Source organism: Microplitis mediator, chromosome 6 (assembly GCF_029852145.1).
Source record: "Microplitis mediator isolate UGA2020A chromosome 6, iyMicMedi2.1, whole genome shotgun sequence".
NCBI classification, from domain to species: Eukaryota; Metazoa; Arthropoda; class Insecta; order Hymenoptera; family Braconidae; genus Microplitis; species Microplitis mediator.
Window position 1 is genome coordinate 2,403,753 of NC_079974.1, and position 72,089 is coordinate 2,475,841.

Genomic DNA, 72,089 nt, shown 5'->3' on the forward strand with positions numbered 1-72,089 from the left:
AAGAATGAAAATAAATATTAGTAACTCAGAGGAATTTGAAGGAAATCTACAAGATCAAGAATCAGATATTGAAAAAAATAGGTGAGGCTATCTAAGTGACGTGGACTGTATCTTATGGAAGCGGTTACCATAATGTACAGGGTTAAAAATACAAAAAATTAGTGTATTTGAAAATAATAAATAAAATATTCAAAAGAAAAAAATGTTTTTGAAAGGTTTAATAAATATTATAGAAAAAACACAATAATTGTTATTATCAGTACATTTATAAATGTCTTAAAACCATATATAAATTAAAATTTTCTACATAATAATTAAAACGAGATTATAGCAATTCGCTCTTACTTTAATTTGGATATTAAATAACAAATAATAACATATTGCATACCTATTAAATTATACTATTTCTATAAAATCAACTTATTATTCGATAAATATTTAAATTCCAAAATTAAATTTATATTTTTATTTCGTTCAAGGAGATAGCTTATTATTAAATTAATAAAAATAATTCGGTATTTTTATAAACACACATGGAAGTTTCTTGCACTTAACATTAAAACGAAACTTAATATTTAATGAATTTTTAAATTTAATAATTTTCCTTACTAATATTTACATTAAACAACAAAATGTTTACAAGTAAAAAAATTACAATTAAAAATAATAAACATTCATAATAAATAAAACAAATAAAAGAAATCAAATCTCGAGAGGTGAGTCACTGTGATATTTGAAATCGGCTGATTCATACTATAAACTAATTGTATAAATATACATATAGCGTATAGGAGCACTCACATTGTTAGTCTCAAGATCAACTACAGTTTTGCTGCTTATAAAGTCTACTCTCGTATTCTATGAATTTATTACTCGTTTTCCGTCTGTTATTTATTTTTATTTATTTATTAATGAATACACGTTATTACCCATAACGTCATATAGAGTCATGTGGGGCAATTGTGCGCAGTGGGTAAGTGTGCGCAAACCCATGCATTTCAGTCCGGAATTAATGGGTTTGCGCACACTTACCCACAACGCACACGTGCCTCACATGACTCTACAGTAAAAAAGGATTCATCAAAATTTAAACTGATCGTGTGTAAAACGAACGTTTTACACTCAGTTATGTGTCATTTTAACATACGTCGTTTGTGTAGAAAGTTACACACAGGTCGAAATCAACTCAAATTAATGTTAAAACTATCGACGATCTAAGTGTCAACTTTTATACACTTAAATTTTATTTGCAACACTTGAAAAGTGTTAATTTTAACATTTGTTTTTGTGATACTTTAACACATCTTAAAAGTATTTTTAACTTTATTTAATGTAAAATTGAAATCGATGACGCAACTGCAGACGATTGTTTCTTCAAATGTATAGTAATAATTAGGGCCAGAATTTTTGCGTTAATCTAAAGATGATTACTAATTAGTGGTGTACAATTTTTTATATTACGGAGAAAATATTGGTCGTATTAAAAAAGTTTTCAAACAAAAATTGTAGGAAATTTAATTTTCTAAAAAAAATGTTTCTTATAATTTTTCCTTAGGACTAATAAGAAAGCCGTAATTTTAAAATTAAGATTTTCATAATTAATCAAATTTTGAATCGTTCATTATGAATCTTAATTTCTGAATTACGGTGAAAATATTGGTAGTATTAAAAAAGTTTTTAAACAAAAGTTGGAGGAAATTTAATTTCCTAAAAAAAATGTCTCTTATAATTTTTTTTAGGACTAATAAGAAAGCCGTAATTTCAAAATTAAGATTTTCATAATTAATCAAATTTTGAATCGTTCATTATGAATCTTAATTTTGGAATTACGGTGAAAATATTGGTAGTATTAAAAAAGTTTTTAAACAAAAGTTGTAGGAAATTCAATTTCCTAAAAAAAATGTCTCTTATAATTTTTTCTTAGGACTAATAAGAAAGCTGTAATTTTAAAATTAAGATTTTCATAATTAACAAAATTTTGAATCGTTCATTATGAATCTTAATTTCTGAATTACGGTGAAAATATTGGTAGTATTAAAAAAGTTTTCGAACAAAAGTTGTAGGAAATTTAATTTCCTAAAAAAAATGTCTTCTATAATTTTTCCTTAGGACTAATAAGAAAGCCGTAATTTTAAAATTAAGATTTTCATAATTAATCAAATTTTGAATGGTTCATTATGAATCTTAATTTTGGAATTACGGTAAAAATATTGATCGAATAAAAAAATCATAAGAAACATTTTTTCAATAAAATTAAATTTCCTACAACTTTTGTTCGAAAACTTTTTTACGAAGACCGATATTTTCCCCGTAATATCAAAAAGTTAAACTATTCATTTCAAAAGTAAGGCAAAAATCGTGTCCCTAGTGATAATAATAAGACTAATAATATATAATTATTAGTATTATTATTTCAATTGATATATCGCACGACATAAATATAAAGTCACTCAATAATCAAACGACACGAAAAAAAAAAGAAAAAAAAATGCCAGCCGAACATTACAGTACATAATGTGTCGCACTTTCCGCGTAAAAACAACAGAGGCAATATTTTTAACATGTGACTGTTGTAAATTCAACACATTCTTTGAGTTATTTGAATGAATCAACACGAATATGTTGAATCTACATTTAAGAAGTGTCGTTTTTACTTAAAATTTTCCAAGAATTCTTTTGCGATGCCGAGAGTATTTTTAACACATACTGTGCGTTGATTTGACAGTAACATTTAAAAAGTGTTACTTTCGTATAAAATAACATTTTTACGTGTTAAAAAATCAATTGATTAAAACTGGTCAAATAAGATAACAGTGTATTGAATTTACACACAAAAGTGTTAAAAATTTAACACTTTTCGGGTAAAAATACTAGGCCGAAAAAGTTAAATTTGGCCCAAATGACGTTACAATCATTCAATTATATTCAAAGGGGTTTTAATTTTTCCGAAAACTCGCCGAAATTTTATTATTCTAAACAAATGGGCTGATAAATTGAGCCTATTTTCGGGTCCAACATTTTTTAAATAAAATTACAGAACTTAAAAAAAATCTCAAGCAGCTTAATGTATTACAGAAAATTTTCTGAACTTGTGTCCACTTCCTGGGCCTTTTGTCAGCAACTTTTCGGCTGAGAAAAGATTTTATTATTTTTCTGGCTCGAAATTTCTTACCTTTATTAAATTTTTAATACGAAATTTTTTTTTACACTTTGACGAATCCTTTTTTCTGTATATACTTCAAATCTATGATTTTTATGTCATTGTTTATAAATTAAAAACCTTTTTTTTTTCAATTAAAATATTAATTAATTATGATTGATCTTTAAATGATTTAGATATGAAAAAAAAAAATTCTTAATAAAATCAAATTGATTTCTAATAATATAAATTGAATTATGTCTAATAAAATTTGTCTGTAGGGGCTCCACTGGTTCCCGAAACATGATGGCCTAGATGATGATGATGGTGATGATGACCAAGATGATGATTATGGTGCGGTTGTTGTGCTGCCGCGTTTCTGTAGGCCCGTTGTTTCTCATCGAACTGACGTAGGCGTTCATTGTAACGGTTCAACTGATTGCGCAATTGAGCATCCTCTCGAGCTGCAGCTTCTTCATCAAATTCCAGGCAACCAACTCCGTCGAGACGCTCAAGATCGATCCAACCGCGCCATTTGACGCATACGCCATTCATTATCAAATGTGATTTCAAATGAACCTGATAATCACACAACAATACACTCTTAAGTTATACAATTTTAGAAAATTTTTTGTGATATATTTTTATCTCATTCGTAACTGAATGATTAAAAAAAAAATAAAATAAAATACTTAAAAGCTAGCCGTGTAATTTTCTTTTAGCCGCAGGCGGAGAGTCTACCTTACAATCTACGTAATCGTCTGCTAAGAATTATAGAAGCAGGCGAAAAAATAAGAAAGCCACTTGGTAATAGGCTAAAGTTAGAGGTAAAAATATTATGTATTACCATGGGTCAAATAACAATTGACCACAAAAAGTTCGTTAAAATTTATAAATTTTGCTGTGAAAAAATATAAGTTTCGAAATTTGGACATTTACAAGTTAAATTGTAAGTGGAAAATTTTATTTTTTAAAACAGCTGAAAATGAAAGCGTACCCGGGAAAAAAATTTAGATCTATTTTGATCAAATTAGATCAGCTCAGATCAATTTTTATCATAATTTGTACTGAACCCAGATCAGAGTAGATCTGATTTGATCTGTTCAGATCAAACTAGATCTGATCAGATATGACATTTTTCTTTGGGAAAAGATAGTCTAGATCTACCCTGATCAAATCTAATCAAGTCAGATCAACCTAGATCAAGTTAGATCAACCTAGATCTAGTCAGATCAAAATAGATCATCATTGATTAAACGATCAATTTATGAAGTAAATATAAATAGATCTAATTGGATCTGTACGGATCAAACCAGATCTGAGCTGATATAACTTTTTCCCGGGAAAAAAAGTTCAGATCTGCTCTGATCAGATTAGATCTGTACAGATTATAAAGAAATATTTCTTCACATTATATTATAATTATAAGATTAACTAGCTGAATTTTGACACATTCACCTAAATTTTGATAATTCTGAAAAGTCTATCGTAATTAAAATAAATACATTTTTTTGTTTATTCAGCTAATAATTCTTTTATTATAGAAAATATAAACATAATAATAATCTATTATCGATATTATCTGATATTCATGTACTTCATATACATCGTTACATAATTTTCTTATGAATACTGAATACAAGGAATTATCTTGATCTGTTTAGATCCAAGCAGATCTATTCTGATCAGAGTAGATGTAATTTGATCGAAACACATCTGGCCAAAATGCAGATCTGTTCAGATCTGAAACATCCGATCTAATTTGATCTGAATAGATCTCAATTTTTTTTCCCGGGATGTGGAAAATTAAACTTTTATTCATCAATAAATTTTTAGAGCAAAATAATTTTTAACTTCCCGCTAAGAAAATTGTAAATTTTCAAAAATTCGGGAAGTTATTGGTTTCGGTCCGATTTACGAAAATCAAATTTCCATCAGATGTCGACGTTTTGAGGTCCGAGGGAGCTATTCTGACTAATTTCACGATGATGTCCGAGTGTATGTATGTATGTATGTACGTACGTACGTACGTACGTATGTAAATACCTGTATCTTTTGAACGGATGAACCGATTTTGAACTTTGAGGTGTCATTCGACGCGAATTGACAATATCTTGAAGCCGAGAGAAAATTGAGCTTGATCGGTAGGGCTCATTCAGAGATATTCCAAAAATAAAGTTTTTTGAAAAATGTTTTTTTTTTATAACTTTTAATGTGCTCGATAGATTGATTCCAAAATGGACTGGGCTCTAGAGCTTTATAAGCCGCGTCGAATGCCACCTCAACCATCAAAATCGGTTCATTCGTTCAAGAGAAACCGTTGTCGAAAGAATTAAAAAAAAAAAAAATTTTTATTTTTCCTGAAATATCACAAAAACGACTCGATAAATCAAATCCAAAATTTGAGCAGCTTTAGAACTTGACAAAACGCGTCGATTGCCGCCTCAACCATCAAAATCGGTTAATTCGTTCGCGAGATATCGTGGGAGAAAGAAATGCTAAAAAATGTTTTTTTACAAAACAATGGCATACAAAAGTATTTGCGAGCTCGAAGAGCTTGAAAATGTATTCACAATAGTGTTTTTGAGCTCGTTGAGCTCGAAAACAGCGGGAAGTTTTGGGGCTGGCCCGCAGGGTCAACTTATAGACCGATTTTTTTTTTTGTGACTAGAAGTTTGATTTTTTGAATACTTACATATGTTACCTGAAAAACTACATTTTACGAAATATTAATTTTTGGGTGAGTATTGATAGTTAGAAAACTGAAAAAAGCTGCAACTGATTTTTTCATTTATTTCATATTTTTGAAATTTTAGTACTCGAACAAGTATCTAGATTTGGCACTATTTTTTGGTTACGTAACAAATGATCCGAGGACAATTAATCCGCGACAATTAATCCGCGACAATTGATCCTTGCGACGATTGATCCGTCGATAAAATGCGTGTAACATGAAAAATTACGCCCTTTTTTTACTAATTTTGTGTGCGTGTAGCATAAAAAATATACTCACACACAAATTAGTGAAAAAAGGGCGTAATTTTTCATGTTACACGCATTTTATCGACGGATCAATCGTCGCAAGGATCAATTGTCGCGGATCAATTGTCCTTCGGATCATCGGTCGTGTCACCCTATTTTTTATGTTATTTGTTCTGTTAAATTAATAAAATTATCCAAAAATAAGAAATTAGAAAAGAATAACAAAAGTTCTTTATAGGTCAATAAGGCTAATAACCTACTTTTAGACCTGTACTAAAAGTCGTCCCATCCTGACCGTCGGCTTCAATAGTCAGTAATTTTGTGTAAAATAATAAAATTAAAAATCGAACGCAGACTGAAATCGTTTTGAACTTCGGATCTTCTTGTGACGGAATCTTCTTGTGACGGTAAAACATTTCAGTAAACGAAATTATATAATTTTCAACCTTTCATACTTTGTCGTAAAATTTTAAACTAGCCGCGTGAACGTAGCCAAAAGAATATGTTATATTATTCAACTTTTTCCAGCATTTTTTACTCGTTGAATAGAAAGAAAAATATATACATGTATATATAAAGATATACAACGAAATTTTCGTGTAAGTTATGGGACTCTTTATTTAATTGCGTTATAGTTATTTTTTCGGTTCGCCAGCTGTACTGATTCTTTAAATGCCGTCGCGGCAAGACACCTCCACATGACGTTTATTCGAATTATAATTGAACAGCGGGGTAACTCGAGATTTTTTACTACTGGACTTATGAGTTTTCATTCATTCAGGTAAGCATTGAATCATGCGCAAAGTTGACTAAATGTCAATTGATAAACATGCAAGTCACGCTTTGGAGAAACCCGATCTGACACAGACGTAAAGCCACCCAAAATGAGTCATTCGTAATTTGTTTGTGTTTATGATAATATTTACATTGGGAATGGTCTTTGTGAAATTTTTTTTTGCAATGGTCTTTGACTATTCTCCTGATATTTTATATTTCTATTACACGTCATGGCTCATTAACTAGTTTTTTTCTTGTATACACTGAACAACATTGTGAATCTGTGTTAAATTTGGTATGTTAATTATTTTGTGTTAAATACACACATTCACTGTGTTACTTTAAAATTTTAAATCGATCTACTATTTAACACTTTAAAAGTGTTACGTAATAAATCCTAATTATCAAAATTTATTAAGTGTTACTTTAAAATCAAAACAAAATTTTTTTTTAAAACTCAATCGATCACGCAAGAATTATTAATAGAAGAAAATCAAATCGACATTTTATGAGTGTTTATACTACACAGAATAAAAAGATTTCTTGGCATAAGAAAAATTTTGCGTTATGAAATAAAAACAAGAATTTTCTTAGGACTAAAAAAAATTACTTGGTGCCCTTTTCTCTGAAACAGTGACTATTTATTCATTGTTTCACATCTATAAGTATACCAAGTGGTGTATTTATAGCTGTGAAATAGTGAAGATACACTATTTTTCAGTGATTTTCACTGTTTCTAAATTTCTACTCGCCCCAAAAATTTTTTCTCGCCTTAAGAAAATTTTCGTTTTTAATTCATAATGCAAAAAATTTCTTAGGGCAAGTGAAAATTATCTTGGGGTGAGTAAAAAGTTTTTGCAGCAAGAAATCCTTTTGTTTTATGTAACCAAAAAAATTTGGTTGTATACAGTTGAAAATTTTGTGTTCTTGTGTATAAAAATTCAATAGTTAAATATTTTGAGCTAATTATTTGACACCATCAAGTGTAAACTTAACTAGAGACGAATGTGTTATCTGATCTGATCAAGTTTTAAACCTGCATTATTATTTGACACATAAATAATGCGTTAAATTGACACAAATTTTTCAACTGTGTAATTTTGAATTATATTGTGCAATATTAAAGTTAGTTTTTACTAAATAAAAAATGTGTTTTTTTTTTTAAATTAATTTATTAACAACTCGGGTCAAAAATAAAACTTAATTCAGGCTCGCTTCATTTTATTTTCTTTTCAAGTGATCGATTTGCCGACGATTTTTCGATAAGATCTCGACTTTTTCGACTTAAATTACAATTTTTTTACACTTTTTGAACTTTTTTTATCTTAATTTTAACTTATTTCAACTTATTTGTATTTTTTGGTCTTAGTTTGAACTTATTCGTCTTTACTTCGAGCACGATAGTCATTCACCTTACTTTTGACTTGCTGAACCAAGTCGAAAAAAAGTTATTTATTCGCCGTACTTTCGCCTCAAAATATATAAAAATTATTTCACCTTAGTTTCGACTTTTTCGCCTCATAATTTAAGTCGAAGAAGTCTAAACCAAGTTAATTTCGACTTGATTTCAACTTTTTCGTCTTAAATCGTGACTAAGTAAGCCTGTTAAGTCTAAACCAAGGCGAAAACTCAATGTACTTCATATATTCGTAAAAAAAAAGTCGAGTTCGTCTTGAAAAAAACGGCTCCAAATTTCGAATTGGTAAACCAAATCTAAATCAAGTTTTATTTTTGACCCGGGTATTTACAACAGGTATGAAATATTACGTGAAATATCGACTCTCATAAAAAAATTGTTTACTATCAAAAAATAGCTGAATATTAAATAACAATTGTTGCCACTGATATTTAAGAAGTGTTGAATTTACTTTTTGTATTATCCAAAATTGGTGTTGAAATTCAACACCAATAATTTACATTAAGAAAACAAACACAAATTTAGGTGGACGGTTTTTAACACCCAGATTATGTTGATTTCAACACAATACTTTTTACTGCGTACCTTAAAATTTTAAAGTGACAATTAATCAAAGTATTCACACAGTTTACGTGACAATTAATAACTTAGTCTGGTAAATCTTTTTGACTTTGGTTGTTCTCACGCAATGAAATAAAACAAGAAGTAAAAAACAATAAAACAGAAGAAGGTAATAAGAGAAAAAAAGGACGCAAAACTGACGCGTTTGGGCGTGACCCATTATCGTCACATAATAATACCCAGTAATATTTAAACTGTAACTCGTTCCGCTTAACCCTTTCACAAGCTCATTTGCATCTGACGAAAAAGAATACGAAAAAAAGGAATAAAAAAAATGTAATGAATTATAAAGGGGAGACCATTTAGCCGTAAAAGAGATCGAGTTTAACAATCGAAATTGTCATTTTTTTAATAGTGGCGCTTGTTTTTCGTTGCATACCAGAAGCTAGACTAAATCTACACTGTATTATTTAAGTGGGCGTCTCCTGAAGTCTTTTTTTATGTCAAGTCCGATCTGGACAAAAGGTAGGACATTTATTATTAGTTCCGAGAACCATACGGTCAGCGAGAAGGATATAAAGGTAACTAATATGTTCTTAATTGTCATCCGTAATCCATCGATCTTCTTTTTCCCCCTAAAATACTCTTTACATTCACACTTATTTATATACGCAGTGAAGATAAATCTAATCCCAAATTTTTCGTTTTTTTTTTTTTTTTTCTGAAAACAAGTTGTCGTTTCATAGACAAAATTATACACAAAAAAAAGGATATCTGGGCGTAAAAAATTTTTACTTGCCCTAAGAAAATTTTTACTTGTCCCAAAAAAATTTTTCCCATATACAGAAAACTAGAATTTCTTGGCGCAAGAAAAATTTTTGCATTATGAAATAAAAACAAAAATTTTCTTAGGACTCAAAAAAAAATTCTTGATGCAAGGAATTTTTTCTCGCCTCAAAAACATTTTTCTTGACTCAAGAAAATTTTTCACATCCCAAAAAAATTTTTTTTTTTAATTTATGATGCAAAAAATTTTTTAGAGCAAATAAAAAATTTTCTTGAGGCGAGTAAAAAATTTTTGCACCAAGACATCTTTTTTTTCTGTGTATGAATTGAAAACTAAAATTTTTTTGAGCGAGGAAAAAAATTTCTTGCGCTAAGAAATTTTTGCTAGTCTTAAGAAAATTTTGTTTTTAATTCACAATGCAAAATATTTCTTGCGCCAAGGTATCATTTTTTCTGTATAAACTCAATTGTTTTTATCTAAATTGTGAAAAAAATTATTTTTATTCAAATAAAAAATTTAAGTAAGCCATTAATTGAAATTTAAAGTTCTGAGATAAAAATATTTTAGTTTAACTATGCGTCGACGTGTATGTGAATCGTTGAAAAAAGGGTTCTACCTTTTTATCTATCATCTTGTGTAATTATTTCTACTCGCCACGGGGCATTACAACAATCGAGTCACGTGTCCCTTCTCGCTTTTCAACAACATTAAAACAATGCACCCGACAAAAAACGCTAGGGACTATATGCTTCGTGCCGTGATCTTAATTAAAATTCTAATTGTCATAATTTCCAAATTGAAATTTAAAAAAAAGTAAATAAATAAATCCACACACTGAGAAAAAAAAAGGTATATTTTCAAGAAAAAATGCTTCATATAGGGGAGGGTGGGGCAAAGCGGCCCCCATGGGGCAGAGCGGCCCCCCTGAAATTTTGACCAAAAAAAAAATTTTTTTTTTTTCGACTAATTACTATAAATCCGATATGTTTGCGCATTTTTACCCCTACGCATGACATTTGGGGCAAAATGGACAAGCCCAAAATTTTGAAAAAGTGATTTTTTCATATTTTTATCGTCAAATTAAAAAAAAATTGTTATAATTCCACATTTCTAGCCCTACGCATAACACCTGGGGCAAAATGGACCAGCCAAAACTTCCGAAAAAATTATTTTTTCATATTTTTCGGCCGTTTCTCTATGTAAGAGGCACATTTGGTCACTAAAAATTTATAAAAATTAAATTTTTTTTTTTAGTTGATAAATTTTTGAAATAAAGTAAAATTATAGAATTGATGTTTTTTTTTATTAAATAACAATTAGTAATTAAGGTAATCGAGAGTGAACGATTTTTTACGCTTTAAAAAATTTTTTTCGAGTAATGTAAAACCAAAAATAGTTGTCAAGAGAAAGAAATACATTCTTAATGATGAAAACAATTTAAAAAAAAAAAAAACGAAAAAAAAAAATTTTTTTATCACTTTTTGAAGGGAGGCCGCTCTGCCCCACAAAAAAAAAAATTTTTTTTTCAGAATTTTTTCAAAATGTCCATAAATTTGTTCGAAATAGGACAAAAGTAAAGTGATCATATGGTTGAAAGCCACAAAAAATAATAATTGGCTTAGGGGGGCCGCTCTGCCCCACCCTCCCCTAAGTATTTTAGTTACTTTATACTCTCTTGAAATGGATCAGTGAAGTACTCCATATTCACTGCATAAATAGTTCCAAGTACAGTGGAACCTTGATAACTCAAACCTCGGTAAGTTCAAAACCCCTGTAACTTAAAAATTTTTTTTAAATCCCCGATCCTTGCTGACCTAAAACCTCTATTGCTTAAAATACAAAACCTCGATAACTTAAACAAATATTTTGGACATTGCCCTCGATAACTTAAAATAATATTTTGATGACCTCCATAACTTAAAGTATTATCAGTGAGTCATCGTACTGAGTATGTATACAAACAAAAGGTTTTGCCAAAAGCTTAATTTATTTTCACTTTAGTCTTTCACTAAATCTCTTAACGTATAGTTCCCGAGTCGAAAAGTTTCAGCATTAATTCAGACTGAATAAACTGCTAACCAACAGTAGAAAAAAATAAAAAGTGGCTATTTAAAATACATTAAAAAATGAGTCTGAACTTAGACTGAAAGGTCGTCATATTTCACTTTTCAGGATCATCAGGCTGAAATTAAGCTTGAAAATAAAATCAATTAGTCAGGCTTTTCAGTTTGATAAAAGCGTCAAATCAGGCTCATCAGGTCAAAAATATGTTTAATTGCAGCAGTGTGATCAGCTTCAAATCAGTGCAGAATTAAGGTTCTTCAAGTCGAAATTGTGCTCTATAATGACAGTGTGGCAGTTTCAATTCAAGTCTAAATTTTGTTAAATAGCAGTTTATTCAGTTCGAAAATAAGCTCAAAAGTTAAGCTAGTTTTGAACTGAATAACCGATGGGTTATTCAGCTTGAATTCAGTGTCTTTTCAATTATATAGTAGGCTGTTCAGTTTTAAAACAGCCTGAAAATTTTACGTCAGTTTGAAGCTTAAGCTTATTCAGGTTGAATCCAGCTTTAACTTAATTCCACTAGCAGGCTGATCAGTTTGAAATAATGTCAACTGACAGGCTGAACAGTTTAATTTAAGGCTCAATTAAGCGTAGTCAGTTTCAAGTAAGGTTCAGTTCAGCGCATTCAGTTTCATTTAAGGTTTAGTTAAGCCTAATCAGTTTGAAATAATGCTGAAACTTTTCGACTCGGGTTGTACGCAAGAAAAATTAATTAACGAGTTCAAAAAAAATACATAAAATAAAACGGAAAATAAACACTTTAACATATTCTGATAAGTTGATAGCGATTGAAGCTGGGAATAGTGGTCATTGGAGAAAACCGTTGAAACTCAAGAAGATGATAATGTAGTTTGGAATAAATACATGGCTGAGTTCCAGTCTGTGGAATCTCAAAAATGCATGAAACAAAAGAAAATTACTGACTTTTTCTTAAAGAATCGAATTTACTTTAATACTGTTGTCAATCTTAAAATTATAAATTGATCATCAAAAACCTCAGTGAGAACTTTGAGACTTAAATCCGAATTTGTTTTTTGACTCGGGTATTTTATTTACTTGCTTAATACTAAGAAAGAAAATTTGATTTTGTCAAAAAAATATTTTTAGACATGTCCTTTTTTTATCTAATGTTGTGCAGATTAGTTTTGTACCTGAACGAACATTTTTTTTATGAATAAATAATTTTACCCTTCCTAAGATTCGAACCTAGACTGATCACGCGAGACTTAATATGACGTTCAGCCACGGTGGCTTATTGGAAATCATAGTTTCAATAAACTCTTAAGTTACTCATCGATGTTTGTCATCTTAAATATTAATTTACACAACTAAATAATAAAATTTTAATATTTAATAGTTTATAGAAGTAGCTCTCGAAAAATTAATATATTTTATATTTTTATCAATACATGGAAAAAAAATGAACTTTATAAATTGAGAGTGACAAGTCCCGGGAAAAAAAAATTTAGATCTGTTCTGATCTAATTAGATCAGCTCAGATCAAATTTGATCATAATTTATACTGAACCCAGATCAGAGTAGATCTGATTTGATCTGTTCAGATCGAACTAGATCTGATCAAATGTGACATTTTTCTTTGGGGAAAAATAGTCCACATCTACCCTGATCAAATCTAATCAAGTCAGATCAACCTAGATCAAGTTAGATCAACCTAGATCTAGTCAGATCAAAATAGATCAATATTGATTAAACAATCAATTTATAAAGTAAATATAAATAGATCTAATTAGATTTGTACGGATCAAACCAGATCTGAGCTGATATAACTTTTTCTCGGGAAAAAAGTTCAGATCTGCTCTGATCAGATTAGATCTGTACAGATTATAAAGAAATATTTCTTCACATTATATTATAATTATAAGATTAACTAGCTGAATTTTGACACATCCACCTAAATTTTGATAATTCTAAAAAGTCTATCGTAATTGAAATAAATGGCTTCAATCCTATATATTTTATATTATTGTGATATATTTTTAATCAGACATATCAATTTTTATTAGGATAGAGATAAAAAACAGATCGATTTAGATCTAGCGAATTAGATCAAATTTGATCTGAGCAGATATAAGAGTGTTTTTTATTCACTTGATCTGTTTAGATCCAAGCAGATCTATTCTGATCAGAGTAGATCTAATTTGATCTTAACAGATCTGGCCACAATGCAGATCTGTTCAGATCTGAAAAATCAGATCTAATTTGATCTGAATAGATCTAATTTTTTTTTCCCGGGGTAATATAATGATAAAGTGATCAGTGAATGCTATCATTCTAAATAGTAATTTTTTTATTTATGATTAAAACGTGAATAATTACAGGATAAGTTTGAAAATTTATTGTCTATGTAAGAAAAATTACTATTTGAATTTTAAAAATTGTAACTGATACTTAGAAAATTGACGACACGTATTATAAAATTTATTATTTGAATGTTAAAATTCCACATATTGACATCCGGGTTCCGGGTTATAATTTCGAACATTAATTTTTAAAGTTTATTTTTTTCCGTGTACCAATTACAAATTTCATTTTGTTACAAAAACAAATTTTTTTCTTAGTGCAAGAATTTTTTTCTAATATTCAATTATATCGTTCTTCAATTCCATTTATTTTATTGAACCAAATAATTGCTCTATTGAAGTTTTTAATTGTAATAAATTTGAGAAGGTATCAAGTAAATTGAAGAAATATTTGCTTGCCTTAAGTAATTGATGCTTCTACTAATTTATTACTGAAGTGAAGCAATAGTTTTTTTAAAACTCGAACTATTAATTTCATTTCTGAAAAAAATTACTTATTTGAAGAATTTGTGGAAACTTGAAAATTAGATCCTTAAATTTAATTTTTTTTTTCTCAGTGTAATTATTTTTTTCGTAATTCTATTTTCTACAAAATATATGATTTTAGCATCAAGTCCCTCAAGTGCAGTGCAGGTATAAATTTCTGCTTATTGTCCATTAAATTTATTTAAGTGCATACTATTACCGGATGTCATTTAAGATTTATACCCTTACCTGTACCAATGGATTTACGATTTAATGGTTTCAAAATACCCCTAAAGAAAGTACAAAAGCTTTAAAATATTTTACCGTACCTAAGCTGAACCCTAGAGTATGACCATAAGATACGAAGAAACTTTAAAGTGAAATAAATATTTTTGCATCGTGCGCAAAAAAAAACGTAAATTGAAAAGTGTGCAAAAATTCAAAATGGCAGCTTAGCGACGCATTATCGATTGCAATGGCGTTCAAAGCAAGGCGTCGTCTGCGCCATTATGATGCGCTGGGAAATTTTACCAGTTCTTAAAAAATACCAAAAGAGCAAGAATAGAAACATTTTATGTAGCCGATAAATATTTCTTAGTAATTCTTTTTCTTCACTTTCAAAGTCGAAAGTTGAATCCCCGGATATTTTTCTGTTTCCTTTACATTTTAGTTTATGACCTTAGGCTTGTATAGAAAGAAGTGATTCTTGGAAGTTCTCGAGACAATTCTAGAACGGTCAGTTTTATGTATTTATTGAAAAATTTTAGTCATCACTATACCCTTGGACATGAAGGAAGCCATCGGTCTCCCGCAGTGAGAATATAGTGTGCGGGTGCTCGAGCTCAACTTTAAATGAGAAATCGAGGATAAACGGAAGTTATCAATGATCCCATTTCTAAAACTGGTATAGCTTGAACAGGATAATTCATTGTGTCTGTTAGCTTTTATGTTTAAGGACGTGAGCAATAACACACGTCACGGAAATTTCGGTCTCTAAACTAAACTAAACTATTAAACAGAAACTACTATGTTAGTTTAAATTTGTATGGAATTGTCAAGCTTTACGGCTTTGAATTATCGGCTTATTGTGAAAAATCTTATTACGGTTTATACGGACGTTTACTACACTACTAATTTGACGTAGGGTACGTTCTACATAATGTCTTAATTGTTTACATAGTGTAGAATGGAAAGTTTGTGATATTTTCTAATTACCAAATTTTCATTTGGAAATATTATGGTTTTAGTTTCCATCGTATTATAGAATTATTTTTAAAATTTTTAGCTGTAAAATTTAAGGTTCACTAAATTTATAACAATACCTTGCCATGTTCCTTATCGAAATCGCACGTACTAGGCTCATTAGAGTAATTTCCTGTAGAAGGGCCGAAGGTCAGTTGAAGGTTTGTTCCCATCGCAGCAAATGCAATTTCGGTATGACCCTCTCGACACCCATTTTGAAAGCGTCCTTGACGTTCTTCCAAAGGTCTATCTCTAAATCCGGTGTATCTTATCTGCAAACATTCATTTCAGAAAAAATATTTACAAATCAATTAAATAATTTTGTTATTCGGCTTTTCAGTAACAAACTACACAGAAAAAAATAATTTCTTGACGCAAGAAATATTTTACATGAAATGAAAAACTAAATTTTCTGAGGACTAGTAAAAATTTTTTAGCCCAAGAAATTTTTCTTGTTTCAAAAAATTCTTTTACGCATCAAGAAAATTTTTTCTCGCCCCAAGAAATTTTTTATATTATGAATTGGAAAAAAAAAATTTTTTGGGGCAAATAAAAATTTTCTTGGGACGAGTGAAAATTTTTTGTGCCAAGAAGTCCTTTTTTTCTGTGTACATGTATTTGATGGAGCGCAATTTATTAAGCAAATAATTTGAAAATTAATAACTACCTCACATTCACGACTCAATCGTCTAAATAATTCATCGCTTTCAAATTTGGCCTTTTGATCAGGTACAACTCTCGGCATTTTAAAAACAAATTTCGGACGTGGTTGTTCATATAAACCCATTCCGTCAAAAGGAATAACACCGACACCAAGACCACCTACACCTCCAGCATGTTCACTCATCGCGTGCATCATCATTAGAAATTTTTAACTCTGTTTTTAACTATTGTTCAATACTTGATTTTAACACAAATTCCGCACTAATTAAGTTTCTAGTCAACTATGCTACCAAAGTAACTTATGTCAGCAATGCACAGGTGCGTTATCGTAATGGACAATCCATAAAACTTAAGACATAGTTAATTAGATCAACACATTTCGAAACTGTCTTAAATAGCCGAAAAAAAAAACTTACTTTAACGCGATAGTCTTGTATTAGATATGACGAACGTTAGTACCTTACGATTCAGTGTCTCAGTGGGGACTAAAGCTTGGTGATCGTTTCATCGTTTCACTATAAGCTGATCCTCTAGAGTTGCCACGCCTCCGGGGAAACGCCTTCAATGCTCTCCCCACCATAGGAAAAGGGAAATAATTCGATTTTGTGCCGACCTGCCCACATCGATGGAGAGAAATTTTTTTTTTTTATGATAGACATTACATATGTTTAATAAATCACAATTTCGTGACATGTTTTGCTCAATTTCTAGAGCTGTATTTGGCTGTTCTCGTAAGATAGGAAAAAAGTTAACGAATTTGAATTGATAATAAGCAACGAAATTATACACGGAAAAAAATTTTTTTTTAAATTCAGAAAAAAAGTTATAACGCAATTTTCAACACAACTTTGTTCTGAAATTTAAGAATCTGTAATTTTGAAATTTCAGAACGAAAGATTTCTGAAAATTCAGTAAGCTTATGAAAATTCATACCTAATAATATATTCAATTTAATATCAATTTAAGTATGAAAATTAATATAATTTTTCTGAATATTCAGATGAGTATTTGTAAAATTAAGAACATTATTCAAAATATTAATACGTACTCTCTAAAACTAAATAAGTGAAAATTTCACTAATTGAAATAGTGATCTTAAAATTCACTACAAAATTAGTGATTTTGAATTAGATTCACTAATTCATTAGTGATTCCCCGGATTCTACAATGATTACTAGTGGTGCCTCGCTTAAGGACTTTTTATTCTGTCATAGAATTATCAAATTCAGGGCAAAATTAATTACGATAATTTTTAAATACAACTGAACAGTATTAATTCAAGTAAGTTAATTAAATAAAACCTAATTTAGTTGCTAAATAATACATCTTGTTATTTTTTATTAGCTTTATATTTTTACTCCAACTTTTTTTACCGAACCTTAATCAAAACCATCATTGACAATAGAATCAGGTTATGAGTATAATTATGATATAAATATTTACCATACGAAAATAATTTTAATTGTTAATTTAGTCGATCAAGTTGCTGAAAAAATTTTATAATCAATTACAAATAATAATAATAATAATAATAATAATATTTTGATACAATATTATTAGCAACGATACAATATTTTTCCAAATAAATCCTCGTCAACAAGTGAATTAGTACATTTTTGAATAATTCAATCAGTGAAATTTTCACTAATTCTATATGTTGTTTTTTTGACTAATTCAAAAAGTGAATAGTCACTAATTCATAGTCGTATACTTTGGACAATTTAGATTAGTGAATATTCACAAGTAATTAGTGGTTTTTCACTAATTTAGTTTTAGAGAGTACACTTATGAAATTTTTAACAAAAAATATTAAAAATCAAATGGAAGGATTAAAATGGATAGTTTTACTTTTTAAAATTTAGAACCGAAATTTTAAAATTAATAAAAAATTTATCAAATTTGATCACTTTTTTTCGTAAAATTAAGATCCAATATTATTAAATTTCATGGTGATTCTCAATATTAGTAAAGATTTAAATATTAACGTTCAGAACTAATATCTCAAAATTAATAAGACATATTAAATTTAATAATTTTCTTTCGCAAAATTCAGAATCTAAATTAATTAATTATATGATTTTTTTTTTAATTTCTACAGTTTCAAATTCAAAAACTTCTACAAGAATGTTGAAATTGATGAAAATATCATTAATTTTCGAATTTTATTTTTTAGATTTAAAAATCGGTGGTATATTTTATGATATTTTGAAAGAGATTACAGTTGGATCAATTGTATTATAATTCAAAATTAAACATTAAAGAAGGATTACAAAATTTTATTATTTTTTCCAGATATTAATATACAGTTTTACTTCATTCTAAAAAAATTTCCATTCACGATCAGATGTTCTCTTTAGTCTCTGCGATATGGGTCTAAATAATTGTCCAATTTTTTTACAGCCGCGCAATAGTTTCTGACTTGTTGTTTCCCTTTTTTTTTCGTTTTTTTGTTGCATTTATTAGCTGGATTGATGTCTAGCAAAACTCTGAAAATAGTTTTAAAATAAATTAGTTTCCTCAATATTGATATTCTCTCACTATAGTCAATTATATTATATAAAACAATTGATGTAAAATACCTTTGAATAAATTCTAACGTCCTCATGAGATCATCAGGATATTTAAGGCCAAATATGTAATACTGTAAGAATATTATCAATTTTCCTTCCAAAATATCTTGTGGGAAGCACACTATATTTTTTCCGACCACTACTACACATCTAGCTGATTAATCGAATAAAGTGTATCATCTTATGGATCCACCTTATCAATAGTATTAGAGAAGCATGTTTTACTGTATCTTCAATAGTTGCATCGTCGAATTGCTGTATCTGCATAATAAAAAAGTATCAAATTATTCTAAGTAACCCATTTAAAATTTTAATTTTAATTAATCTGTTTTGAATAAATTATTAAAACTTAAATGAAGCATATAGCAATTTAAAATTTTGGTTTATTTATTTATTTTTAATTTTTTTAAATTCAAAAATTTTCAACCCAGGCTTATAGTAATGAAGTATGTAAACAGACAACCTCTATTATTAAATATAGAAAAATATTATGATTGGGATATGAAAAGTACAAGAAGAAAGTGGACCTCAAAGTTTGCAGGTAACAAAGTGGAAACAATAAAACCTAGCTTATGCGTTATTTCTTAAGAACTAAAGTACGGCAATTTCGAAGACTATAGTGCATTAGTAAACATAGAGCTATAACTGGAAACAGCTTACGATAAGACAACACACAATAGATGTAAAAGTATAATCAGATACTGAATAAGATGCTAACAGACCTAATGAGCGGAATTTCCCTGTGTCGAGACATTTGTTTTTAATATATTTTATTTATATTTTCATTTATATATTTTTTTTATAGTTTCAGACATATATATTTTTTATATTGTAAGATATGTTTTGAATATATTCAAATTATACTTAAAATATATACGAAAATCGGCGAAAAGTTAGCCATTAAAAATATATTTTTTATACATATGTTACATATATTTATACACAGAAAAAAAGGATATCGGCGCAAGAAATTTTTTCGTGCCGTAAGAATATTTTTTGCGATTTTTAATAAAAACAAAAATTTTCTTGGTTCAAGAACAAAATTTTTTTTAATTTAGTCATCTTGGCATAATATTTTTTTTTTTATTTAACCGAAATAATATATGCTTCTTGAAGGATATATTTCCTTAAAGTGAGAAAAATAAATATTTTGCCCTAAAATATAATCAATTGTTCGAAAAGTGAAATATTTTTTCTTTAAGAATAATTAATTTTGAATCGAGATGATCTGTGATTCTAGTCAAGAATTAAAAGTACTCAACTCAATGGTAAAAAATATCTTGGTTTAAGTATTTTGTTGTGTTGCGGCAAGTAAGCGTAGACGTTTGAACCAACAGCAACTGTGCTCACTGCTCAACGCGAAAATTCTCTTGGGAAAGCTAACTGTACTATACTAAAGTGGCAGTAGTGTAGAATCTACAGTGTACAGTGTGCTTACTGGATATGGGTAAAGTCAATATAAATTTTCTATCAGTGTACAAATTAATACATATAATCAATGAATTATTCAGTATAAAAAATATTAAAGGATGTAGTTTAAAAAAAAAAAAACCCAAAAAAGAAGGTCCGTCGTACTCCGAAAAAAAAATTTTTTTTCTTAAATTATGGCAAAATTGTTATAGATTTGTTCGAGATATTAGATTAAAACAACTTGCACCCGGTGCCCAAAAGCCACGAAAAATAATTAACATAGCTTGGGGGCGGCGTCATCCCATACAGGAGCTGCCAGAGTTGAACAACGGGCCCCTACTTGGCCCAGCACTGGGTAACCTAGCCTTGGCCGTTACAATGATTACCCGGGCTTGGGCCAAGACTGGATAACCTAGCCTTGGCCGTCCAATGGCAACCCAGACTTAGGCCACGGTAGGATTACCCAAGTTTGGATATACCTATGGTTTATATAAGTAGATCATATAAATGTACTAGTTCAACGTTAGTAGGTTCGTCCAGTAGCTACCGTTCGGATCTAGTAATCAGAAGGACGGCAGTTCGCGCCCAGAGTCCAGCAGAATTTCCACCGAGTTTTTTTCACATCATTTACCTCCCTCAAATAATTAAAACGTTAATGATCATGAATTCTACGAGGTAAATAATAATTTATTTTTTTTAATTAAATTTATTCGTTTCCTGGAAGCCTGGGCCAGGTCTGGCAACCAGGCTTGGCCCGAGATTATCATTCCAGGCTTCTACCAAGGCTGGGCCAAGACTGGCTTACAAGCCTGGCTCAAGGTTCTACAAAGTTGGGCCAAGTCTGGGCCCGTGGTACTTTCCTCTCTGGGATACCCAGTCTTCTCTATATTCTTTCTATTATTAGTGAGAAAGTGAATCTTTATCAAATATTCAGCATGCAAAACCAATAAGGCACTCAGCTGATCATGTGCCACAATTTGAAAAAATTAATCAAGATCAGTCCATCAGACTTTGAGATTATCCCTTGCATATATATACATACAATCAAAGTGTATGTCTTCAAATTATAGAATATATACCTATATAAATATACATAATGTACATCCCCCTGATGAAAAGTATACGATAGAATCTTATAGAGTGTTTCTCTCCATAGTGAAGGACTTTTTTAGATGTTACATATATAAAAGTATCAACGAATCAGCATGAAATCCCCTCGAGAAAAATATGTAGGTATCATATATATTAGGTAGCTAGATTTTTTGCTTTCTCATCTCTACTTTCACACTCTTTGTACATCCTTCTTTGTTGCTCTTCTAAATAGCTCTTCCATTCAAAACGTTGTCATGATCTAAGCGATTGAGATCAAAAAAATCTTTTGTAGCTTACGCGCTTAAGTAAATGGATATCTATATTTATCTATATTTATCTTCTTACTTTTTTTTGATCCTCTGTTTTTTTACACTACAGGCTAGATGTATATTATACAATTTCAATGAACTATTTAATGTTTTTAGTAACTCTTAATATTTTTAATCTTATTTTATTCAACTAGTGCGCAAGTAAGTTTTGTATATACATTTAGTAATAAATAGTGAAAGTAATGCATTTATTGATGTACGTACATCCCATGCAAAGTCGTCGTTAACGGAAAAAATGACGTACACGGAAAGAAAATTATAGCAGCGGTTCCCATAATTTTGTGAAATTTTTTCCTATACCATCATAGGAATTACGACCATAAATTATGGGAGCGGTTCCTATAATTATAGGAATGTTTCCCATAATTATAGGAATAGTTCCTAATAATTATGGGAATGATACCCATAACACTATAGGAATGATTCCTATAATTATAGGAATGGTTCCTATAATTTATAGGAATACTTTCTATAATATTATAGGAACCATTCCCATAATGCAATTGGAATGGTTCCTATACCATTATGGGAATCATTCCCATAATATTATGGGAATAGTTCCCATACTATTATAGGAACCATTCCTATAATATTATGGGAATGGTTCCCATATTATCATGAAAAAATAATTTTAAAGAAGTGTGGTAATCACTTCTACAATACACAGAAATATTATTAAACATAAAAACAAAAATTCAAACATTGAAAAAAAAAATCGTATTTGGCAAAAAAACATTAAAATTTTTAACAAGAATTTTTTGTCAGCACAAAACATTCAAGAAAATTTAAATTTTGGGAAATTTCTACACTATTGTGCAAAAAAAAATTTTATGATATTATAGGGATGGTTCCCATAACATTATGGGAATAGTTCCCATAATATTATAGAAATAGTTCCTATACCAATATGGGAACCATTCCCATAATGGTATGGGAACTATTTTCATACTATTATGGGAATGGTTCCCATAATATATGGGAACCATCCCTATAGTAGTATAGGTTCTATTCCCATACCATTATGGGAACCATTCCCATAATGCATAGCAAAACTTCCCATAATTTTCTTTCCGTGTAGGTTGCTTAAATCATTTTCCTTAATCAGGTAATTTTTTTATTTTTAACAGGTATTTAAAATTAATAATTAGTCGTCACACTGAGAGAACAATTTATTTGAGCCAAATAAAATTTGTTTCAGGCAAATAAATCTCATATTTGAATGTACCCAATCAATACTTATTTGAGACAAAGATATGCTTCATTTGAATGAAATAATGATATGTTTATAGTTAACAAACCTGTATTTGAATGTTAGCACTGTAGCGTCATTTGTTAGCTACAAACAAATATATATTTGAATGAATTCAATGATTTTGTCCAGTCAAATAAATCTATTTATTTGGCTCGAATGATTTGTTTCTCAGTGCAATAAATCTGTTTATAAACAACAGTAACAAAAGTTCTCATTTATTTGTGTAGTTTTTCAAAAATTTTACATAAGATAAAAGACCTATCCCATACAAAAAAAATCCGTCTATCGGTTGACCTTGCGGGCCATCACCAAAACTTCTCACTGTTTTCGAGCTCCTTGAGCTCGAAAACATTGTTGTGATTATATTTTTGAGCTCGAAAATACTTTTGTATGCCATTGTTTTCGAAAAAAACCGTTTTTTACCATTTCTTTCTCCCACGATATCTCGCGAACGAATTAATCGATTTTGATGGTTGAGGCGGTAATTGACGTGTTTTCGTGAGTTCTAGAGCTAGAGCGCTAGAGCGAAAACAGTGGGAAGTTTTAGGGCTGGCCCGCAGGGTCAACCGATAGCCAGATTTTTTAAAAATTTTTTTACAGTAAATTAAGTCGAAAGAGATAAAAAATCGAGAAATACTTTGTTAAAAAAATTTTAGAAACCATAACTAATGTAAAAAAATCATTTTTTTGATTTATAAAATTTTCAAACAGCCATAACTAATAGAGATATTGTTTTTTTTTTATACAATTTTTTTAACTTCCCGCTAAGAAAATTGTAAATTTTCAAAAATTCGGGAAGTTATTGGTTTCGGTCCGATTTACGAAAATCGAATTTTCATCAGATATTGACGTTTTGAGGTTCTAGGAAGCTTTCCTGACTAATTTCAAGATGATGTCCGAGTGTATGTATGTACGTACGTACGTACGTATGTAAATACCTGTATCTTTTGAACGGATGAACCGATTTAGAATTATAAGGTGTCATTCGACGCGGCTTGTCAATATTTTGAAGCTGTGAGAAATTGAGCTTGATCGGTAGGGCTCGTTCAGAGATATTCCAAAAATAAAATTTTTTCAAAAATGTTTTTTTTGGATAACTTTTAATGTGCTCGATGGATTGATTCCAAAATGGACTGGGCTTTAGAGCTGTATAAGCCGCGTCGAATGCCACCTCAACCATCAAAATCGATTCATTCGTTCAAGAGAAACCGTTGTCGAAATAATTTTTCTTTATTTTTTTTGAAATATCTCAAAAACGACTCGATAAATCGAATTCAAAATTTAATCAGCTTTAGAATTTGATAAAACGCGTCGATTGCCACCTCATCCGTCTCAATCGGTTTATTCGTTTGAGAGATATCGCTGGAGAAAAAATGGTAAAAAACTATTTTTTTCGAAAAGAACGGCATACAAAAGTATTCTCGAGCTCGAAAATGTATTCACGACAAAGTTTTCGAGCTCAAGGAGCTCGAAAACAGCGGGAAGTTTTAGGGCTGGCCCGCAGGGTCAACCGATAGACAGATTTTTTTCATCATCAATCCGCCGAGGAGTAGAACAATTGGAAAAAAAAGAAGAAAAAGTGTCAAACAGAAGACATTTTATTGTCAACAATAGGTGGAGCCCAACTTCTAGACCATTAACAAATTAATTTTGAATTCAAAAATAATAGTATATTTTATTGTAGGGATATTTCGTCCGAGGATATTTAATCTTGGGGATATTTTGTCGGGGGATCAAGACTCATGTCCATATAGGAAGAAACAATAGGCCCAAGCTTGGCCGAGGCTTGGCGCAAGACTTATTAACTCTGGGGAAAGCTTGAAATCCAAGCTTGGCCCAAGTCTGTCTAAGCATCGAAATGATAACACCCAGCCAAGCTTGAGTGACAGTGTTGTGCCAAGACTGCATCTTAGTATTGGCCCAATAACTAATGCCAGTATTGTGCCAAGATTGCATCTAAGTATTGGCTCAATATCGAGAGCCAGTGTTGTGCCAAGACTGTTGCTAAATAAGCACCTATGCTTATTAAAAATAAATTAAAAAAAAAAAAAATATTAGTAGAAATGTGCGGGATGGTAACATATGGAAATGAATTTGTACACAGAGAAATCAGGTGGATCGATGAAACTAATTTTTTTTTTGCATTTGCTGGGTCTCGAACCTGGTCCTTCATGACTGCTAGGCAAGCGTCTTATCCACTAGGCTGTTACGCTATTCACAGAAGCCAGGGGTTTTTAGATACCATTTGTTATTTAGACTGGCAAACCAAGGCTTGTCACTTGAGCATTGGCTGAACCTTGTCCCAAGACTGGCAAACCAAGGCTTGTCACTTGAGCATTGGCTGAATCTTGTCCCAAGACTGGCAAACCAAGGCTTGTCACTTGAGTATTGGCTGAATCTTGTCCCAAGACTGGCAAACCAAGGCTTGTCACTTGAGTATTGGCTGAATCTTGGCCCAAGACTGGCAAACCAAGACTCGTCACTTGAACGTTGGTCGGATCTCGGACCAACCTTGGGAGGCCCAGCCTCGGTAGCCCAGTATTGTGCCAAGACTGGCCCCGTTGTCAATATTTTTTTTCCTACAAGGGATGATACCATCCCTGATTAAACAAAATGATTAAAAATGATTTCACACGTTAAATGTCCATAAGAGACAGGATTAGAAATAATTTGAAGGATTAAAAAGTATTTAAAATGATTAAAAAACAAATCATTTTAAATCATTTTTAATCATTTTGTTTAATCAGGGATAGTTAAGTCAATGAGTCAAATTTTTTTTCAAAATTAAGCATTAAATTATTAAATATTATTAATATTGGATTGAATCGTTAAATTTCATTATTATGGGATAATTTGAATACAGTAGTATCCTGATTGGGTAATTTGAATAGCCCATACAGGAGCTGCCAGAGTTGAACAACGGGCCCCTACTTGGCCCAGCACTGGGGAACCTAGCTTTGGCACACCTATATTGGCCCAGGCTTGGGCCAGGACTGGGTAACCTAGCCTTGGCCGTCCAATGGCAACCCAGACTTGGGCCAAGACTGGGTAACCTAGCCTTGGCCGTTACAATGATTACCCGGGCTTGGGCCAAGACTGGGTAACCTAGTCTTGGCCGTCCAATGGCAACCCAGACTTACGCCAAGACTGGGTAACCTAGCCTTGGCCATCCAATGGTAAGCCAGGCTTGGGCCAGGACTGGGTAACCTAGCCTTGGCCGTTACAATGATTACCCGGGCTTGGGCCAAGGTAGGATTACCCAAGTTTGGATATACCCATGGTTTATACAAGTAGATCATATAAATGTACCAGTTCAACGTTAGTAGGTTCGTCCAGTAGCTACCGTTCGGACCCAGTAATCAGAAGGACGGCAGTTCGCGCCTAGAGTCCAGCAGAATTTCCACCGAGTTTTTTTCACATCATTTACCTCCCTCAAATAATTAAAACGTTAATGATCATGAATTCTACGAGGTTAATAATAATAAATTTTTTTTAATTAAATTTATTCGTTTCCTGGAAGCCTGGGCCAGGTCTGGCAACCAGGCTTGGCCCGAGATTATCATTCCAGGCTTCTACCAAAGCTGGGCCAAGACTGGCTTACAAGCCTGGCCCAAGGTTCTACAAAGTTGGGTCAAGTCTGGGCCAAGCTTGGGCCCGTGGTACTTTCCTCTCTGGGAGTGCAAGTTTTCCCGGAGTATTGTAAATCTATTGCTAAGTATATATCTAATGTTGGATAATTTGGAGTGATTTTATTGTCCAATTACCGAGATAACCAAAGTTTCAGCACAATTTTTGAGCTGAAACTTTTGTCATCTCAGTAACGTACAGTACACATAAAAAATTTCAGTTCAACTTTTGAGCGCTCTTTGACGTTAAATTTCACATAAATTTGACGTAAACTTAAAGCTGCTATTAGACGTCTATGAGATATCAAAATTTGAGACGCAACCAACGACATCAACAAATGACTTCAATAAGACCTCAAGTGTAGAGATATATTTTACCTTTCGATTTTTGAATTTACTTTGTTGAATACTTGTTAGATATCTCGAGCTGACTTCTCTTTAATATGAATCTTTCTCTTTTGTGATTACTAAATCACGCAGAATGTTAATTTTTCAAATCAAATGTTACACAATAAAATTAAATTTTTTTGCTATTCATTATCATTTATAATCTTTTATTAAGATGAATATTACAACTAGATACACTTTTGTAATTGTATAAAGATTTATTCTGACTAATCAACTTGCTAGAGAAACTACAAAAATCTAATTTCATAAAATTCAACACCGAAAATTGCTTGATAAAAGTTATTTTAATTTTACAGACAATAATTATTAAACAAAAATATTAAGTTGCGGAAAAAATAATTGAAACCCTGGTGAAAATTTTTCGGACTTTTGTCCGAAAAAGTCTTTAGAACTCTAGAACTGAGTTTTTCAGACAGAAGTCCAAAAAATTTTCACCAGGGAAATTCTGATTCAGTCCCATATGATCTATTAGTTTATTCTGGCGGTTGCTCGGCTCGAACATTGAGCTATAAAATTTTTAACTCATAAAAATTTTATACAATTTTGTAAAATTTAATGCAATATTATATAATTTTTAAAGAATTAATGATCTTTATAGTATAGTATTTATAATAGAAGATGAAATTCATCGGTTTAAAATATACAGATTCTTCTACTTTCGCCATCTAGCGATGGAATTTATAAAACCGCATCATCCAGTGAAAGTCAAAATTACCTTCTGAAATGGTAAAATCAAATCTAAAAAATTTAGGTCAACTTGAGCTACTACTGCAGTCAAATTTTGCTACTCAATTTTTTATGTATACGTCAAATAGCGGCTTTCATTTGACGTCAAATTTACGCTAAATTTGACTGTTGGCTGAGCTCAACTGGCTATCCGGGAAAATAGCCAGTTGAGTTCAACCAATTGTCAAATTAAAGTAGGTATTTCATGTATACGCGAAATAAAAAATTAAGGTAGCAAAAATTGACTTCGATAAGAACTTTAGATGATCAACATTTTAATTCGATATTTGATATAGAATATTTGACACCTCGATGACGTCTAGTACAAATAAAAAATTTTATTCAAATTTTTTGCTCTCTCCCAAACGTAAAATTACATACAAACTTTCCTAATAGCACAATTTGCTTTTAACTTTGCAGATTATCTTTTAAACTTCTCGATTTTGTTGGGTTGAAAACGCTTCAAAAGTTTCTACATATTCTCTCAAACTTTTATTTAATTCTACGTTTCTCAAGATATATTTTTTTAGAGATGTTAGTAGCAACAAGAATTCCCGCGTAAGTATTTAAACGACTACTTCTTGATGAGTAGCGCACCCTACCGTCGAAAAATCGAACCCCTAACTCGATGCTATTCTTTATGGAGGGTAGCAAGGTTACTAGAATAGGGAGGTTGGGACAAGTTTGTGTCGCTGGTCCCTTTTTTTATTGCATGTCATTTTTTTCTATGAAAACACTACCATAATATCGTGTGTGTCTGTAACATTTCAGAGCGATGGTTGATCGTTCCGTGATTTTCAATACCGATAGTAGTAAACAGTTCTCCAATTTTGTTACATCTGTTAGATGCCGTTACTTTAGTATTCAAAACTTTCATATAATTCTTAAGGGTCGGGAGTATTTTACTTTTCTAATTACATTTTGAATAATTACGTCACTCGAATGATGAAAACCTTTCGAATAAGTTTGTCTTTCACATTTTTTCGGAAGCTATAAAAATTATGTGATAACAATTGATTAATAAATTAAAAGAAAAGTAAAATTCAAAAATTCGTTTGGTACGGCCCAGCCTTAAAAAAATTAAAAAACGACGGGATCATGCATGGTACAGAAAATACGGTATCATGTTTAATAATACATTCATGCACAATAATTTTTATCCGGGTAATTTTGCTTGTAGGAAAAATGAAATCAATAATAGGATACTTCTGTATGAAAATTCCTACAATAAATGATGACGGACTGAATAAAAATTATAAAAAATTAGTTCATATGCTTTATAAAGTTCATTCAAAATATTGTAATAAATATTGAATGAACAGAATATTAATGGCTCTGTAGACTTAAAAAAAAAGGTAGTTTTTTATTTTTTTTTAGTTGAAGTCGGGTTCCAGGCCGGTTCAGACAGCCAAATGCGATTAAAATAGAAAGTTCGATGAGTTGAATCAAATCAAAGCGTTAATAGACAAAATATCTAAGAGGTGTAAAAAACAGTGATTTTTCATATATTTTGTCGACAATATTATTTAAATATTTCATCGCCGATATCTTTTGAACTAATAGACCGATTTTGACGTCTAATGTGACATTCGACGCAGTTTTTTAGTCTCTTAAGCTTAAAGTTTTTTTGAAATAATCAATTGAACGTTTTTGATTTTATTCGAAAAAAAAAACACTTTCTTGAAATGTTTTAGTTAACGATATCTCTTGAACAAATGATTCAATTTTAATTGTTGTAGTTGCATTTGATGTGGCTTATAGAGTTTTTGAGCTAATTAGATTTTGGAATCAATCTATGAAGTAAGTTCGAAGTTATTCGAAAAAAACTTTTTTCATAAATTTTATTTTTCAAATAATTCCGAACATAATGTACTGATTAAGCTTATATTAGTCATTGAAATTTACGTATAGCATTGAATTTCATAAAATTTCAAATCTTAGAGAACATTAATTTTTTATTTGACTAATATCTCAGCAAATATCAATCTTAGTGATTCGGTGCTAAAGACTTTTATTGTAGAAAATTGAATTTCCTATAAAATTGTCAGTAACATTTTTTCTGTAGGTCTTGTTGTTTATGAGATAGTGAGAGAAAAAATAAGAATCCTATGAAAAAATTCAGTTTAGCGGTCCATACTACCCCACCAGTATGAGTTACGACTTCGCGACAATCGGCACTTTTGTATAGCATTTAATTCTGAGAAAATCCCGTATTTGGACAAGATGATACCATAAAATGCCGCTGAGCTATAAAAATATTTAAAAAATCAAAGTTCCCGTGTATTTTAAATGGGAAATTTTTACACGCTGTGGACGAGTACTTAATATTAATATAAAAGGCTCAAACTCTCAGGGAATTTTTTGGGGGGTATTTCCAACAAAATTTCGGGATGGGATCAAAAAAAAAAAATTGTCGCAAAAAAAGCACCCTATTACAGATTAATAATTCGCTTCGGAAGCCACCTCAACGATCTCGATCGGTTAATTCGTTCAGAAGTTATAGAATATTTACATACATACACTCGAACATCCTCTTAAAAATAGTTCGAATAGTTTCCTAGGACCTCAAAACGTCGAGATCTGTTGAAAACTCGGTTTTTGAAAATCGGACCGAAACCAAAGACTTCTGTTACATTCTGGGGTATTACCCCAGAATAATTAACAATATAAATAAATTTATATTAATAATTTAAATGTTCAGGTTTGACATCATTAGGGTATCTATCGACCCCAGGCGTGTCCGTCGTCGATTATTAGTGATTAAGAATTTTTTATAAATATTTGATTAGGGTTACATAATAAATGGTACACCACATTTATTAAAATGAGGTATCTTTTAATTAATAAAATATTAGGTTGAGTCAGTCAGTCACCGGACCGAGATCCGGTGACTTAGATGTTCGTCGGCTGACTGCCTGTTCTGTCTCCGCAGATCCAGTACAGAAAATTATAAAATTATAAATTGTCCAACGTCGCATCTCAGGTTACCCTAGCGAACGTCGCCGAGGTCTGGGTCTCATGCCTCGTCATGAGTTTAGACTACGGGCCACGACGGTGTTCGCCGAAATCGCTTATCTACTGTAGTTACTTTGATGGGGAATTTTTCTTCACCGAAGTTTTATTATATATTATCAAAAGAAATTTTAAAATTTTTATTTAAATATAATTAAAGCCAGAACGTAACACTTCCCTTTTTTTTTAATATATATAATTTTCTGAGCGGGAAGTTAAAAATTTATTTTTCCCCTACGTTCATATGCTAGCGTTCTTCCAAACGACATCTCTGATGTCTCCAGACTCGAAAATTCGATCGAGACAGTAGTTTTAGCTAGAGGATTAACGTCTAAAAAAATCTATAGAAAATCAGGACTCACTGGCTTATGCTGCAAATAAATTTTTTTTTTAATCAGATTTGACGTTTTTCAATTTTGTAAATTCACATAAAATTAATCAACGTAGAATTTTCGCTTGTATAAAAGACTTAATTTTGATTGAAATTTTTAATTTTAATTTCGGTTTACTATGAAATAATCGTTGTCCAAGAAGTTTTATAAAATTTTGTTTTCATGAAAATTTCTAGTTAGTAACTTATTTTGAGTTAAAAAAACCACATTAAAAAAAAAAGTTCTTTTGCTGAAAATTTTCGAACGATCATATTCTAGCTCCATGTTTCTTTACAAATTTAGTTTAGTTGATTGCAAAGTTTTGCAAAATTAAATTTGAAAATAATTATTTTCTATTGAAACATTTTCCCTACACTTTTTATATAAATCAGCGGCGTTTAGTTTTCGAATTTAATATATAAAAATATTACCATTTGCTGCTTCTTATCTATCGCGCTTGGTTTTTACTTTTAATTACCTATAGAGCACAGATCAAATCTCTGTAGAGTATTGAAAATTCATCCAAATGCTTCGGGAAAGCTGATTGGTAGACCAGCATTTATCCCTAGAAAGGGACCAGCGACAAAATTTAACATTGGGATAATGGTTGACCCAACCTCCCTATTCTAGTAACCTTGGAGGGTAGAGGTAAGGAGCACTCTCTCATATGGGGCTTCACTCTCAAAAGTGTCCACGAAAAGCTGGAAACGTATAGTTCTGAAACCAACTACAAAGGCGCTGATGCGAAGAATGGTTAGATGTGAACGTGGCGATTATTGATGAAGTGAAGTATGCCAAAGGGAAATAGTAGAGTACAGAAGTAGTTGTACTGAATAGAGTAGTTGATAACAGTAATGTAAATGAATATTCAATTGATAACATAGTCAAGTGAAAATTTTAAATATTTTTAAGAACAATTTAAATTATTTTTTTGCGTTTGAGGTAGTGCATTTTAATCAGAAATCTATTTTTTTTAAGAGCTTGACATTGAAATGGAAATAACTTGAAAACAACGCAGAATTTCGAAAAACTTTATTCCTAATAATTTGTAATGAATAAAATTATCTACAAAAAAGTTTCTATGACATTTTGTAATAAGTCTGATAGTTTCGCCAGAAACTGAAATGATCACAAAATTTACTATAAATTTAACTTGAAACTTAAATAACTTTTAAACAGATGGATTTATCAAAAAATCATAAGAGTCCTTTTTTATAGAACATTAAATTTTCTAGTAAAATATATCCTGGGCTTATTTGTGCAATAAGCCATTATCGAGGTATACAATTCGGAACTTAAAAAATTTTTAATCTTAATTTAATCTTAATTTTTTAATCTTAAAAAATAGTGTTCGGATCGATTTTAAGATCTTGATATTAAAATAGAAATAACTAGAAAATCATACGGAATCCGAAAAAACGTTATCAGAGATAATTTGTAGGAAATAAAATTTGTCTACAAAAAAGACTTTATGACATTTTATGATAAGTCTTATAGTTTCGACGAAAAAGCAAAAAGATCTCGAAGTTCACTATAATTCGACTTTGAGCTCCAATAACTTATGAACAGATGGATTTATCAAAAAATGATAAGAGACATTTTTTGTAGAACGTTTAATTCCCTACGAATATGTATTCCAGGCTTATCTGCACTATAAGCCATTGCCGAGGTGAAAAATTCCAAACTAAAAAACTTTTTTTTCCCATGTTATGTAAGTGGGAAATCAAAAATCGCGATAAGCTACCTCCAAAATTTTAATTTAAGAACTGATCTTCTGGTAAAATTTTTATTTTGTTAAAGACCATCGATTTTTGGTGGTGCCAAAAAAAAAAAAAGAAATAAATGTTTTTCGACATACCTTAATATTTATACTGATTTTCTATGCACTTCAAAGAACAGAATCATTTAATCAAAAGTAAGCTGTCGTTACGATTCTGTTACTCCTATATTTTAGAAATGTACAAATATTCAGTTACGCAACATTTCTGTGCATTATAAGATAGTCATTATTTAATAGAGTGTTATTTTTTTATAGATACTTAGATTAACAAATAACTTTTAAGTTAATAGGTTAAAAGCTTGTCATTTTTCTTTTAATTATTATTTTTTCTTTAAGTTTATTTAAGCTATATTATTTGTTTCGTTTCATATGCTTCTTATACGTTATATAATTGTTCAAAATTTATAACAATGTTTCGAAATAAATTTATGTACTCGATTGTAATTTTAATTATTCCTAACAATCAAACTCTCCGCAAAAAAAAATTTTTTTTCTGATTTATTAGTTTTTATAAATTGTATTTGAGTTCTTATTACTGAAAAGAGTATTAAATTTTTAAATATCATTGTTATATATTGAATCAACGACAGAAATAACATTATTTTCTTGATATTCTAAAATTTGATATTATAATTTTTTGAAAGTCGCGCGCTTACGAACCGGATTTACTTCTTTCTTCGTTTAATTCTGTCCTACTCTAACAGTTTTAGGCGCTTTCTTTTAAATTAAGTCATTCTCTCCAACAGCGCCACCATAAGTTTCTCTGATTTTATGGACACTTTTAATACACAGAGAGAGTGCTCCTTACCTCTACCCTCCATACCAAAAAATAACCAAAAAAAAAAACCATCAACGCTTAGGAGAACAAGACCTGAAAAATATCGTCTGAAAAATAACCGTAAATATATTTTTTTACTAACTATTGTTTATAAATATTTCCGTTCAATTTTTCGGATAATCTATGAAAATTTTATATTCTTCAGAAAAGTTGTTGACCACGTATGTAAACTAGATGATTTTGCCGGACATAATTACATATTACTGGTAAGCATATTTTTTTTAATTACTACACTATAATGCGATGTGGATTCTATAATGTTTTACAATTAAATTTAATTTTATTACGATTGTTATAAAATAATTTCAAGTAGCATTTTTTTTTGTTGTCTATTTTCTTTTTCTTGCAAATAAGGGCATTCTCAGAAAATACCCCTTACTTTTTTAAATTTTTAATGACCTTGAACTGTAATAACCTCATTTAGATTTAATTAATTAATTCAAAAAATAATTAAAGCATTAATTAAAAAAAGGACAGGGCAGTCACAATTTAGTCAAGATGTAGATTTAAAAAAAAAATTACTTATTTGTTATTAATTAGAAGTTAAACGAAATTTGTTGTATAATAAATTTTCGTGAAATCTTCATGATACTGAAGTTAGCCGACGTCTAATAATTTTTTAATTTTTTTAAAAACAACAAATTATAAAAAAAAAAAAAAATTTTCCGAAAAACGAGATAAAACACGAATTTTTTTACTTTTTTTTTTTCTCTTTACACCTTACAATTACTGAATAACTAACGCAAAAATGAAAGAAAATCCGCCCCCATGGAAAAAATTTATATGTTGAATATATTAAAAATATATTTCTACATATAAATCATATATAAACGTAATATAACAAATATATACGTCCAATATACTAAAAATATAAACGAATATATGCTACATATAAAAAAAATATAAATAGAATATATATGGAATATATAACTTTTGGCCGATTTTCGTATATGTAAAATATATGTTCAATATAATGAAGTTATATGTATAATATATTTTGTATGGATAATCATCAAGGTAGTAAAAGTTCAAAGAAATATATACAAAATATATTGGCTTTATATTTAAAATATAATTAGATAGAATATATTGTGAAAATATGTTAAATATATTTAGTTTATAAGGAAAATAAGATAATTAAATATAACCAAAATATATGTGACGTATATTTGAATTATATTAAAGTTAATCCTCTTACACCGGTGTAATTTTATTTTAACACCGGGCGGAGTTAAAATGAGTCCATTTTTAACACTGCTCTTTTTACAGTGTATAGACCTACTATAATCTGCATATATTTTTTTAGAAATACCTACTTATATTTTTAATATAAGTTAAATATACGTCACATATATTTTGGTTATATTTAATTATCATATTTTCCTTATAAACTAAATACATATATTTAACATATATTCAGAATATATTCTATCAATTATATTTTAAATATAAAGCCAATATATTTTGTATATATTTCTTTGAACTTTTACTGCCTTGATGATTATCCATACAAAATATATTATACATATAACTTCATTATATTGAACATATATTTTATATATACGAAAATCGGCCAAAAGTTATATATTCCATATATATTCTATTTATATTTTTTTTATATGTAGCATATATTCGTTTATATTTTCAGTATATTGGACGTATATATTTGTTATATTACGTTTATATATGATTTATATGTAGTAATATATTTTTAATATATTCAACATATAAATTTTTTCCATGGGGGCGAAAAAAATTGATTTTTTCATTTTGCCAATAATTACACAAATTAAGGAACAAAACTTGTTCCTTTAATTGTTTTGTAAAACTTTGAGCAATCGGCCCGGACAAATGGTTCAATGGATCAATCTTAAAATTTCCAGGGTTTTTGGGGGTACATTAAGCTGTAAAATCACCTGGCAACATTATTTTTTTAATCGATATTTCCAGAGTAGCGATGAGTTGACTAAAACACCAGAAAATGGCCATTTTTTAAGGGTTTTAAAATGGGTATCAAGGATAAAAAAAAATTATTTTGTTAAAAAATCGAAAATTGGGCTTGTAAGGAATTTATTCAAGTTTCTTAAACTGCCCTTTCAATTACTGTGCGACCATTATTTGCTAAGATATCAATAATCAAAGACAAAAGGATCCTTTTCCATTTGAAGGCTGATATCTCAGCAGCAAATTGTCGTACAGAGAAACAAAAAAAATCAAATTGTAGTTGAATAAATTTCCTAAACGAGCCATGAATTCGTTTTTTTGGAAAAATTTTTCCCGATTCCGTAGACCTAGAAAACGAAACCAAAAAATTTAGAAAAATTTTGTCTCGACCTTTTTCTTATGATTCCACAAAAACCGTGGCTCAAAAAATATTTTGCTGGAAGATCTTTGAACTAGAGATTTCAAGCTTCAATTTGCTCTTTTTATTTTTTCGATACGATTATTTTTCATGAAAATACAGCCTTCCAAAAATCACCAAAAAATTTATAAAATTTTTTTGTTCCTTTAAATTTTTGGATAAGTGTATTAAAAATTTTCTACATGTGCATACTTTTAGTTTTTTTTTTCGTAATTGACTGGTGAAAAAAAAAAATCGGGAAATTTCTAATTGCCTGTTAATTTAAGGATCATAAAATCTTCCTGTCCCCTGTTTAGAAAATCTCATAGAATCCAATAGATTCTCATAAGGTAAAAGACCCAGTTATTTACCCTGGTCCAGTTTCTGACTTTTTCAACTTTTTTCTTACTTACTTAAAAAATTACAACTTTAAAAAGAAAATCAATTTTTTCTTAATTTATTGTAATTTATTTTGAGCCTAATTAAAGGCTATTTAAAAAACATACAAAGTATTAACTGAATAAAAACAAATATTTTAGCCATAAGCGGCTGAGGAAGCCATTTTTGAAGTAAAGTCTGAACAGTTTACGTTAGAAGGTTCGACGATTTTTCTGTGCACTAATTATCATGTAAGTAAAAAAATTAACGAAAAATAGATTGATGGATCAATATTTAATTAAAATTTATTTTAATACATTTATAATACACACTAAGATGAGTTTTGTTGTTTAAATTTGAGGGTCAATAACTAGGCTTAATTTTAAAGGTATGATGGAGTTGTTGACCCTAAAATTATAACTTACTACGAGCGAGATTATCTATTTACTTACATGTCGATAAAATGTAAAAATAGCAATATTTATAATTTTCTTAAATTATTTTTTACTATAATTTATAATACAGTGGTAAATTAACATTTACTATTCATTTTTAAAAATAAAAGACCATAATTAGATCTTGAAAGTACATATTCTTGGAGTGATAAAATTATTGTAAAAATGATGTCAATTTCGATAGTATTTAAATTGTTATGACTCTTTTAGTTGAATAATATTTTTTTTATAACAAAATTAATTTTTTTATTGTTTTTTTATTTAAGAGTTTAAAAAGAAAGACAACGAGCTACGATGAAAAATAATGAGAACAGGCGCTAGCTAAAGTGACTTTAATTATTTATATTTTAAATATTGAAAAATTATGTTTTTGTTATAATAAACATTTAATTTATTTATCTAAATAATAGTTTTAGTTTATTGAAACTTGGTAAGTACTTCATAACCGAATCATGGTTTGTGTAATTTGAGAGTCGGAAATAGGCCACTGTGAGGGTCAGAAACTAAGTCTCTGAATGTAAATTTTTAAAACGTCAATTTAAATTATTAATGAAATTCAAATAATTATTTTACGCGCATGACTTTATTTGACAAATCATAAACTAGTCGATAGAATTATTATTTTTCTCGTTAAATTAAATTTTGCATTAATTATTATCGTATAACCCCAACCGGCACTTTAATAAGTCCAGAAACTGGGCCCCTTACCTCAAATTTCCAAAGAGATTTTATAAAAATGAATGAGTTCTAAGATAGTTAAGCATAGGACCTTATACACACACCTATAAGAATCTATTAGATTTATTTAGCAGGGTCTATATTATAATTAAAATTGTCCAATTTTGTAGGTTAAAATTTATTTATTAAATTTCGATTGACTCCTAATTGATAACAACTATGTATAGGTAATTTTTTTAAAAATCTATACCCCGACGAAATTGTAACTACGCTATCCTTTTTTTAATTAATGCTTTAATTTCTTTTTTATTAATTAATAAAATTCAAATATTGTAATGACAGTTGAAAGTCATTAAATATTTTAACAAAGTAGAGGACACTGTCTGAAAATGCCCTCAAAAATAATACCATATAAATCGTGACTATAGTTGTTCATCTTTCGTTCTATTGTTATATTTTCTAAAGCGATTCTGTTACACTCAGCACATATTTACTATTAAAAAAAAATAAGTAAATTAATTTTTCATCTATTACGGTTTTTATTAAAAGATTTTAAAACTATAGATGACATTTTTATTATTTGACTTATTCATACGATTACTTAAAAAAAAAAAATAAGGTCTTTGAAGTAAGATGATAACCCGGGTCGAAAAAAAATCTTAATTATGACTTAAAATTTAAGTCAAAATCCTTCAAATGTCAACTAAGTTAATTTTTTTAGTCAGTGTAAAATTTCCATAACATTTGACTTAAATTTGACTTTTTGTGGCTTAGTTAGGATCGATTTAAGACAAAAAAAGTCACATTCAAGTCAGAATTGCGTCGATTTAAATATATTTTACTTAGATTTAAGTTAAAAAAAGTTTCATTTAAGTCAAAATTGATTCAATTGAAATATATTTTATTCAGATTTAAGACGAAAAAAGTTACATTAAAGTCAGAATAAAACAAAATTAGACAGTTACAACGCTAATTTAAAAAATACTTATAATTAGTAACATATAATTAATGATAGTAATAATTATTAGCGACAATTATAACAATAATAATAAACATTAAAAAATAATTCTTCTTATGTAGCATTTAAATACTAGAATGAAAAATGTTTTCGTCTTCTTCATTCTTTTATGAAAATTATTGATAAAATATGCGATTGTCAAAAAATTAGTAATTGTAAGTGCCTTGGCCATCATTTTGCAATAATAACTCTTCTGCAAACAAAACCTTTCAAAGAGCCTGTCAGACTTCTCCAACTATCACACTTATATGAATTCATTGTAACTGAAAATGTATTTGCGATTCCTGTCGAAAATTTACTATCGGTATGTTTTTATATTAATACAGGTAATAAAACGTTTATTGCAGAATTGGTTAATCAATATGAAAATGAATGATATTGTAAACAAGAGCTTATACAAATTCTTCAGGTACAAAATAAAAAAAAATCATTGCAATAAAAATTTTTTTAATAGTAATTTTAATTTAATCAGAAATAATTTTAAAAAAATTTACTATAATTAAAATTGAGTTTTAATTTTAGATTAGTTCAATTAATAAATAAGTATAAAAGCCACATTCGATTTGACTTAATTTTTAAGTTAAAATTAAGTCAAATATAGAACTAGATTTCGAATCGATAACCAGTTGTTTTTTTAAGACAAAATAAGTCAAATTTAAGTCAATGAAATAATTTAAGCCAAAAAAAATTAAATAAAAGGAAACTAAACAATTTAAGTCAAAAAAAGTCTAATCTAAGGCAAAAAAGTTAAAAAAAGTCAATATTAAGTCAAAAAAAGTTTAAAAAGTTAAAATGTGGAATACAGTTGTCGGCATATCGACGACTTCAAAGGAAATTAAGTTAAATCAAGTCATATTTAAGATTTTTTTTTGACCTGGGAATAAACAGATGCGGTGTAATGCTAAATTGTCATTTATTTTGTTTTTTTTTTAATTTTAGCTTGGTAAATTATTTAAAAGAAAGGATAATTTTTAACACTGACTGTCCAGGCTGTCGCAATCGTAATCACTACGAAAGAGAGCGATAATAAAATGGATAATAAAACATCCGTTGATGGTACTAGTAAAGCATCATTGCAAGTCGCAATAAATAAAGGCGACATTGAACGAGTTAAAAATCTAGTAAGTAATGGAATCTGTGTAAACACGACTTTTAAAAATGGAACTACACCATTAGCGCTAGCGATAATAAACAATAGAATTGAGATTGCTAAATATTTGATGAATGAAGGTGCTGATGTAAATGTTGCTTGTAACCATAAAACGCCTCTGATGTTAGCTATTGAATATAAAAAAAATAAAATAAATGAAAAAAATAAAAAAAAAAAAGATTCAGTAAGACCTTTGATAATTTTTATGAAAAGAGTTGTAAATATTTCTTGTGAAAATAAACCGAAATTATGTCTGGATATTAATGAGAGTGATAATGAAATAATTCGATATCTGATAGATAAAGGTGTTGATGTAGATTTTTCTTGTGGAGATGAATCGGAATTATATCTGACTGTTGATAAGAATGAGGATGAAATTGTTAAATATCTGATAGATAAAGGTGCTAATGGAATAATTTTACGTGACAATAAATCGCGATTATATCTGATTATTGATCTGAGTGAGGATGAAATAGTTCGATATCTGATAGATAAAGGTGCCGATGTAAATGCTGTTCTTCAAAATAAAACTCCTTTACTTCTGGCGATTGAGCAAAGAAGAAATGGAATTGTTAAGTATTTAATAGCTAAAGGTGCTAAAGTAAATGGCATTTGTAATGATAACTCGCCATTAGATTGTGCCATTAGAAACATTGAATGTTCGAAAATAAGTGAATATATAAAATATAATGGTACTTCTGAAAAAGGTTTTCATAATTATCAGTCGCCATTATACTTATCTATTCAAGACCGGGCATCGGCATTAGCCAAATATTTAATATATGCTGGTGCCAATGTAAATGGTGTTTATGTTAATGGTGCTAATGGTAATCATGATCTCTCGCCATTAGATTTAGCTATCCAATGCCGCGCACCTGAAGTAGTTAAATATTTAATCGATCATGGTGCTAATATAAGTGGTATTGATCACGATAACGGGCCATTATATGAGGCTATTCATCGCCATGACTTCGAATCTGTTGTATATTTACTAGATAATGGTGCTGCTTTAAGTGGTGGTTTTAATGATCATGGGCCATTACATTATGCTATTTATAGCCATAATACGACGGCAGCTAAATTACTTATCGATATAGGTGCTGATGTAAATGGTGTTTGCTGTCATAACTCGCCAACAAAATTTGTTTTTTTTAATGCAAAACGAACTGGCCTAGCCAAATATTTAATAAGCAAAGGTATTGTTGTAAATGTCATTGATAATGAATACTGGCCCTTATTTAAGTTTATTAAATGCCATGTAGATGAGTGGGCTAACTGTTTACAATATAACGGTGCTTATATGAAAGGTATTTGTTATAATGAATCGCTAATAAATTTTGCTATTGTTCAGAAACAAACTTACATAGTCAAATATTTAATAGAAAAGGGTGCTTCTGTAAATGGTGTTTATGAAGATAATTTGCCATTATATTTTGCTATTGGTTACAATCACATTGAAATAGCCAAATATTTAATAGATAATGGTGCTAATGTAAATGGTATTACCGATGATACCTCGCCATTATATATAGCTATTCATTGCCATGCAATAGAATTAGCAAAATATTTAATAGATAATGGTGCTGATGTAAATGGTATTTGTAATGATAATTCGCTATTATATTTTGCTATTCTTCAGGATCAAACTGAAATAGCGAAATATTTGATAGATAATGGTGCTGCTGTAAATGATAATAGTAATGATACCTCGCCATTACATGTAGCTATAGTCACTGATAGGCTTCATATCGCAAAATATTTAATTGATAATGGAGCTGATATCAATAAAATTATCAACAAAAAACGGCTTTTAGAAGTAGCGCTTCATTATAGGCACAGAGATATTGTTGAACTTTTATTAAAATCTGGTTGTGATGTTAATACGAAAGATGAAAGTGATAATGTAGCTGCTACAGTAAAATAAGATAGCGGTTACTGTTATGAGCTATTGCGTATGCCGCTTTATAAATTAGCTCCAAAACTAAAATTTTTTTATGAAAATTATCTTGATGTACGATTCCTATCTTTCTTCTTAAGGATTTTAATTCAGGATTCTTCTTATAAAATAATTATTCAGCACCGTATTGCGAGAGCATTAGAAAAATCTAGGCTAATAATTAAAGTTAAGGACTTCGTCGTAAGAGAAATGTTCCAAAATTTAACAAATAGGAAATTGATATTCCTATGTAATCTCTTGTAAAAAATTCTTATTTATCTCTTGTATTTTTATTTTGATACTGAAATTAAAATTACTATTGGATCTAATATAAAATTATCTTCACATTACAAATAAAATATTAATATCATATTGAAATAATGAATCATAAATTATTGATCCAAATTTTTAAACCATTTATTTTTAATTAAGTTTCCAGAACTTTGATGTAAGTATATAAAATTATTAATTATACAATAATAAAAATTTCTTTAATTCTTAAAAGCCAGTGGATTGACCAATAGTGACTTGGGATGTAAACTAGACCTCTGATTGAAAACTCCGATTGAATCCAATTGAAAAATTTCAATCGTAAAATAACAAAAAAAATCTGTCTATCGGTTGACCCTGCGGGCCAGCCCCAAAACTTCCCGCTGTTTTCGAGCTTGTTGAGCTCGAAAACATTATTGTGAATACATTTTCGAGCTCTTCGAGCTCGCAAATACTTTTGTATGCCATTGTTTTGTAAAAAACCATTTTTTAGCATTTCTTTCTCCCACGATATCTCGCGAACGAATTAACCGATTTTGATGTTTGAGGCGGCAATCGACGTGTTTTATCAAGTTCTAAAGCTGATCGAATTTTGAAATCGATTTATCGAGTCGTTTTTGAGAAATTTCGAAAAAACCAAAAAAAAATTTTTTTTTGAATTCTTTCGTCAACGGTTTCTCTTGAACGAATGAACCGATTTTGATGGCTGAGGTGGCATTCGACGCTGCTTATAAAGCTTTAGAGCCCAGTCGAAAATTTACAATTTTCTTAGCGGGAAGTTAAAAATGAATCGGCCCATTATTGGGTCGTGAATGGCTGCCAATTTTCAAGCATCGGCCGAAGATCGGCTGAAATATCGAATGATAACGGTATGCCAAGCATGGCATCAGTCGAGCATTGTCCAATCATCGGCCAAAGCTTGGTATCAAGCATCAGCCAAAGCTCAATTTATCTCAATTATTTAATAACAGCTATACTAAATAAAAATGATGAATTCATGTTTATTTTTATTATAAAAAACATTATGATTATGATTACGATTATTATAAAAATTATAAATATTATAAATGCTATGATACAAAAGGTTATGATTATATAAATAATTACAATTATAATTACAGAAATAATTGTTATTATTAATGTTATCATAAAAATTGTTATAATTTTATAAATAATTATGATTATAATTATTCTTTAGTGGATTTTTCAAAACTAAGAGAAACACTGTCTTGTTTTTGTTTACTGTTCGCCTCACTTTTTTTCACCTCACGATCAAACCGTTGGCCAACGAACGGTGGTTAATTGTCAGCCATTTTTATAAGCAAAAAGTCGGCTGCCAATGATTCACCATGCATGGGCCAAGATTGTTAGCCATTTATTGGCCAATCATTGCAAACCAGGCATCGGCCGATTCATGGGAAAATTTCGAAGCTCAGCGACTTTTTATGGGTAGTACCCGATCACTCCATTTGTATATCTATACTTATTAAAATTTAGTAAATATAGATATACAAATACATGAGTGATCGGATACTATAGTTCCCTGATTGGGTACTGGCTCTCTTACCTTATTCGATTATTATGTGAACTAGAAACTCTTTGGCTAGTATGATTCTGCCCTTCTATCGGAATAGTTGAATAATTGAATTAACAAGTGCATCGCTTGATTTGGCCGATTTTCTGATCTGACCATACATATATATTTATAATTATCATATATATGATGACAAACGTCTTTTTCTCACAATCGCGATAATATATATTAATTCTGTAAGAGGTAGTCAGGCTAAACTTCGCAATAATTTCGATACAAATTCTATATTATATATTTACAATTTATTGGAAATTTATAATTTACAGTATATAAAGCGACAGGTGACTTTTGTAGTGTAGACTAGAGTGTCTCAAAAAATCGACTTTTTTTTTTTTCTTGAAGAACATTGAAAAATCGACAGAGTATCTCTAGACAAAGACCCTGTTAAAATATGAGACCTCAATATTAATATTTAAAGGTGGCGATTCACGATTTTCTGTTTTCCATTTAAATAACATGGGAAAAAAAAAAATTTTAATTTTGGAATTTTATACCTCGGCGATGGCTTATTGAACAGATAAGTTCAGGAAATATTTTTGTAGGGAATTGAACGCTCTACAAAAAAAGTTTCTTATCATTTTTTGATAAATCCATCTGTTCAAAAGTTATTGGAGCTCAAAGTCAAGTAGAGTAAATTTCGAGATCTTTTTACTTTTCCGGCGAAACTATCGGACTTATCATAAAATGTCATAAGATCTTTTTTGTAGACAATTTTATTTCCTACAAATTATCATTAACAAATTTTTTTCAAATTCTGCATTTTTTTCTAGTTATTTCCATTTTAATGCCAAGCTCCTAAAAAAGTAGTGTTCTGATCGATTTTAAGAGCTTGGCATTAAAATGGAAATAACTAGAAAAAAATGCAGAATTTGAAAAAAATTTGTCAATGAAAATTTGTAGGAAATAAAATTGTCTACAAAAAAGATCTCATGACATTTTATGATAAGTCCGATAGTTTCGCCGGAAAAGTAAAAAGATCTCGAAATTTACTCTAACTTGACTTCGAGCTCCAATAACTTTTGAACAGATAGATTTATCAAAAAATGATAAGAGACTTTTTTTGTAGAGCGTTCAATTCCCTACAAAAATATTTCCTGAACTTATCTGTTCAATAAGCCATCGCCGAGGTATAAAATTCCAAAATTAAAATTTTTTTTTTCCCATGTTATTTAAATGGAAAATAGAAAATCGTGAATCGCCACCTTTAAATATTAATATTAAGGTCTCATATTTTAACAGGGTCTTTGTCTAGAGATACTCTGTCGATTTTTCAATGTTCTTCAAGAAAAAAAAAAAAAGTCGATTTTTTGAGACACTCTAGTGTAGACAGTAGACAATCTATAAGGAAATATAACAATAATGATTATAATCGAACAGAACATCATGTTTGCTTACTATCAATGTATTGTCCTATATTTAGTAGCCATGGATACCTCAGTAACAACGGATAACTTTAGTTTACATTGGTGTATAAAATAAGTCAGTTGACTACGTAAATGAATAAATTACATCCTGATTGAATTACTGTAACATTTTGGATTTAATCGTCTATTTTCAAGTAGTATTTAAAAATGTCAACTGCTCGAATTACTAGTGTGACTATAGATTCAATTTCGTTGCAGAAAAAAGCTTATGAACGACATCGGAAACGAGTAAGCAAGCATCTATACATATATATAAATACAGTAAAAAATATTGTGTATCTGGAAATTTGAAAATTTCAATTATTGATATATTAAATCTACCATTAACTAAGAGCTGCAATATTTTTCATATCCCGTGAAAAAAAATTTAGATCTACTTAGATCAAACTAGATCTGATGTTTCAGATCTGAACAAATCTGCATTTTGGCCAGATCTGTTTAGATCAAATTAGATCTACTCTGATCAGAATAGATCTGCTTGGATCTAAACAGATCAAGGTAAATAAAAAACACTCTTAGATCTGCTCAGATCAAGTTTGATCTAATTCGCTAGATCTGAATAGATCTGTTTTTTTATCTCTATCCTAATAAAAATTGATATGTCTGATTAAAAACATATTAAATATATCACAATAATATAAAATATATAGGATTGAAGCCATTAAAATTAAAAGTAAACGTATCATGTTCCATATGAGATCAGTTTTATCTTCTCCTTTGAATGATACAATTGAAATTTAACTTAATAAAGATTCATATTCAAGATCACTCTTCTCCAAACAATACAAATTAACATATAATTACGAAGATACCAATTTAAATATAACAAAATATTCAATAGTTATTGATCTCGACAGAAATACAAAATGAATATAAGTAAGTAAATATTGTCATAAATTAGACTGATTTTTTGTTAAATAAAAATGATTATAATCAATATGAAACATTTTGCATAAATATAAAGGATCACTTTTTTATACACAATAATGAAAGTAATCTCATTCTAAGATACATAAAGAATTTTTCCTTAAAGTATTTCATACTTATTTACCCAATGAAAATAATTCCTTAAGAAATATTTCTTTATAATCTGTACAGATCTAATCTGATCGGAGCAGATCTGAACTTTTTTTCCCGAAAAAAAGTTATATCAGCTCAGATCTGGTTTGATCCGTACAGATCCAATTAGATCTATTTATATTTACTTCATAAATTGATCGTTTAATCAATGTTAATCGATTTTGATCTGACTAGATCTAGGTTGATCTAACTTGATCTAGGTTGATCTGATTTGATTAGATTTGATCAGGGTAGACCTGGACTAGTTTTCCCCAAAGAAAAATGTCATATCTGATCAGATCTAGTTTGATCTGAACAGATCAAATCAGATCTACTCTGATCGGGGTTCAGTATAAATTATGATCAAATTTGATCTGAGCTGATCTATTTTGATCTGAACAGATCTACATTTTTTTTCCCGGGTACCTAATTAAAAAGATTTAGTTATAATTTCAAATTATTTAGTTCTAATAAAAACTGTTTACTATAAAGAAATAGTTGATTGATGAATAATGATTGTTGCCAGTTCTGAAAACCTCAAAATAATATAAAAATTATATTCAATAAATATCTATAATACAAAATCAAAATATAAAAGTTAAGATTTTTTTGTGTTGCCACTGACAATTAAAAAACTGTTGAATTATTTTGATTTTAACACAATCTTTTTTACTGTGTCTATTTATATCATTTACATCAAATATTTTTTCATGGATTGCTTTATTAAAGGTAAAATCAGCAACATCAGCGATTGATATGAGAACACCTAAAACTATACCGCATATTTTAAATGATGCTAAAAAATTACAATTGCAAAAAGAAAGACAAGCACAAATTGTAAAAGATAATTTTATACTTTTGAAAAAACTTCAAAATATAATGTATGGTCGTAGTCGAAAAAAAAATTATAGTCTTAATGAAAAAAAATCTGAATGCATTCGATTTTATTGACTATGTCTATAAGATGCAACTTTTCCTTTTACAAACTTTGTATCTTTTATAATTACATAATAAGTAATCTTGCATATGTATATGTAGACATATATGTAGTGAATAAAAACAAGTGAAAATAAAAACATATGAACAAAAATAAGGTGTTATTTGTATCAGGACTTTAGTTTAGTAGTTACTTATAAAAATCTGTTGCTTCTAATAAACTCTAAAATTATGTAACGAAAATATAAAGAGTCTTATAAAATGAATCAGTGAATGGTTACCGTATACATACATAAAGTCTTAAGTACAATCGGCTACCAGTCATAAGTCTATCCGTAATAATAAGCCTCTTAACAGTTTCCCCCACCTTACTACTTCTTGGAGTTTCGTACCAGACATCCCGTTATATGCCGTTATATATCAAGTAAAAATATTTTAGGCTGATCCGCGATATCTGGGGCATAATGGACCACCTGAAAAAACATTTGCTACAGAATGATTTTTTATTCTAGACTAAAATGTATTTGAAAAATTTATTGATTAAAGCTCTTCTAGGTCAATAGATTATATTGTGGTTAAAATCAAAAAATAAAAATTTCAATAAAACTGGTAATATCAGCTAAATAAAATTTTTTTTTAATAAATTTCAAGTCCATGGGATTATAAAGGTACGGAAATAGTATATTTCCACCCTCCTCTACTAAAATTCAACAAAACGTTTCTCCTACATTCCGTAAACTTGGCTTATGACGGGTAGTCGACTATTTCACTGAACGAATCAGTGATTTGCTGAACGAAGTTTTGTTGAGCAACCTAGCCATCAACCTGGGGTTGTAGGATACTAACGAGCGTACGCAACAGCAAGGTTACTAGAATAGTAACCTATTCTAGACTAGTAACCTATTCTAGTAACCTTGCGCAACAGCAAACGATAGCCTTCCGACTTCACGTCTATGTCCTGATCTTCTGGAAAAATGTTAAGGCTAGTCGAATTATCGAAATTATCGGCGGTAGGCTGATTCATCGTAGAGCATAATTGAATACTTACCCCCTGATGGCCAAGTTGGCAACAATCTACCCTGGTAGCTTATCTACCTTATCCACAAGTTAACTTCAAGCTACTCCCTGACCCCGATAACCAGGATTTCTCGTACAAAAGTTGGTATTCATTAGTTTGCGACCAAATTGACGACAAGCTGTCGACAACTTTAGCATTTACAACTTTTGGCTACAAATTACCGCCACTTTTTGAGAAAGTTGACGCCAGTAGGAGCCGCAACTAGAATGCAGGTTTCTGAGAAAATTGAAGGCAACTTTCCGTCAACTTATGGATTTCCAACTTTTGCCACCAACTTTCTCAGTAACTGTCTATCAACTTTGGAAGTATCAACTTTTGCGGCCAACTTGGTGTTTAGTTGCCAACTTGGCTATCAGGGTTACTCAGCAAGTTCTGCAGTGAAACATTTTCAGCTAACTTATCGAAAAAGTTTCTGGCAAGCTTAGCTGGATAAAACTTTCCTTTAAGTTGGCTTCAGAATACGGCAGCAGCTTGTAGTTAATTTACGGTTAGAGTGGCTATCAGGGTTGGCTTTAGAATAGGGCAGTTGCTTGACGTTAACTTGTGGTTAAGGTAGTTATCAGGGTCATTTCAAGCCGTTGAAGCGGAGAACTGTTAGAGAATGAAAAAAAGGGTCGCTAGCTTACCGTCAGCTCAACTATCAGGGAAGCTTCAATACAGGGAGGGGTCAGTACAGTTTTGCCGGAAAACTAGATGTAGGGAACTAGTAAAAAGTTGGCGCTACGATAGGGGAAACTAAAATTATTGGGAGCGAATGGTAACCGAGCACTCTGTAAAATGATATTGGTAAGAAAGAAAATGAGAATTCTAACGCAGTCTAAAATGAATAGATTGCGTTATTGATTTAATATATAGCATACACTGAGAAAAAAAATACTTGATACAAAATCGCTATCGAAACTTCTCTATGCTTCCCGCGCGTTTATCTCGTGCTTCTAATTAACTTCTTTATTTAATTAATAACCACTTTAATTTTTACAATGGGTTGCCCGCGTTATCTGGGCCCATAACCTGATGATAAGGACAAGCAGGTTATTAATAAATAAGATATAGGTATTCGTGGTTATTACGTTAAGTATATTACAAAGTATATAGATACAAGATACACGTCCGTTTAGGATGGTGCAAGGTTACTAGAATCAAATTAAAATGTGTGACGATCAATAGTATTACATGTATTTGCTTTTAGTTCTACGGATTGCCAGTTTTTCTTTTGCTTCTGACTATGGCCTTCGAGCTGAATAATTACTTCTAACAGTATTGATTTATATAGAAACGATAGAAACTAATACTGTGTTTTATAACTCGTAAATTATTATGTATGAATATTTTTTCAAAGCTTATAAATCTATTGAAGTCAATTCATTGACAAAAGAATTATCGTTGACACAATAATGATTATCTTTTTCTTCATAACCTAAGAGTAATTCGAGGCTAAATTTACTTTCGTTCACTTCGCAGTAACGAATTTCACAACCACTTATTGAACAGCAAATTACTGATATCATCTCTGTCGAATAAATTTGATGCAATAATTAGCCTTGAGATAACAATGCACTGAAACCACTCAAAACTGATATTTTAAGATATAATTCTTATAAATAATTTTCTGTTGAAATAGTAGCAGCGTTTGCTGTGTAGCATGAAAAAATTTGAAACGAATTCATGCCCGATTTTTTTTTTCAAAGCTTTTAAAAAGTATTGAGCGACCGCTTAAGGGGTCTACCCTCTTTAGAATTTTGAAAAAATCGAATTTTTTTTTTTTGTATTTTTTGAAAGTATACATATTTAAAAGTATCATACTGAAAATTTATAAAGATCCGAGCAGTCTAACTGTACTTTTGGACGACGTTTTCGGAGCGGTACGGCCTACCTGCCTTTGTATTCATTAGCAGCTGCAACCTTTTTCAGGTATACTGACAAATGTATAATATTATAATATACTATTGGATGAAAATGTGCACTATGAAGAAGATGAAGGCATAATGTATGGTGCAGGCATCGCTGATTAGACGTAAGTAAGATTTTTTCACGATTTTTCGTTACAGAAAACTTTAAACGCGTTTTTCTCGGAATGACGTTTTTGGACGGCTTGTTGATAAAATCTCCGAAACTATTCAACCGAACCTTACCAAAATTTAACCACATGTTCTTGATGACTATAGCTATGGCGCATATCATACGATTTTTGAAATTTTGAGTTTAACTATTTATTTTTGGCAAAGAACGACGGAAAAAACGTGATTTTTCGTACTTTTTCGAAAAATGGCTGCCATTTTGTCATTTTTGAAAAAAAAAAAATCGTATGATATGCGCTATAGCCATTTACTTACTGAATCTAAAACTATTTTTTTTTTTTTTTCAGATCATCCATTCCAGATATTTCATCAACAGCGCACACTCATCTTTTTTTTTGGACCAGTCTTCTCCCTCATTTTTATGTATAAAAACTGATTAAAATAAATATAAAAAAAATTTTCTTGTGTAATCAAATAGTGTATTTTTTAGGCCTAACACTTTTTATGTCCATATTTATGAGTTTTATGACGTATACCGGTCAAAAAAATTCGTGAAAATAGCCTTATCTTTGCCCGTCTAAAGAGGGTAGACCCCTTAATCTCGAGTTTTTGATCGAAAAATTTCAGTGATTATATATTTTCACCATGTAATTATTTTTCGAAAGCTGACAGTGAAAAAAAAATATATTTTTGACCCATTCTCATAAATATAATTACAAAAATAACGTGATCAATAGTGTAACATGTTTGTGCTTTTAGTTTAACGCATTTCCACTTCTTCTTTCACGTGACTGAGACCTAAACCCTCCATTACACGGAGAGAAATTTATGGTAACGATTACAATAAATTATAGGAATGGTTCCCATAATGTATGGTAACCGGTTTTATTGAAATGTCGATTATAGTAACCGTTACCATAATAATATGGTAATGGTTACCATAATGTTATAGTAATGGTTCCTATAATATTATAGTAACCGTTACCATACCATTATGGTAATGGTTACGTACCATAATATACGGTGATGGTTACCATATATTATGGAAATAGTTACCATAATAATATGGTAATGGTTACCATAATAGTATGGTAATGGTTACTATAATATTATGGTAACGATTACTATAATATTATGGGAACGATGACCATAATATTATGGTAATCATTACCATAATTATTTCACATGCGATATGGGAATTGTTGCCATAATTATGGGAATTATTCCCATACTTATGGGAACTTTTGCCAGAAAGTATGGGCCTATATCCCATAATTCCAAGTAATCATTACCATAACGGTATGGGATGATATTTCATAAACGTACTCGGAACGGTTACCATAAATTTCTCTCCGTGTATAACTTTGAAAGTAATCGATCAGAAGAAAAAGCCAACCTCACATATTGACAATAACTGAAAAAAATTAATATCAATAATATTGATGACATAGGATTGAAGAAATAATTAAAACATGTACTTTCACATTATTTTTCGTTTTTATTAGTTAATCACAATTTTTCTAATTGTTAATTGATTTCACAAAAATTATGTAATCTGTTACTTTGACAAATATTATTACAGAACAAATTGCCGATAGTCAAATGGTTGATTTCACACTCATAAATTGTGTAAGCCGATAGTTGATAAAATATTTAATTGAAGTAAATTGACGTTAAATTTTGTGAATGACCCGGGAAAAAATGTTCAGGCCTGATCAGACATGAAAAATGACCATGCCTGACCAGGCCTGATCAGGCATATTCAGGTCTGATCAGGTCTGGTCATGCCCATTCTGGTAAAACAATTATATATAAAAAATGGTCCTATATAATTATATATAATTATGCATAACTATCTACAATTATATATAATTATTTCTATAAGAATGAAAAAAAATAAAAAATATGGGAGTGTCTAGGATTCGAACCGTGGACCTTGCGCTTGAAAGTTCGCCTCATTACCTGTTGACCTAAGAGATTGAGTTGAAAAGTAGGTCTCGTACGAACTTCAAGTACTGAAATTCTTAAGACTCATGCCTGTTCATGTCTGATCAGGTCTGATCCTTTTTTCTCGGGTTATACGTGATAGATTCTTGGTCAAAAAAATTTTATATCTATGAACAGACATGAACAGACATAACCAGGCATGAACAGACCTGATCAGGCCTGAGCTTATTCAACGCTTCAGACATGAACAGACATGAACAGGCATGGTCAGGCATGAACAGACCTGAGCGTATTTAACGCTTCAGACATGAACAGGCCTGAACATGCATGAACAGACCTGAACAGGCATGGACAGGTATGATCAGGCCTGAACGCATATAACGCTTCAGACATGAACAGACATGGTCAGGCATGAACAGACATGAACAGCCATGAACAGGCCTGAGTGTATTTAACGCCTCAGACATGAACAGGCATGGACAGGTATGATCAGGCCTGATCATGTCTAATTTCAGGCCTGATCATACATGAACAGGCATGATCAGGCCTGAACGCATATAACGCTTCAGACATGAACAGACATGGTCAGGCATGAACAGACATGAACAGCCATGAACAGGCCTGAGTGTATTTAACGCCTCAGACATGAACAGGCATGGACAGGTATGATCAGGCCTGATCATGTCTAATTTCAGGCCTGATCATACATGAACAGGCATGATCAGGTCTAATTTCAGGCCTGATCATACATGAACAGGCATGGTCAGGCCTGATCATTTTTTCCCGGGGACAGACAGTCCAAGTGATCTAATTCATTAAGCCGAGCACGCCCGACTGCACTTTTGTTAATGATTCACATTTTTTTAAGTTAATGGATGTTGATTTCTTATTGTCTCGGACGGCGCTGACGTCCAACAACATACTCAATACCAAATACAATAACTGCCAAAAACTGAAAAAATGCCATAAATACATATAAATACCTCAAATCTACCGCGTCAACTTCTTGATAATCAACGATTCTACTAAATCTATTTTTAGCTTTCATTTTTTTCCGTGATTTTATCAGGCGTGTTTTGAATAATTTCATTCCTGACTCTTGTAGGTTTAACGATTTATGGTAAAAGCGATCAGTCAGAGCCCAAAGTAGATGCGTATGATAAAAACCTGGGATTTTCACCACGGGTCGTTTTAGCATATGCAAATTATGTTTAACAGCGTAGTCAATTAGTTGCCAATCTTGAGCCATACACGCAGCTTTATTATTTTCGATAACTTTTTTCAAGCAATTGCCTATGGGGTCCAATTCGTGAATGGGATGTAAGTATTTCATATCCTCATCAGTTTTCCATAATTGCTCTTCTAAAATATATTTACGAAAGGTCGACATATAATATACGTGATACTTATGATTGTACAAGTCTTTAAGAGACTCAATGTTATAAGTCGGCGGACGAGTTAAGATGGCAAATATTTGTCCCTCAAGCAATGGACTAAAGATGAAAACAAACAAAAATCCCGTGAAGAAGGTGATTTTCATGGCGAGTCGTTCGAGAGGTGCATCGATTCCTATACTCATCAGCAACTTCAGGACATCCAGAACAGCCAATCCGATCTGATACTTATTGTGCAATATTATCAGGATAGTAATTAGAAAAAGGAAATAGATTATCGCTAAAGCTCCATAAAAATCAAATACATGTGCAATTTCATAAGACATTGATTGATAACTTGCCTTTTGTGTTACTATGATGTAAGATGATTCTTCCATAAATGGCACCGTGTGGAATATACCAGGAAATGAAATGCCCAGGGTAAATTGTGTCAAATCGTAAGTTTGATTGGCTAGTAGTTGTAGTACCGTTGTAAAATTATGGAAATCGAGGAGTATTGTTTGTCGAGTCATGTTTAAAGATTCAAGCATGGTGTCTATATTTGTAGATTTTCTGAAGTTTGCTGAGCCGATTTTAACGGGATAGCCATCGAGAACTTTAGTTTTATCGAAAAATAGAGTTTCACATATTTTATAATCTGAAAAAAAAATATGTTCGTCGTTTATTAGCTAAGATAGTAATAATGATAATAATAATGATGATAATTCCCTCGCGGTTTTGGAAATACCGAAATAATACCGGAATTATACGGTATAAATACTGCATAAATATGGTATTATTCAAGTTATTTTGGCCAGTTTTTTTGCCGCATTACTACCAAAAATTTACGAAAAAAATTCAGAATATTTACGGTAATAAAACAGAAAAAATACGGTATTTTAACAGCATTAAAACCGTAATTATACATCATATTTTCGGCATTTTTGCAGCATTAAACCGTTCTACCCGGAACAAAAATTACATATAATTATATAAAATTTTATTTAATTAAATATAATTATATATAACATTATAAAGTTATATGTACAATTACTGTCATGAAAAAAAAAAAAAAAAAAACCCGCCAACTCGTGGGCTCGATCCCGAGTCCTAATGATTCAAAGCCTGATCTGTTAACCATTATGCCAAATCGCTCATTCGAAAGTTGATACTAATTGTATTTATATCTATACAAACAAACTTAAGAAAATTGAAAACCTCAATTTTCCCGGATTCTTATTTTTACTTACATTCTTTTGTTTCAATAAGAAATGTGTGAACTAATAGAATAAAATATAAAATTTTACACTTTGCACATTTTCGATGATTTTAACCGCAGAAGTAAATATAAAATAAAACCAAATTTTTTACAATTTTTCATTATATCAGGATAAATCTGGCAAAATCGCAGAATATCTACGGTATAATTACCAAAAAAATACGATTTTATTATTATAAAATTATCGCATTATTGCGGTATTTATATAGCATTTTTTCGGTAAAAGTTCGGCATTTTTATAGTTTTTTTACGGCATTTTTTTGATAAAAGTTCGGCATTTTTATAGTAATTTTACTATAATAATCTGGTAACTCTACAGTATAAGTACAGCAAAAAAACTGGCCAATATAACCATATTATTACCAAATTATTACGGTAAATTTCCGGCATGTGTATAAATGCCGAAAATTTACGGCATTCGCAAAACCGCGAGGGAAGCAAGGGTATATTACCGTTTGTGAAAGATTGGTTGTAAATATACACTGGATTATTACGCTTGTCAAGCCAATGTGTATTAGTTGCGACCCAAGGATCAGGTGCTCGATTTGTGAATGGATTATGAGTATACAGACTGGTTTCATTATTGGTGTTAGAGCACACTATGATACACGATAACAATCCTAACTGCCACAGTGCGTCGAGAAATTCCCATGAATGCATGCAATGTTTTTCGGTTTCGAAGATCACAAAAAATAAGGATTTTAGACTCCATGACGGTGAAAAAAACAATTTTGTTAAGAGTTTGAACATCTCCTGATCACTCGACACCGATAAAATATACATCGGATAGGTTGGATAGTACAGTTGAATTTTTTTGGCGATGAAATTTTCGTTGATGACAATGACAGGCGCCATTATTGTAATGGGCAAATTTTTGTGAAATGTCTCTACCATATTTTCAGTTATCACGATCGGATTTGATGTATTTGCAAAACAAAGTTCAAAAAGTTGAGCCTTTTGGAAAACAAACGAACAAAAAAAACGTCAATAGTGGCAACAGGATAAATAATGACAGTATATAAATCAATAAAAATTAATTTACCATATCTGTGTGTGTGATTGGAGGATTGGTTGATGATAATTTGAAGTTTTTGAATTCGTAGCACGAAACACTGGCGAACAATGCACTCAATATAATACTCTTTATCAACATCATTGTGATTATTTTTATTTAATTTTTACAATTAGATTATTAAATTGACTTGAAATCGAATTTGAAATAATTAAATTGTTTTAATTTTATTATAATATCTAAAAAATTAACTAGCCGATATTTGTAAGACTGCCGTCTGATCACTTTGTTTGAACAATTAAAAATTAATTATTTTATTTAATCGTGATAACTGTGTTTGGCAGATTTTTTTCGAAATGATCATTTCTTCCCGTCGTGGAGGACTATATAAATTGTCGAAATTCTGACCTGCGCGGAAACGATATTTGCATATTTCCCCATTTTTGCAAAGATATTATTCGAGAAGAAGGGACTGGAGAACAAAGCTATTGGCTACCATGAGCTTACATGGTGATAAGTAAAGAGCGTGCGCACATTGTTCGATCAATTCTGGTGGCCATTTTGGCTTTGGTTTGCCACGTCGCAGTTCTTCTTGCATATAATTGTAGACTAGAAGTTTCATAATTGCTTGGAATAGTATTGATTTATGAAAAATACAATTCTGAAAAAAAACCTATATTTATAACAGTAAAAAATAACGCGATTTTAGAAATAAAAAAGTGGCCATAATAGACCTCCTTATATTTCTTCGTAAGTTTGTATGATATGCTGGTCCTTCTAAGCCATTTGTTAGTTGGGTCTGAATTCAATAATTTTCTTTATTCTTAAATATATTTTTATTGATTTTTTTTCGACTAATTGGACCATTAGGAACAAGAACCAGCAATATGAAAATACTCTTCCATGCTATTTGGGCTGACGCCACAACTTTGAAGGTCTATGTCCGTAGAAAAATGACCAAATTCGCTATTATTATTGCACGCCTCGGAAGCGAAGCGGAGAGGTTGTGCTTTATAACCGACCTGTCAAGGTCACACGAATTCCACTCATTAAAGTGCATATATTTTTTTTCTATTACTCTTACACATTATGAAAAGCACATCAATATAAAGCTGAAACACTAATGAATAATCCTGATACTTTTTTTAATTTGTCCAATATGTATTAATATAAAAAAAAGTTCATTAAAAAAAATTTATCGTGGACGTCCATTAGTCTGTGGTTCAAAAAAACGGCGTGGTATGGATATCTCGAGAACGACTTGACGAAACTACCTAATTTTTTTTTCACAATTTTCAGAATTAAGCAAAGAAGGTACCTTTCGAAAATCACTACTGTAGGCCTTCTCGTTTTTTTTAAAATAAATCATAACGGTTAAAACCGGCAATCTTACATGTAAACAAACACACACTGCCGCCATTTTTCATTAGGAATGTTCTCCTTATTTTTTTTTTTTTTTACTTTTATTACCGTATATTTACCATGGAAATTTCTATGGGAAAAGAGCGGGATATTCAATTTTATTCGAAATTTAACTTTTAAAAAAAAACATAACATGAGCGTTCGAGGCGTGCACTTTTGGATTTTCCAAATTTTTGGTTACTATGGAACCTGCGTTAAATATTAGATAAATTTTATATTTTCAAATTCACTAAACGGAATAGTTGAAAAGTAAACTCTAATTGAAATGTGTGACGATCAATAGTATTACATGTGTTTGCTTTCAGTGCGACGGATGCCAGTTCTTCTTGCTCCTGACTATGGCCTTCGAGCTTAGTAATTACTTCTAACAGTATTGATCTATACAAAAACTAATACTGCATTTTATAACCCGTAAATTATTATGAATCTGTTTCAAAGCTTACAAATCTATTGAAGTCAATTCGTTGACAAAAAGTTTATCGTAAAGACAATAACTCCATTTTCTTCTTCATAACCTAACAATATTTCAAGGATAAATTACTTTCTGTTCACTTCACAGTAAATGATCCTTACAACCATCAATTGAACATCAAATTAATGATATAATCTCTGTCGTATAAATTTGATGCAATAATTAGCCTTGAGATAACAATGCACTGAAACATCCCTGTTTAAAAATATTGATTGAAAAGAATTAAAAGTGATGAAATTCGAATTCTTTTCAATAATTTCAATTGATTCGAATTTTTACCTTCCCGCCAAGAAAATCGATGATTTTCGAAAAATTCGGGAAGTTATTGTTTTCACCTCAATTTTCAAAAATCGAGTTTTCATCAGATGTCGACGTTTTGAGGTCCTAGGAAGCTATTCTGACTATTTTCAGAATGATGTCCGAGTGTATGTATGTGTGTGTGTGTGTGTGTGTGTGTGTGTGTGTGTGTGTGTGTGTGTGTGTGTGTGTGTGTGTGTGTGTGTAAACTCTTTGTAACCTTTTAACTAATGAACTGATTTAGATGGTTAAGGTGGCAATCTAAAGAGCTTGTTGGCCGTCAACTTTCTTAAAAATTTCGCAACATTTGATCCAGTAGGCTCGAAAATATTGGCGAATTACGAAAAAACAAAATTTTTTTTTTTTAGTTTTTTATTAATTTCTCAAAAACGAGTTCAATGATCAGCTTCAAAATCTAATCAGCTCTAGAACTTGATAAAACGCATCGATCGCCGCCTTAACCATCTCAATCGGTTAATTTGTTCGAGGGATATCATTGGAGAAAGAAATGGTGAAAAACGGGTTTTTCCAAATATCTTCAAAATAGCAGAACGGTTCGATTTCAAAATTATATCAGCTCTAGAATTCAAGAAAACGCGCCGATTGCCACCTCAAACGTCAAAATCGGTTCATTAGTTCAAAAGATATCGGCGCTGAATTGTTAAAAAAATAACATAAAACGTTATTTTTTCCGGATAAATCAAAATATAATGTACTAAATGTGTCTGAAATCATACCAACTATTCTTCTTTATAGTCTCTTTCGATCATCATAGAATGTCATCTAACTTGTTCTTTAGTTTAAATCATATTATCAGCAAAAAATTGAGAAAACCCAGTTTTTAATATGTTTCTCGGATATTTCATATATTATTGCTCAGACCTAAGTCAAAACTCACTCAAATCTTGATTTTGATCACTGACATAAATTTCTGCCTCGATACATTTATTTCATTGAACATAACCGAGAATAAAAATTTGAAAACCGCTTCTTCATTAATAATTTTCGATTCTTAACTTGTCAAACTTTAGCAAAATACGTAACTTGGTAGAGCTTGAAAAGCTCATAAAAAATAATCCCAGGTAATTGCATTTTCGAGCTCGAAAATATATTCACAGTAATGTTTTCAAGCTCCTTGAGAGCGAAAACAGCGGGAAGTTTTGGAGCTGGCCCGCAAGCTCAACCGACGCCCAGATTTTTTTGTTTGTATCTATAGATATACAGTTCGCATAGAGTGACCGCTTTTCAATTCTTTTCAATCCATATTTTTAATCAGGGATACGTTTTCAGTCGAAACAAATATTTTAAGATATATTTCTTATAAAATAATTTTCTATTCAAATAGTGGCGTTTGCCGTAGCATGCAAAATTTTGAAGAGACTTTATGCCCGATTTTTTTTTTTTTCATAGCTTTTAAAAAGTATTGAGCGACCGCTTAATCTTGAGTTTTAGAGCTCAAAATTTCGGTGATTATACATTTTCACCACATAATTACTTTTCGGAAGCTGACAGTGAAAACAAAAATATATTTTTGATCCATTCTCATAAATACAATTACAAAAAATAATGTGATCAATAGTGTAACATGTTAATGCTGTTAGTTTAACGCTTTTCCATTTTTTCTTTCACGTGACTGAGACCTAGACCCTCTACTATAACTTTTAAAGTAATCGATCGACAAAAAAAAACAAACCTCACATAGTAACAATAACTGAAAAAAATTATATTCATGACATAGGATTGAAATATTAATTAAAATATGTATTTTCACATTGTTTTTGGTTTTTATTAATTAATCACAATTTTTCTAATTCTTAAATGATTTTACAAATATTATGTAAGCGGTTACTTTGATAAATATTATTATGGAATAAACAGCCGATAGTCAAACGTTTGATTTCACACGCACGAATTGTAAGACGATAGTTGAAAATTGAAGTATTTAATCAAAATAAATTGACTTTAAATTTTGTGGACCATAGAAAATCCAAGTGATTGAATTCATTAAGCCGAAATTTTTATAAGTTAATAGATTTTCACTTTCATTGTCTTAGACGATGACGACATCCGACAACATACTCGATCCCAAATACAATAACGACCAAGAACTGCAAAATTTAGTGTAGTTTAGTTTATTAATTATGCCAAGGCTAATGCCAAATTAGTCCATCGGCTGAAGAGGAGGTCCCGTAAACATTTTGTTGGCACCGGGTAAATCCAACTGTTTCTTATGTATTTTGGGCCCAGGATCACGAAAATCGGGTCCATTTTGTTCAAAAGTGGTGCAAACAATTGTTTATAACAATTTAATTGTTTAAATCGAAATAACTCCCGAACAGCTGGTTTGTTGGGGCAGCGTAGAGGAAAAAAAAAGTTCAGAATAAAAAAATACACAAAAAAGGTATCACATGTTTTTTTTGCATCTCGAATATTTCGCGAGATATAATAAAAAAACGAGCCGGCGCTCGGACCTCTCCCTCTCGCACTAGCGACTGCCTATGCGCAAGCTCTCTCTCCGCCAAATCGCGTCAGATGCTTGATTGGCCGGAATTTGTTAAAGTTTTTTACATTGAAAATCAAAGAAAAAAAAAAATCGACAAATTGTCGATACTACCAATCGACAGCATTTTTTATGAAACAAATTTCTGGCGTATCCACAAAAGACTTTTTTTTTTTTGTTCACAAATGTTATAAACAAATGGTTTTTCTCAAAGTCCGAAATAAGTTCAAAAAATCGATAAAATGTTGATACTACCAAAAAACGTCTTTTGTGGATACGACAGAAATTTGTTTCAGAAAAAATGCTGTCGATTGGTAGTATCGACAATTCGTCGATTTTTTTTTATTTTTTTTTTTGATTTTTAATGTAAAAAACTTCCGGCCAATCAAGCATCTGAAGCGATTTGGCGGAGAGAGAGCTCGCGCATAGGCAGTCGCTAGTGCGAGAGGGAGAGGCCCGAGCGCCGGCTCGTTTTTTTATTATATCTCGCGAAATATTCGAGATGCAAAAAAAACATGTGATACCTTTTTTGTGTATTTTTTTATTCTGAACATTTTTTTTCCTCTACGCTGCCCCAACAAACCAGCTGTTCGGGAGTTATTTCGATTTAAACAATTAAATTGTTATAAACAATTGTTTGCACCACTTTTGAACAAAATGGACCCGATTTCCGTGATCCTTGGCCCAAAACACATAAAAAACAGTTGGATTTACCCGGTGCCAACAAAATGTTTACGGGACCTCCTCTTCAGCTGATGGACTATTAGTGAAGGAACCGAATCCAGACCAATTCAGCGTCGAGCGAAAGCTTTACTAACAAAGCCATCTCAGCTTTTGTTAGGCTACATTTACTTTGCCCGGATATATTGAGCCACACTGGACTTATGGTCAGTCACATTTTTTAATTCCAAACACAGAATTTTGATTTTAAATTTTATCACCAATAATTTGGAAAAATTTTAGTTCCGACATTTTAGCACAATACTGAACGGATCATATGAATCGTTCATTAATAAATTTCGACATAAAAATGAAAAAAATTTTTTAATAAAAAAAAATTTAGTTACAAAAAAAAAAGAGAAATTATTTAATATCGTATAATTGCATTAATTTATTTAAAATAAAAATATGGACTTAGTATCCGTTTACTGCTCTAGCGAAAAAAGAGAGAGTCAGTAGTATTCGTTTCTTAGGGTGCGAAGGAGGAAGCAACTATGAGTGAATTCAGGACAGAACTTTCCTGGCTGAGACTCTAATAACCTTAGTTTGAAATTTTTCGTGTGATTATAGTCAGAGAAAACACACTACTCAAACCAAGAGTTTACATTTTTTAAACCAACTTCCTTTATTTTTAGTTCAAGTTTATACCGTTTATTGTTTCAAAACATCGTAGTTCCTTGGTTCAAGTAAGTAACGCACCTAGGTTAAGATAAATGTTTATTATACTAAGAAATGCAAGCTTTTAAAACAAGGAATTCTATTATTAGACCAAGTATGAAATATATTCTGGCTTAAGAATTTTTTTTTTAATTTAAGATTGACAATTCAAGAAATTATTTTACTTCGTTCAAAATATTTCCGGTTTTTATTTCGCCCGCTGAAAAATATCTTTGTTGAAGGAAAATTCTCTTGAGTCTTATAACAGTGTAATAATCGTTACTATATAATACTATAGTTTTTAATATTTGAATAAAACGAACGATAACAGAAAAGTGCAAAAAATTTAATTCCACTTAAGGTCTACTGGCCAGTGATCGCCCCCAGAGCTTGGAAAAGAAAATCAACATACATGTCGCTAATCTAGTGAAATCTTCTGTTGAGATACGAAACTCTATCTTTCTCTCTTACTCTTTTATTAGAAGAAATACATCTTACATATTTTTATTATACTGGCATTTTAAAAAATACAGATGAATAGAAAATGCTATACTCGAATTTCTTAAAATAATTAATGTTAAGTGGCGCGAACCATGGAGAGACCACTTTCCAAGGGCGGACCATGGAGAGAGCGCTATTCCTCTCCAGTACTTCAAGTCGTCTCACTGGACAAAACGGCTGTCAATGTTTTTCGATTAAAATGATGAGAGTCGATCATAAACGGTCATAGTGGTTAAATCAGTAGTCATGAGTAGTTATTTTCGCTGGTTTTAATATAAATTCTGTTGAGATATCGAATTTTCATTTTGCTGCACCATATGAACAAGTTTTTGATTATCCAACTGACGGTATCAATGCTTTACTTGGAATAATATTATTTATGTCTTTTAAAGAAAAATTAAATTTTTTTGATTGCTTTATGTACGTATTTCATTTTTTAATGCTTTAGATTGTTAATAAAAAGTGAAAAAATCCATATTCTCTTAATAATAATGTAGATAGGGGAGGTTGGGACACGAAGGCTTCCTTAAGCCGGTTTTTTTTTTTTTGTTGAGTCAAAACTCATTTAAATCTTGATTTTAATCACTGCCATTGATTTAATCAAGCGATGACATTGATTTCTGCCTTAACACATTTATGTCAGAGAACATATAATCGATAATAAAAATGTAAAAGCCGCGCTTCTTCATTAATGATTTTTGACTCTTAACATTTCAAACTATAGCATAAAATGTAAGTTGTTAGAGCTTGGAAAGCTCATAAAGCGGGAAATTTCAGATTTTTTTTAATGGTTTATCGTCTAAAAAAAAAATCCAAAAATTATTAGACGTCTGCTAACTACAGTATCAGTAATTATCTTTATTAGGCATTAAATAAATGAATATTAATTTTGGAAGAGTTTTGGACAAGGGTATGAGTTGAGGTATTTATAAAACTTGAGTTAGTTTTTACGTGTAAAATATTTGGTGGCCCTGAAAAGGGCCGTTTTCAACTCAAAGTTCGGGAACTTGAGTATCTATTTATCTGTATCGTCACCTAGAAAAACAGTCAGCTTTATCTGTAAAATTAGATTTCCGTCGACCAGTAGACGCAACAAGTCGGGGTCACTTCGTTTGAAGAAACCCCCGAGGTATATGTAATTGTCGTAGTCGGTGAACGGTTGTATTTTTGCAGGCAGTCTCAGTAGATTACCTTCCTTATCCACCACACAGCATTCGACCTCAAAGCTGATTTCGGAATGCTCCGATTTCAATGGCAGGATCCCCAAAGTGATCCAGTGTTCGTCTTCTTCGTCGTGGCTAACCTCTACTTTGAAGCTCCAAATGTCGTTGACATGGAGACCTGAAGGAAACTCTATAAATATCGGACTAACTGTCCCAGCATCGTTGATGAAGAGGAGTTCGTCGAAGTACTCCAGTTCAACGGAGTATACAGTTGTGTACGTTGAAATTTGGAAATTACAGTCCATGATGTGTCAATAAATGATGATGTAACTTGCGAGGCGTACAGCGGAACGTTTCGAGCGTAATGACTGCTACTGACCGTGTGACGTATATATATCGATAAACTTTGACTACCCCCTCCACTAAATTTTAACCAATTACCGTAAAGGTAAATTTTACCCCCACTCCCTAAAAAGGACCAATCATGGCGATATTGATTTTCTCTCTCCATTCTTAAGTTTTACTAATCAAAATCGAGAAATTGCATCAATATGAAATATGATCTATGTAAGTGGACTTCTTATAATAAATTAAATTTGCACAGGCATATAAATCTTGCAAAAATTTTTCTAAACTTCATCGATTTGACCCCTTCTGATTTTAATGACTGGATTAAATTAATAAAAGGAAAATTATTTACTGATTGAAAATTGAAGTGAAATCATTAAGTATTAAAAGTATTAAAAATAACATCAAGTTGGCGAGAAAATTAATTAACATTTAAATAATTTACAAACTACAGCTCGTAGGAACTTAAATAAGGGCTCATTTTATTCATTATTTTTTTTTCTTTTCATTTTATAAGGGTTTTTTTGTCCATATGCTATAATTTGTTAAATATTTGCGTAAAACTGGAATTTTGACCATTTTTTTTATAAAAAAACATATTTGCTAAGCACTTTTTTGTTGGATTTTTTCGGTTGTCGTAGTTTTAGCATATTCTGAATCATTCTGTGAAAAAATTAGCTTGCCAGGAATTTTTGCATACAAGAGTTACTTTTCAGGCCTAACTCGACTGGACTAAGGCCAGTTTCGCAATATGTTACACATTCAAAACAAATTGAGAAAAAACAATTATCGCTTTACCCAGGAATCGAACCCAGATCGATTCGGCGCCCCGCGAGAGCTTTACCAATTAAGCTATACCAGCCTTTGTCAAAATACGTTTACTTTGCCCACATATACTGAGCCATACTGGCTTATGGTCAGTCACATTTTTAGATCCTAAACACAGAATTAATATTACAAATGTTATGCTAATAATTTAGAAAAATGTTAGTTTTGAGATTTTACCAAAATACTGAACGGATCGTATGAATCGTTCATAAATAAATTTCGACATAAAAATAAAAAAGTTTTAAAAACAAATGTAATTACAAAAAAAAATTGAGAAATTATTCAATATTATTTAATTAATTTATTATAATAATATAATTTAGTTATTAAATTTTTAATTTATTTAAAATAAAAAGGTGGACTCAAAATCCATTTGCTACGCTAGTGTGAGAAAGAGAGAGTGGGGAGTATTCATTCCTTAGGATGCGAAGGAGGGAGCATCTATCAGTGAGAATCCAAGAGAAAACTTTCTTGGCTTGAGACTCTAGTAATCTTGGTTTGAGATTTTTCGTGTGATTGGTCGGAGAAAGTACACTACACTCAATCCAAGAGTTTAAATTTTTTAAACCAACTCCCTTTATTTTTAGTTCGAGTTCGTACCGTTTATTGTTTCAAAACACCATAGTTCTTTAATTAAGTGTATAACTTTCTTGAACTAATGTTTTTATTTCTTGGTATAAGTAAGTAACATACTTCGGTTAAGAAAATTGTTTATTATAATAAGAAATGCAAGTTTTTAAAATAAGTAATTCTATTATTGGAACGAGTATGAAATATGTATTGGCTTAAGAATTTTTTTTCTTAATTCAAGATTTAAAATTCAAGAAATTATTTCACTTCGTTCAAGAAATTTCCGGTTTTCATTTCACTCGCTGAAAAATTTCTTGGTTGAAGAAAAATTTTCTTGAGTCAAGATTTTTTTTTTTCTGTGCACACACACACGCATTGTTTAGCAGTTTAATATAAATTAATATAATTTTATTTAAGTATTAAAACTCCGGAGCGGAATGAATTGGGAGTGAAATAAAATCCGCGTCACTCCGAGATCACTCCGTTAATAAAAAGCTCCCGATTCACTCCGCATGCGGAGTGATTTTTTTTAAAACTCCGGCACTCCGAGTGGCGGAGTGAATGCGAAGTGAATTCAGATTTAATTTCAATTCGAATTCACTCCGGATTTTTTACAGTGTATGGAGTTCAAATTGCATAATAATGTAAAAAATTCATATGTATATTTTTCTCTTTGCCATTTAGTCCATCGGCTGAAGAGGAGGTCCCGTAAACATTTTGTTGGCACCGGGTAAATCCAACCGTTTCTTATGTATTTTGGGCCAAGAATCACGAAAATCGGGTCCATTTTGTTCAAAAGTGGTGCAAACAATTGTTTATAACAATTTAATTGTTTGAATCAAAATAACTCCCGGACAGCTGGTTTGTTGGGGCAGCGTAAAAAAAAAAAAATGTTCAGAATAAAAAAATACACAAAAAAGGTATCACATGTTTTTTTTGCATCTCGAATATTTCGCGAGATATAATAAAAAAACAAGCCGGCGCTCGGACCTCTCCCTCTCGCACTAGCGACTGCCTATGCGCGAGCTCTCTCTCCGCCAAATCGCGTCAGATGCTTGGTTGGCCGGAATTTTTTAAAGTTTTTTACATTGAAAATCAAAGAAAAAAAAAAATTGACAAATGGTCGATACTACCAATCGACAGCATTTTTTCTGAGACAAATTTCTGTCGTATCGTCAAAAGACGTTTTTTTTTTCTTGTTCACAAATGTTATAAACAAATGGATTTTTTCAAAGTCCAGATTGGGTTCAAAAAATTGATACCACCAATCGACTGCGTTTTTTATAAAACAAATTTCTGTGATGATTTTCGGAGAAATCCCAGAGAAAAAATAGTTTTTTTTACAACACCGAGTGCTGGGTCTATCTTTTCTATAGGATTTCTCTTAAAATCATCACAGAAATTTGTTTTATAAAAAAAACGCAGTCGATTGGTGGTTTCAATTTTTTGAACCCAATCTGGACATTGAAATAATCCATTTGTTTACAACATTTGAGAACAAAAAAAAAAACGTCTTTTGACGATTTGACAGAAATTTGTCTCAGAAAAAATGCTGTCGATTGGTAGTATCGACAATTTGTAGATTATTTTTTTTTCTTCGATTTTCAATGTAAAAAACTTGAAAAAATTTCGGCCAATCAAGCATCTGACGCGATTTGGCGGAGAAAGAGCTCGCGCATAGGCAGTCGCTAGTGCGAGAGGGAGAGGTCCGAGCGCCGGCTCGTTTTTTTATTATATCTCGCGAAATATTCGAGATGCAAAAAAAACATGTGATACTTTTAATGTGTATTTTTTTATTCTGAACATTTTTTTTCCTTTACGCTGCCCCAACAAACCAGTTGTTCGGGAATTATTTCGATTTAAACAATTAAATTGTTATAAACAATTGTTTGCACCACTTTCGAACAAAATGGACCCGATTTTCGTGATCCTTGGCCAAATATTCATAATAAACAGTTGGATTTACGCGGTGCCAACAAAATGTTTACGGGTCCTCCTCTTCAGCCGATGAACTATTAGTGAAGGAATCGAATCCAGACCAATTCAGCGTCGAGCGAAAGCTTTACTAACGAAGCCATCTCAGCTTTTGTTAGGCTACGTTTACTTTGCCCACATATATTGAGCCACACTGGACTTATGGTCAGTCACATTTTTTAATTCCATACACAGAATTTAGATTTTAAATTTTATCACCAATAATTTGGAAAAATTTTAGTTTCGACATTTTAGCACAATACTGAACGGATCATATGAATCGTTCATTAATGAATTTCGACATAAAAATGAAAAAAATTTTTTAATAAAAAAAAATTTAGTTACAAAAAAAAAGAGAAATTATTTAATATCGTATAATTGCATTAATTTATTTAAAATAAAAATATGGACTTAGTATCCGTTTACTGCTCCAGCGAAAAAAGAGAGAGTCAGTAGTATTCGTTTCTTAGGGTGCGAAGGAGGAAGCAACTATGAGTGAATTCAGGACAGAACTTTCCTGGCTGAGATTGTTTGAAATTTTTCGTGTGATTATAGTCAGAGAAAACACACTACTCAAACCAAGAGTTTACATTTTTTAAACCAACTCCCTTTATTTTTAGTTCAAGTTTATACCGTTTATTGTTTCAAAACATCGTAGTTCCTTGGTTCAAGTAAGTAACGTACCTAGGTTAAGATAAATGTTTATTATACTAAGAAATGCAAGCTTTTAAAACAAGGAATTCTATTATTAGACCAAGTATGAAATATATTCTGACTTAAGAATTTTTTTTTTAATTTAAGATTGACAATTCAAGAAATTATTTTACTTCGTTCAAAAAATTTCCGGTTTTTATTTCGCCCGCTGAAAAATATCTTTGTTGAAGGAAAATTCTCTTGAGTCTTATAACAGTGTAATAATCGTTACTATATAATACTATAGTTTTTAATATTTGAATAAAACGAACGATAATAGAAAAGTGCAAAAAATTTAATTCCACTTAAGGTCTACTGGCCAGTGATTGCCCCCAGAGCTTGGGACAGAAAATCAACATACATGTCGCTAATCTAGTGAAATCTTCTGTTGAGATACGAAACTCTTTCTTTCTCTCTTACTCTTTTATTAGGAGAAATATATCTTACATATTTTTATTATGCTGGCATTTTAAAAAATACGGATGAATAGAAAATGCTATACTCAGATTTTTTTCAGATTTCAAAGATTTTATTGATTTAATTAATTACATACAGTTTGTAGCGTATATCCATACAGTATTATTTATTTATTTTGTTCCCTGCCCTTAGGCTTACACAATTTTGAATAGTTAAATTAAATTTTTTGTTGTGGTATGTTGTTATACAAATGCTATACTCGAATTTCTTAAAATAATTAATGTTAAGTGGCGCGGACCATGGAGAGACCACTTTTCAAGGGCGCGGACCATGAAGAGAGCGCTATTCCTCTCCAGTACTTCAAGTCGTCTCACTGGACAAAACGGCTGTCAATGTTTTTCGATTAAAATGATGAGAGTCGATCATAAACGGTCATAGTGGTTAAATCAGTAGTCATCAGTAGTTATTTTCGCTGGTTTTAATATAAATTCTGTTGAGATATCGAATTTTCATTTTGCTGCACCAGATGAACAAGTTTTTGATTATTCAACTGACGGTATCAATGCTTTACTTGGAATGATATTATTTATGTCTTTCACTTAAAACATCAAAGAAAATGTAGCTTTTATTAATAAAAAAACAAAATAATCGGAAAAATAAAATTTTCTTGATTGCTTTATGTACGTATTTCATTTTTTAATGCTTTAGATTGTTAATAAAAAGTAAAAAAATCCATATTCTCTTAATAATAATGTAGATAGGGGAGGTTGGGACACGAAGGCTTCCTTAAGCCGGTTTTTTTTTTTTTGTTGAGTCAAAACTCATTTCAATCTTGATTTTAATCACTGCCATTGATTTAATCAAGCGATGACATTGATTTCTGCCTCAACACATTTATGTCAGAGAACATATAATCGATAATAAAAAGTAAAAGCCGCGCTTCTTCATTAATGATTTTTGACTCTTAACATTTCAAACTATAGCATAAAACGTAAGTTGTTAGAGCTTGGAAAGCTCATAAAGCGGGAAATTTCAGATTTTTTTTTATGGTTTATCGTCTAAAAAAAAAAATCCAAAAATTATTAGACGTCTGCTAACTACAGTATCAGTAATTATCTTTATTAGGCATTAAATAAATGAATATTAATTTTGGAAGAGTTTTGGACAAGGGTATGAGTTGAGGTATTTATAAAACTTGAGTTAGTTTTTACGTGTAAAATATTTGGTGGCCCTGAAAAGGGCCGTTTTCAACTCAAAGTTCGGGAACTTGAGTATCTATGTATCTGTATCGTCACCTAGAAAAACAGTCAGCTTTATCTGTAAAATTAGATTTCCGTCCACCAGTAGACGCAACAAGTCGGGGTCACTTCGTTTGAAGAAACCCCCGAGGTATATGTAATTGTCGTAGTCGGTGAACGGTTGTATTTTTGCAGGCAGTCTCAGTAGATTACCTTCCTCATCCACCACACAGCATTCGAGCTCAAAGCTGATTTCGGAATGCTCCGATTTCAATGGCAGGATCCCCAAAGTGATCCAGTGTTCGTCTTCTTCGTCGTGGCTAACCTCTACTTTGAAGCTCCAAACGTCGTTGACATGGAGACCTGAAGGAAACTCTATAAATATCGGACTAACTGTCCCAGCATCGTTGATGAAGAGGAGTTCGTCGAAGTACTCCAGTTCAGTGGAGTATACAGTTGTGTACGTTGAAATTTGGAAATTACAGTCCATGATGTGTCTATAAATAATGAATGTAACTTGCGAGGCGTACAGCGGAACGTTTCGAGCGTAATGACTGCTACTGACCGTGTGACGTATATATATCGATAAACTTTGACTACCCCCTCCACTAAATTTTAACCAATTACCGTAAAGGTAAATTTTACCCCCACTCCCTAAAAAGGACCAATCATGACGATATTGATTTTCTCTCTCCATTCTTAAGTTTTACTAATCAAAATCGAGAAATTGCATCAATATGAAATATGATCAATGTAAGTGGACTTCTTATAATAAATTAAATTTGCACAGGCAAATAAATCTAGCAAAAATTTTTCTAAACTTCATCAATTTGACCCCTTCTGATTTTAATGACTGGATTAAATTAATAAAAGGAAAATTATTTACTGATTGAAAATTGAAGTGAAATAGCATTTGGTGGAATCTTTTGACAAATATTTTATTTACAAAATTACTAAAATCCCTATATCACGTGAACGAAGAACTTCAGCCACTTAACTAAGAGGACCTTTTTCGTAGCGAATAAAATTTTCTAAAAAATCGTTATTTGCAGTTTTTCTATAAATTCCGTTACTTAGTTAATATCAACTAAAAACTTAAATTATTATTAAGAAAATTATTTTCAGAACCAATACAGAAAAAACAGTTAGAGTCCGAGTAAAACTATTATAGCCCACAGAAATTAGCCAAATCGGCGGTGCCAACTGGAAATTGATCGAAAAATTATAATTTTTTGAAATTTCGATACCAAGTAGGATAATAAGAAATTCTAACAAGTATCTAATAGCGGTCTCAATTTGTTTATAAATAATAGGCAAACAAAAAAAACGTAAATTAAAAATTAAATATCTCTGAAACTATCAATCTGGCGGGTTAAGTTTTACATAAAATTTGTAGAGCTTAATAAAATCTACAATTTTGCTTTTGGGTAAATCCCCGTCAGACTGATAGTTTATTAGTTATTAACAATCGAAGTTTTATAAACAAATTGAGCTAGCAAGCTGAAAAATCAACTGATTTCATTTATTCTTTTTTCCACATATTTCTGGTAATAAAAGGAACATTTTTATCATTTTTCAAAATTTTTATCTCAAAAATTTGATTTTTAAAAATCAAAAAACCGCTTTTTCTTTGGAAGCCAATATCTCCGAAACTAAATTTACTACACACTGAAAAAAAAGTTTTTTTCCTCCCAGGATACAAAATATTTTTATCCGAGTATTTTAATATCCAGTATAAGTTTCTTAATATTAAAAAACTGGTATTTTTCCCCTGAGAATACCTAAGTTTTTTCTAGAGCTAAAACTTAATGCTACGTTACCATAGCAACCGCAGTGGTGGCGCCACCAATTCTCTGATTTCCCTTTTATTCAAATTTTCTGTTCTGGCTCTGTGTAAATTATTTCATAAAAATATATTACTTGTTTTTATCAGAACTTTACAGTTTTTTATTATTAATACATTCTTATCTTATAATAAATTGTCATAATAGTAATTTCGTTAGTAAAAATATTGACATTAACAAGAATTTATAAGTTTTTAATGGGTATTCAATATTTAAATTTACTGTAATGAAATAAATATAGAAATCAAGCCATTTAATAATAGTAAATGTTTAATAATTTTTAGAATTTTTTTAACAAATAAATTATGGCAAAAAAATGAGAAAAAAAAATTGGATTGTAGAAATTAAAAAAAATTAATAGTACAATTTTTGACAATAATTTTTCAGAAAAAATTTATTTGTTAAATATAATTAAAAAATTATCAAGTGGCTACTAACTTTATTTAAGGTAATTATAATTACATTCTAACCACTACATTTTATAGAAATTAAATTTTCCAGTAATTTTATTATAAATACAACTTTTAAAATTAGTAGTTAGCTTAATATTATTGAAAAAGGCTCGTAGTAAAATAAACATTACTTAAATATGTGTCAACTGAGTGAGGTTAAGTCAGCCATATTTTTTATCTTGGTATTTTGCTGAGAAGGAAACCGAGTTTTTTAG

The 72,089-nt window shown here is 30.5% G+C and overlaps 3 protein-coding genes across 3 annotated transcripts; 1 reads left to right on the plus strand and 2 right to left on the minus strand.

Annotated features, from left to right (window-relative positions):
* Positions 1-2,095: 2,095 nt before the first annotated feature.
* Positions 2,096-16,915, minus strand: LOC130669934 (protein big brother-like). Its single transcript, XM_057473095.1, has 3 exons — positions 16,423-16,915; positions 15,836-16,027; positions 2,096-3,718 (listed from the first exon to the last, which is right to left on the minus strand). The coding sequence occupies exons 1-3, from the start codon at positions 16,615-16,617 to the stop codon at positions 3,401-3,403; spliced, it is 705 nt and encodes a 234-aa protein (XP_057329078.1). The 5' UTR covers positions 16,618-16,915; the 3' UTR covers positions 2,096-3,400.
* A 16,844-nt stretch (positions 16,916-33,759) lies between these two features.
* LOC130669923 (ankyrin repeat and KH domain-containing protein 1-like) lies at positions 33,760-42,178 on the plus strand. Its single transcript, XM_057473077.1, has 3 exons — positions 33,760-33,892; positions 33,978-34,038; positions 39,642-42,178. The coding sequence occupies exon 3, from the start codon at positions 39,734-39,736 to the stop codon at positions 41,774-41,776; it is 2,043 nt and encodes a 680-aa protein (XP_057329060.1). The 5' UTR covers positions 33,760-33,892; positions 33,978-34,038; positions 39,642-39,733; the 3' UTR covers positions 41,777-42,178.
* Positions 42,179-51,737: 9,559 nt separating this feature from the next.
* LOC130669632 (uncharacterized) lies at positions 51,738-56,108 on the minus strand. The gene is made up of 3 exons (XM_057472625.1): positions 55,809-56,108; positions 55,219-55,720; positions 51,738-54,145 (listed from the first exon to the last, which is right to left on the minus strand). The coding sequence occupies exons 1-3, from the start codon at positions 55,920-55,922 to the stop codon at positions 53,001-53,003; spliced, it is 1,761 nt and encodes a 586-aa protein (XP_057328608.1). The 5' UTR covers positions 55,923-56,108; the 3' UTR covers positions 51,738-53,000.
* Positions 56,109-72,089: the final 15,981 nt, after the last annotated feature.

Coding starts and splice junctions, on each gene's coding strand:
- LOC130669934 (XM_057473095.1), bottom strand. CDS start 16,617: ATGATGATGCACGCGATGAGTGAACATGCTGGAGGTGTAGGTGGTCTT. Junction 16,028..16,422: donor GATTGAGTCGTGAATGTGAG/GTAGTTATTAAT, acceptor GAATGTTTGCAG/ATAAGATACACCGGATTTAG. Junction 3,719..15,835: donor TCGATAAGGAACATGGCAAG/GTATTGTTATAA, acceptor TGTGATTATCAG/GTTCATTTGAAATCACATTT.
- LOC130669923 (XM_057473077.1), top strand. CDS start 39,734: ATGGATAATAAAACATCCGTTGATGGTACTAGTAAAGCATCATTGCAA.
- LOC130669632 (XM_057472625.1), bottom strand. CDS start 55,922: ATGATGTTGATAAAGAGTATTATATTGAGTGCATTGTTCGCCAGTGTT. Junction 55,721..55,808: donor CAATCACACACACAGATATG/GTAAATTAATTT, acceptor GTTTTCCAAAAG/GCTCAACTTTTTGAACTTTG. Junction 54,146..55,218: donor CAACCAATCTTTCACAAACG/GTAATATACCCT, acceptor TTTTTTTTTCAG/ATTATAAAATATGTGAAACT.